This window comes from Zea mays, chromosome 8 (genome assembly GCF_902167145.1).
Source record: "Zea mays cultivar B73 chromosome 8, Zm-B73-REFERENCE-NAM-5.0, whole genome shotgun sequence".
Taxonomy (NCBI): Eukaryota; Viridiplantae; Streptophyta; class Magnoliopsida; order Poales; family Poaceae; genus Zea; species Zea mays.
Window position 1 is genome coordinate 8,919,378 of NC_050103.1, and position 71,296 is coordinate 8,990,673.

General features: G+C 47.0%; 4 protein-coding genes and 1 long non-coding RNA gene across 5 annotated transcripts; 2 read left to right on the forward strand and 3 right to left on the reverse strand.

Annotated features, from left to right (window-relative positions):
• Positions 1–6,287: 6,287 nt before the first annotated feature.
• LOC103636729 (velvet complex subunit B) lies at positions 6,288–7,462 on the reverse strand. Its single transcript, XM_020542531.1, has 2 exons — positions 6,846–7,462; positions 6,288–6,773 (listed from the first exon to the last, which is right to left on the reverse strand). Exons 1-2 carry the CDS (start codon positions 7,389–7,391, stop codon positions 6,288–6,290), a joined length of 1,032 nt encoding a protein of 343 aa, XP_020398120.1. The 5' UTR covers positions 7,392–7,462.
• A 4,786-nt stretch (positions 7,463–12,248) lies between these two features.
• Positions 12,249–13,309, forward strand: LOC103636728 (protein FAR-RED IMPAIRED RESPONSE 1-like). The gene is made up of 2 exons (XM_020543366.1): positions 12,249–12,761; positions 12,853–13,309. The coding sequence occupies exons 1-2, from the start codon at positions 12,289–12,291 to the stop codon at positions 13,283–13,285; spliced, it is 906 nt and encodes a 301-aa protein (XP_020398955.1). The 5' UTR covers positions 12,249–12,288; the 3' UTR covers positions 13,286–13,309.
• Positions 13,310–14,051: 742 nt separating this feature from the next.
• LOC103636727 (uncharacterized) lies at positions 14,052–15,473 on the forward strand. The gene is made up of 6 exons (XM_008659068.1): positions 14,052–14,160; positions 14,236–14,576; positions 14,658–14,720; positions 14,790–14,870; positions 14,979–15,047; positions 15,123–15,473. Exons 2-6 carry the CDS (start codon positions 14,268–14,270, stop codon positions 15,471–15,473), a joined length of 873 nt encoding a protein of 290 aa, XP_008657290.1. The 5' UTR covers positions 14,052–14,160; positions 14,236–14,267.
• A 681-nt stretch (positions 15,474–16,154) lies between these two features.
• LOC103634747 (uncharacterized) lies at positions 16,155–16,941 on the reverse strand. Its single transcript, XR_556914.3, has 3 exons — positions 16,851–16,941; positions 16,359–16,736; positions 16,155–16,262 (listed from the first exon to the last, which is right to left on the reverse strand). It is a non-coding gene; the product is annotated as an uncharacterized lncRNA (long non-coding RNA).
• Positions 16,942–35,930: 18,989 nt separating this feature from the next.
• Positions 35,931–36,769, reverse strand: LOC103634748 (uncharacterized). Its single transcript, XM_008657337.3, has one exon. The coding sequence runs from the start codon at positions 36,672–36,674 to the stop codon at positions 36,120–36,122; it is 555 nt and encodes a 184-aa protein (XP_008655559.1). The 5' UTR covers positions 36,675–36,769; the 3' UTR covers positions 35,931–36,119.
• Between the last annotated feature and the right edge of the window lie 34,527 nt (positions 36,770–71,296).

Consider the following 71,296-nt stretch of genomic DNA (forward strand, 5'->3'; position numbering starts at 1 on the left):
TCCGTTGTTCGAAAAGCTATCATAGATAGATCAGCCCAACAACCACCCTATGTTGAGAAACACTTCGATTACCTGCTTTCCCCTTTTGGGTAAGATTGCTTCTTGCCCGTAGCATGTTGTGGTGGTCTTGTAGCCATTTTATTAGTGGTATATCCCCCTATGCAACCCAAGAAGTAGAAGTCATCTTGCCAAGAATCTTGCTTTAAGATACACAATTATGGCTAGGAGTGTTTTGAATCCACATAGTCAAACTCAAAATATTATAAACCTCCTTAGATTGCGGACAAAGTTCATAAATCATAAATGCATGGTTAAAACAAAATAATAAATACATAAAATAATACCCTAACAATCTTATCATATTGAGCCCCATCTCTAATAATCTATGGGCATCCTATTGCCCAACAGTATCCCTTGAACCTTCTTGTGTCAGACTTGTTAGTGCCAAGCTCAAATTCATTCAATATAGCATGCTATCAAACTGCCAGCTTGAATTCATATATACAAGGATACTGTGTACCAACAGACAGAGGACAGTCTTCATCCCAATCATACACATGTTCAACTGGCTCTCTGTCATCAATAGGAATAACAACTTCTCCCATCTCTATTTAAAGTTCACTAGTCATAGCAGGAATGGGAACTTCTTCTCTAGCAGCTTCCTCAACCCTCATGTTAGCTACTTTGAATCACATTGCCTCATACACTTGTGCCTCGTCAGCTATAGCAATGGCTTCGCCATCTTGTTCTATATCTACTAGGATGGTCAATGCACCTAGCCTAAAACAACTACCATATCAAAATATTTTGGTCGAGAGCTATAGGTACCACCAATGTCTTATCAATTATGTATAGCTTCAACATTGGTCACACCTGACCAAGGAATATAAGTAGAGCTAACCTAGATGCCACAAAACCATCATTTATCTCATATCCCTCTCCGTGAACAACCTCCACAACAATGTGTGCCATAGTTTCATCCCATTTGTTCATCATTTGATCAAATTGATCACCTCTTTTAATTTCCCATTTAGATCTAGTATCAGTATCCTTAACCCAAAGTGATAATGTCTAGCTAGGTCCCGAGATGATCTTTGTAGCCACATCATCATAGCACTAATCTAGACTATAACCATTGCTCCAACCACAACTCATGATCTTACTTACCATTTCTACCACACCATATTCAATATCAGCGACATACTTAGAGCACTTAAGAACTACTATAAATTCATTGTTAAGTTCAATCCTGGCATCAATGTAACCATAAAAACATTCCAGAGTTAGCCATACACCTAGCATGTGTAAGTGATTAGCAGTAGTGGCAATAAGATACTTTCCAAGGGGGCAACTAACCTAATCATTTTCATAGATCTAGATCAAACATCATCTACATCACCTACCTATGAATGAAATACAAACTAACCAATTCAAGCCATGAACACGGATCACCATGGAACCCTCTCTCTAGTTCATTAATGCTAGTTGCATAGCAAGGGGAAATATTCTTACTAACCTTTATTTCATTTGGAGCACCTATGGGCAGGGCAAATCTATTAGGTTCGTTGGAGCGGGGCTTTGTCATCACTGTAGTAGTTAGTCATCGTTGTAGTTTCCACTGCATGGAGAAGAACGCTAGAGAGGAAGAGAAGGGTGGGGAATGAGCAGAGCGAGGGTCTACATGAGAGGAGATAAAAGATAAGGACACAAGGACAAGAAGATCATTACACATGCCCTCTCCATGCTAGGAGGACCCAGAATGCCACATCACCAAAAGTGGCAAAAATGAAGCACATTCCATTGTTCATGTGGTAAATGTGTAGGTGCAAAAATAAGGTTGGAAATTGGATGAGTCCCAACCACAAGGATGGTAAATTTTTAAATTTATTGTGATATAATGATCGTCACTTGCTCCTCCTCCTTCCAAACAATATTGATTTCTGCAACCCTAATTCCCAAATCCTAGTGCTAGGCACCGGTGAGTGGGTGGTCGATGAAGGCATGACGGACTTCGTCTGTAGACAACCACCGACAATGACAATTGACAAAGTTAGGAAAATAGAGGCCAACTGACCAGTAGTGCCAATCGCTAGTGCCATAGCTCGCAATAGCAACATGCCTACAAGTGGCGAGTCTGAGCAGAACACTGAGTAATCTAGTGAACAATAGGGAAACTTTTCTCCTTCATTAAGTTCAAATTTAGTCTCTTGGTTTCTCAACTTCCCATGTAATTTATCATGGATAGCAAATTGCTAATTTTATCGCCTTAGTTTGTCCCTGAATTACTTAGTCCTAGGTCAAATTTACCTCAAATTATTTATTCTCATAGTCTAATTTACTATTTTTATAGTTTAATTTAGGTGTCTAAAGCTTAATGAAAAAGGAATCGCGCTACAAATGTCAGCTTTCTTGAAAAGGGTTGATGCCCAGAAGAAATAGTCATGAGGTGAAGCTGAGCAAGGAGTTACTCCATATACCAATAAAACATATATGAATTTGATTATTAAAAAACTTGGCTAGTAGGAGAAAAACGCCCCACGTTATTATATCAAGAAGAAGCTCAATCGAAGCCCCGACCGAGAAAGGTCATGAAAGTTGGTCCCCGTGCAACATGGGGTTATGCCTCCTATAGGCCAGATCTTTACTCGTGCCTCCCATGCAACATGAGGGTCTGTCACCCTATAGGCCAGATCTTTACTCGTGCTTTGAGCCCTCCCAACCCCTACACGATGATCTGTGCACATAGATCAGTCCATCTCATGCACACACAGCTAAGGAAACCAACGAGTGATATTTTTTAACCACAGTTTGAAATTCATTACCACTGATATTTAAACTCAGGACCTTTCAGACGATTTAACCAACTCAGTTAGAGGTCATTTCACTATGAATTTGATTATTACTTTGGTATGTTGAACTTTATATTAATTGATAAATAATTTTAAGTTACGTTCAAATTCTATAAAATTTATCAAATCATTCTCGATGGATGTTATATATTTTCTATTATTTGCAAAGTTAGAGCTACATGATGTTATACATGCCAAATATTGGGATTTATAAGGTTAGGTTGTCAAAAAAGAGGAGTTACTAATAAACAAGTGTATGGTTTTTCCTCAAATTCAGACGACATTTCTGCTCGTTGGATTGTAATCTAGTGGATGACATGCTTTCTTCCTTCTTCCATTTCAAGGACACACAGCGAAGGACTCTGCAGTTCTCGGTGGCCACCGTGTCCGACACCGTGGACCCTTGCCGCACAATATAGCCCATTGTTGAGGCTGGTTCCAGTGCGGGCGACAGCGCCGGCGGGAGGGAGCCGCTGCGCTCGGACGCGAGCGAGAGGTGGGCGAGAATGGCCCTCGGGCGACGGCGCTCGCGCCCGACGAGAGCGGGCCGTATCGCCCCGCTCTCGCCCGTGGTGGAGCGCGTGCTCGGGCGAGAGGGAGGCGAGGCACTGGTCGGGCGCGTGCGCGGGCGAGAGCGCGGGGCAGAGAGAGCTGGCGCGAGCTGATTGGTTCATGTGACATGATCTAATTGGTCCACGTGTGCTAGCCGTTGCAACTAGCCATTTTTTACCATTTAGGATTCAAAAAATTTTAAAAATTTGCAAAATTTTATATATTTCATCCCCAATTCCCTATAAATACCCCTACCCGGGTGGAGCTCATTCCACATACCATTTCATCTCATTTCTCTATTCCAAACTCCTTTTCTACTCATCTTCACGTCATGTCTTCCTCGAGCACAAACTCAAGTGAAGGAGCCGAAGGTGCAATGTTGAATGCATTGCAAACAACCATGGAGGAGGCTATGATCAACCTCAATGAAGAGTCGTCGAGCCGGCCCAAGCATCGTCGACGCTACATCAATCGTGATCGTGAGCCTGCCCATGATCGGCTTCATCAAGACTACTTTGCCAATGACTGTTTGTATCCTCCAAATTACTTTCAGCGTAGGTATCACATGAGGTTATAACTTTTTTGAGTATTATGCTTAGATTAGGTGAATACCCTTTGTATTTCACCCAAAGAGAAGATGCTCTGGGTCGACTCGGTCTCTCTCCCCTACAAAAGTGCACCATAGCTCTGTGCTTGTTAACCTATGGATCCGCTACAGATTCGATAGATGAGTACTTAAAGCTAGCTAGATCAACTGCAGATTCGATAGATGAGTACTTAAAGCTAGCTAGATCAACTTCATTAGAGTGGGTATCATTCATTGTTATGGGGAGGAGTTCCAACGTCGACCAAAAGTCGCGGATACTAAGTGTCTGCTAGCAAAAGCAGAAGAGTGTGGCTTTCCAGGCAGCATGCTAGGAAGTATCGATTGCATGCATTGGCAACAGAGGAATTGTTCGGTTGCATATGTCATTCATTTCACAAGGGGGGATATCAAACATCACACCATCATCTTAGAAGTCGTTGCATCATATGATCGGTGGATCTGGCATGTTTTTTGGGGGTGGCCGGGTCCAAGAATGACATTAACGTACTCAATCAGTCGCCATTATTCAAGGATGTCCTTCGCCATTATTCAAGGATGTCCTTCAAGTTCAAGCACCCATAGTGAACTTCATGGTTAATGGACACGAACACAATATGGGATACTATCTTGTCGACGACATCTACCCTTCCTGGCCGGTGTTTATCAAGGGTATTCCTCTTCCACAAAGGAAGAAACATCAGTTATTCACAAATGTTCAAGCAGCATGGCACAAAGATGTTGAGTGCACTTTTGGAGTGTTGAAATCTCGGTTCAACATTATAGCAGTTCCTGGACGTTCTTACTCTCAACATACTCTTGATTTGATCATGCATGCATGTGTCATTTTACACAACATGACCATCGATGACGAGCGTGATGCCGATTTAGATGAGACAATTGATTCTATAGTCGGTCTGTCAATCTACTACAATGCAACCCGAGCCTAGCAGCCAGGATTCAAATGGACAACGAGATGACAGTCACATTGATGTATATGCAACTCCTAAATGATTTGGTTGAATATGTATGGGGACATAGTGATCATTAGATTTATGTAATTTTCTATTAATTATTATGTATTTTTAAATCGTTATGTAATTTTATTTTAATTATTATGCATTTTTGTAATTTTTAATTCAATAAAAATAATATGTTGTGTGATTTCTGAGGGTTAAAATAAATCTGCGTGAATTACTTAATTCTAAAATAGAAAAGCCGATGTGGCTATAGCCTGATGTTGTAACCTGTTGTAGTCTATGCACTGGAGCAGCAGGGGCGAGAGTGGAGTCGAGAGCTTATATGGTAGGGGCGAGAGCGAGGCTAGAACCAGCCTAACTATAAGGCTGGTGCCAATACAACCTATAGTGAGGGCGATAGCGCCCAGCAGGAGGCGAGAGCAGGGTTGGAGGTGGGCGAGAGCGACCCGGCGGGCGCTACTGCCACCGCCCGACGATAGGCAGGCGGGAGGTGGGTGACGCGTTGGCGATGGCATCTTCGCGGGCGAGAGCGAGGGGCGACAGTGAGGTGGCGGCTTCTGATTGGTCCATAATTCTGAAATAGAAAGGCTGACGTGGCTATAGCCTGAGGCTGTAGCCTGCTGCAGCCTGTGCACTGGAGCAGCAGGGGCGAGAGTGGAGACGAGAGCTGACGTGGCAGCGGCAAGAGGGAGGCTGTACACTGGACTGCAGCCTGTGCACTGGAGCAGCAGGGGCGAGAGTGGAGGCGAGAGCTGACGTGGCAGGGGCGAGAGGGAGGCTGTGCACTGGACTCAGCCACGTCAGCTCTCGCCTCCACTCTCGCCCCTGCTGCTCCAGTGCACAGGCTGCAGCAGGCTACAGCCTCAGGCTATAGCCACGTCAGCTTTTCTATTTGAGAATTAAGTAATTCACGCGGATTTATTTCAACGCTCAGAAAACACACAACATAATATTTTTTATTGAATTAAAAATTACAAAGTACATAATAATTAAAATAAAATGACATGATAATTAAAATAAAATTACATAACTCTAATCGGACTCCTCCATCTCATCCTCATCTTCCTCCTCTTCATGTTCCGCTTCCGGTTCCTCTTCTTCGTCATCTAGCAGACCAAGTTCTTTTTCGACCATCTTTACGGCCCTGCCATGGGTACGTCTTTCAGCCGGGTCCATATCTCTGGTTGATCGGCCCTTTAAGATGTTCCATTGCTTCAAAAGCTTGGCCTTCACTAATCCACCCCACAAGTTCTTCATTTTGAATGCTTCACTTGTTGATTCGCTGCTCGTGGCTTCCTTCCCTTTCCCCTTCGTCTTTGTCTTTCACGCAGCCGCCTTTGCCCTATCACGCCCCACTGGTCGGGGCACTTCCTCCTCGGTGTCTTCAGTGCCTCCAGAACTATATTCACTAGAGACTCCGAGTCGAGTTCTCTTATTCGCAGTCGAATCAGAATAACTACCAAGACCATGCTTTGCTGACCACTTGGGCTCGTGGCGAACAACTTGCCACCAATGATGGCGCTTAAATGGATGCCCCATTTTACCCTCGAACCTCGCCATTGCTGCATCCATGACCATTGCATCGTCAGCTCCGCTTTGACGCAACCTTTCTTCTTGGAGGTAGAATCCATTGAACTTGGTCACCTCCCGGTTGTAGGTGACCCAATGATCTTTAAGTTGCTTGGCGGTTCGATGACGGATAGGGTCGGAGGTGGAGTTATATGTTGCCGCTATTTGGCCCCAGAAACTTGATCCGCTCTTATTGTTGCCGGAGATGGGATCATTAGAATGCATAAACCAAGCATTAACCTACAATAAAACCTATAATATAAGTAAACTAAAAAAAATCAAGATTAAATAAATGAGAAACGATTCACTCACCAGCTTTTCCTCGTCTTCCTTCGTCCACTCTAGCCTCTTTGGACGCTTTTCCTTCGGCACGGGATTTTCCTCAGCTTGGTTTTCAGATCCAACAGATAAAGGTGCAACTGGAGGAGGTGCTCCATACGTAGGTGGAGCATATGGATGAGGTGCTCCATACGGAGGTGGAGCATATGGAGCATAAGGAGGTACTCCATACGGAGGTGGAGCATATGGAGGAGGGGCGTATGGAGGTATCTGGAAAGAAGCTTGACTTCCGTCCGCAGCAGGTGGGGGAGGGGCATACGGACGTACCGGGAATGAGGCTTGAATTCCGGCTTGGGAAGTTGGAGGTTGACCATATGAAGACGGTGGATATTGATACAAATGATAGGGATAAGGGTATGGTGGTGGACGCGCAGCCGGAAATAGTGCACGGGGGAGTGAGGCTGAAACATCGGAGCGACGATGTAGTGAAGAAGACTCATCTAACGGAAGGGTTGTAGGTGACCCATCGGACTGCAAGAGATCCGTGAAGGTGTTCAAATCTGGGGACCAACCCGACATTGTGTGAAGAAAGGGGAGTTTGGAAGAGAAAAATGAGATGGAATGGTGTGTGGAATGAGCTCCACCCGGGTAGGGGTACATATAGAGGGATTGGGGATGAAATTTGTGATTTTTTGCAATTTTTTCAAATTTTTTGGACTCCAAACGGTCAAAAACGGCTAGTTGCAACGGCTAGCACACGTGGACCAATCAGATCGCGACACGTGGACCAATCAGATCGCGCCACGTCGCTCTCGCCCGCGCTCTCGCCCCGCCAGTGCCTCGCCTCCCTCTCGCCCGCCTCTCGCCCGGGCGGGCGCTCCAGTGCGGGCGAGAGCGAGGCGATACCGCCCGCTCACGCCAGGCGCGAGCGCCATCGCCCGGCGCCGGCCTCTCGCCCGTCTCTCGCCCGCACGCGGGCGACAGCGGCCTCTTCTCGCCCGCGCTGCCGCCCGCACTGCCACCAGCCTAAGGATGGTTACAACCAACTTTTTAATTCACCTGTATAATAATTAGCTTTTCATTATTAATGTTTGGTCCACTTGTTTTGCTCACTAGGTTTCTTGGTTCTCATGTGTGTCTCAGCCGGCTGTAAAATTACAGTCCGCTTCTTCTCTCTCCTCTTCTCTTTCATCTAATTGAGTATTTATCCTTCTTGAGCATCTCCAATTGTTCTCTAGAAAAGAGCTCCTTAAACTCATCTTTAACAAGTTACTAAATAGCTATTTGGAGTAAAAAATAGTTGTCTCCAACGGTTACTAATATTTGGACAGTATTTTAATTTTGAATCTAGATTTGGTGGTCCATTTTTTTTGTTTTCTATTACATGCGCTTGTTTTGTGTTTTCAACCTCTCCCTGGGGACGGTTCTCCTTGGCGGCAACTTTTCTCCTGACGGTGCACTGTTGCATGAAACAACAACCGCAACAAGTTGGAAGTAGCGTACGTATCCGCACAACTCCGCTTGACGGGAACATATAATATCATGATAACTTATATACAAAATATGTCTTATATTGTTATAAGAAAATGTTTCATAATCCATTTGTGATCCTAGCCATACATAAATTTTGTTATTTTAATTTAGTTGTTTCACTACTACATTGCAACCATCAGTATCATGCAGACTTCGATATATATCATGATTTGCATGGTCTCATCATTGGAGAGCACGTGCCACACCTGCCGGTAGAAGTTGCGTCGTACATCGTTAGTCATCAGGCACGCACCACCATACACGCTTGCTTAAACAAAAAGGCAAGTGTGTGTTTGCGAAGAGAATTAAAGGCAGACCGGCACAAAAGCTACCCCGATGATGGCGAGTGGTCATTGTTGTCAGTCCTCCTCTGCGTCACCTTCAGCGCCGAGATGACGCCACAATCCTTGATATAGTAGTCGTCGAACACGCGCGGCATGGTGAGTACCGCTGACTCTTGGCTGGGCTGCCAAATGAAGTGCACCCCAGCCTCATCAGCGAGGTAGTACATCTGGTCGTTGCACCACCGGATGTGCTACTCCTCTACATACATCTTGTTCAAGGACACTCACACAACAGCAACAATAGCCGTCATCGCAGCGCACAAGAATTCATGGCCGGTCAGTAGCGACTTATGTGGCAGGTTGGGCTTCAGGTGGAGGATGAGCTGGACGACGTGATGGCGCCGTCATCGGTTGCGATGCCCAGAACAACCCGAGAGTCGTCGGCATTGGCGACGATCATGAGATCCCCCTGTTTGACGATGGACAGCGCGGTGCAGCCGCTCTCGACCGCGTCCAAGCGGCGGCTGCGCCGGAGCTTGCCGTACACAGCGGCGCATGGGCCACGTAGGATTGCTTTCAGAGGTCGAACTGGCAGTCATCAAGCTTCTTCTCGTCGTCGATGAGCGAAGCCAACGCGAACGCCTCGTGCTAGTGGTGTCTGTTCAGGGTTTCCAAGTAAGAAACATAGATTCATCTTTGGCATTGGCTTATGAAAATGACTCATAAGTCAGATCCATGGAAAAATATTACGGAGAATAAATGTCACACATGCAAAAAAGAATTTAAGTTGAAAACATTATTCAAACAAAAGAAATTGCATGCAAGGCTCTTCTTTAAATACTACTCCCTCAATCCAAAAATATAATTTAATAATCTTGGTGATACTTATCTAGTACTACACATTGTGCAAGGGTAGCAGGTGAGCTTCGGGAGAGATGTAGTATATGTTTTTACTATAATAGATGTAGACATGAACACACATATGGTGTAGTGGTAGCTACGAGCACATTTACTTGAGAGGTCGCAGGTTTGAATCCCCTTGGAGCCTATTTTTTAATTTAATTTTAGATAGGCGTGGGATGTACGTGGGAATGAGAATGAGCTTTGTGGGGGAGGGGAGAATGGGAATGGGAATGAGCTTTGTGGGGGGAGGGGAGAATGAGAAAGGAAACATAGAGGGGGAATCGGAAAGGCAGAACAGGGAATGGGAATGGCAGAACACAGAATGTCAGCATATCCCTTACTGCCTTAATAAGTAGTATAGATATTCTCCTAAGGTTTAATCATTGTGCCTTGATTATTTTAATAATGTTTGCTTGATCTTATTTGTCTTGTGGGTGTGAAAAACGCGCCAAATATCTATGCATGCGTGAAAATAGTCTGGGGCAACTATTATTGGAAATGGCTATCTATTTGGAGAACTATTGGAGATGTATTTTTCACTTTACTTTTTAAATTTAAGATTTGTTGAATTGTTTAGAGAACAATTGGAGACGCTCTTAGGGTGTGTCTGGTTGAGGAGCGGAGGAGAATAGAGTGGTTCCGTTCCAATTTTCTGGATGTTTGGTTTCCAACAAAATAAGAGTGGAGCGGCTCCTAAATCTTCATATGAATATTTACTATAAGTAGCTGGAACGCTCTCGCTCCAAAAAAAGATCGGATGCGAGCGCTCTCCCAGACGTGAGCGCTCTTTCTCCTCTCCTCCCCTCCACTCATACGGGCATACGGCTCTCGAATCAAATAAAGAATGGAACGGCTACGCTCTATTCTACTCTTCAACCAAACAAATAATGGAGCGGCTTTGTTCTTCTTGCTAAACGTAGAATAGAACAATTTCATTTTCAAATATTAGAATGGAACCACTCTATTTTATTTGACTCTCCAACCAAACACATACAGTCCCTCTAAAGACTCAGACTCCATAGCCCAATCCAAATCCTGACTCAACGTCGTCCTCTGTCACCTGTGGCCTGCCGGCTGCCGCTGCCTCTTGTCCGTCGTCTCTGCTTGCCTTTCTTACCTCCGGAGGATCTTTTTCTAACCCACAGGGAGGTCACCAGCGTTGTTCAGGTTGCAGAGGGGTGAGTGGTATCAAAACCGATACTTATATGGATATTATTTTTAGATTTTTTATTTGATTGCGAACAAATAAAATATAGAACCTACTATACAAATTCGTATTCTTAATTGTTTTTACATTAAGATTGTAAAGATTCATAAAATCTAAACCTCAAATTTATCATATATATTCTCAAATGACAGATATAAAATTCAGATGCGGATTCAGATATTTTTCACATTTTTCATTGTAGAAGCAAATAATGCATAAAACCATTTATATAAAATTTTATTCTTATTTGTAATGATGTGTTGAATAACATAATAAAATACCAACATCAAATTTCATACATATCTATTTTAAAAATATTAATTTTGTTCTAACAATTCATATATGCAAAACTTTATTCTTATTTGTAATGATGTGTTTGATAATATAATAAAAGCTCAGATCAAATATATATATATATATATATATATATATATATATATATATATATATATATATATATATATATATATATATATATATATATATATATATATATATATAGGGCGTTGGTAATGGAAGCCCTGGGCTTCATATAGGTGCGCGGAGCCCCAGCCGGACGAGCTGAACGTGGTCGAACCGAATGGATCGATCCAGGCGGCCCGTTTTAATGCAGTACAGTTATGCAAGTATAATTGCTTGTACAAATATGCGTAAACCAACGTGGGCGACGTGTTCGTACGTGGATCGGTGACGTGTAACCCGTAAAAGGGGGAAGCGCATTTAAACATACCGTTACGACACCGTAAATGTATTCATAACATTGCATAGATGTCTGTTACTCCCCCGAACAGATCGCCCACGATCAGCGCGGCCACGATCCTAAAATTAAGCGGGTAATGGATATGCGCCGTGAAATATGCGTCCACGATATTGGATATACGTTTGGTATAGGGAAAAAAATCATAATCTTCCAGAGAAGTGGTGAGTACGCATCATTTGATATTCCGCTGCTGGGTGAACGGCGATTTTGATCTGGAAGATGGCGGCGCCATGGGGAAACAAGACCATAAGTGAGTATGCGACGCCGACGTCTGTTCATAGACAAAATCAATGCTTGGATATCGTAACAATGGTGCAGGAAGAAGAACAAGGAGGGTACCAGTTAGCGTCAGATGGAATTACGCATACAGAATCAGCTACTGCTGTAAACGCAATTACTCCACCGGCAGCTTTGAGGGCCCCAGGGGTTGATGAACAGACCATATTTGAGGCATCAAGGATGACAGTAACTGAAGGAGGGCAGCACCTTAATACTATGCGTACTATTGGTGATCATGAACAAGACACACCAGTGATTCTGCAGAGACATGTAAGTAATATTGAACTGATTTGAATTTTCAGTATTGAACGTTGAATTGTATACAGTATAAGGCAGCTAGAGATGGTGTGACATTAAGTATTTATATTGTGCATACACTGTGAAACTTTTGGCTGAAAATTGTTATGTTCTACACACAACATAAAAATATGTAGGGTACCATAGATGATACAATTTATATTTTTTGCACAGGAAGTTACAATTGATCCGAGATTAGTACCTAAAGTTGGTATGACATTCAGTGGGGTGGATGAAGCATATAAATTTTATAGTAGGTATGCATATGAAGTTGGATTTCCATTGAAAAAGTATAGGGAACGGAAAAATTGTAAGTGGTTGAATTGCTCGATGGAAGGCAAAAGATCAGTAAGGGGAATATCAAACCCAAAGGTACGTAGTACCAGTTCGAAACGGACACAATGCAAGGCCGGTATGAAACTTAAAAAAATTTATGATGATGCAAAAGAGACAGTTATATCAGTGCGTATTGATCTGTTGCACTTGGATCATAATCATGAATTTTTTAAAAAGGATACCGAAAAGAATCAATTACAATGCAACAAGACGCATGATCCTGAATACATGGAGTTCATAAGTTCAATGCAAGAGAGTCGAATCCCGCAACATTGTATTATGGATTATGTATCAGAAATGCACGGTGGTCCTGAGAGTGTGCCTGTAACAGCACAGGACATGTATAACCTGTAAGTTTATGATATGTTCCGATTGATATACATAAATGATATATGCTGGTTGTTGTTTCTGCCTAATGCTAAATTCTCACAATAATTTCAGGAAAAAGGCAAAGCAACGAGAAAGAAATGCAAATGATGTGGCAAAGCTACTATCCTTTTTTGCATCCTGCAAAAAGGATAATCCACAATTTTTCTCTGACTTCCAATTGGATAAAGAAGGCAAGATTTTAAGCATATTTTGGTCACATGCAAGCCAGCAAGGGGATTACATTGATTTTGGTGATGCGGTTACATTTGACACAACACATAAGACTAATCTGTATGAAAAACCACTAGGTATGTTTGTTGGTTCAAATCACCACCTACATTGCACTATATTTGCTTTCGCATTGTTGGGGGATGAAACTGTTGATACATTTGAATGGGTATTCAACGCCTTCAAAACATGCATGGGAACCGAAGGTCCACGAGTGATGCTGACAGGTACGACTGATAATAATGAATTAAATGTATATACATCAACTATGGCTTAAATTAGATATTATTTTCTTTATATAACATGGAATAAGATTCGTACAATTGTGTCATATATGTTTGCAGATCAAGATCCTGCAATGCCAGTAGCCCTCGAGAGGGTTTTCCCGCACACAATACATCGTTTATGTCTATGGCATGTGCAAAATAGGTATATGCCTTTTCTAAACGAGTTGTATGCAAGATTTGAGGAAATGGACTTTAAGACACGGTTTCAATCTATAATACATCATCCTTTGACTGAGTTGGAGTTTGAGACTGCATGGTCAATGCTACTTGAAGATTTTGATCTGCACGATAACAGTACTCTGGATAAGCTGTATGGAATACGTAAGGATTGGGTGCCTGCTTTTTTTAAAAATCATTATTGTGGTCTAATGTTGTCTACACAGCGTAGCGAAAGCATGAACAGGCTTGTCAAAAGTGCACATGTTGATGCAAATACTCCGCTTCATCAATTCGCCAAGCAAATGATGAAACTTCTACACAGTAGAAAGATGAAAGAGTCAAAAGAAGCAGTGGGAAGCATGGTGAGGATAAAATTGTTATGTCGTATATTGATACTTTAATATAAGTGTAAACTAATTTGCATTATATATGCCACAGGGTCAAAAGGAAACGAACACGCTATACATGTTTGAGATAAGGGTTGCAAGAGCATACACAAGGGCTGTGATGTGTAGATTCTAGGAATCTTTGAAATATGCCACCGCATTCAAGATAATACATGACGAAGAAGGGGGTGCACATGATTGGGTAGTGCAACATACAACTAGATCGAATAAAATTGTTTGGGGACAGCACCAATTCAAAGTCACAGCTGATGAAGATGCAGGAAAGTATACTTGTGAATGCAAACATTGGGAACATACAGGTATGGAGTACTACAAAGTAAATATATACATTGAAAACATATGAACAAAATCTTAAGATCATTATTGTTTTATAGGGCTATTCTGTGTACATGTACTACGCGCGTTTATGCATCTTCAGATTGACCGGATACCGAAAGAATATATTTTACAAAGATACACCACCTCTGCAAGGCAAGATGTTCCGTTTTCAAGAGATGATAGGAATTTGAAGGGGAAGGATGGAGAAACTAAGTCATATAGACAGAAGATGTTGCTTAAAAAGGCAATGAAAGTAGTGCATCATGCTAGTTTATCCAAAGCAGGAAATGATAGAGCCCTAACAGTAATGGATGAGCTTCTCGAAGTACTTTCGCGTTTGGAAACAGATATAGACGTTGAGGAAACTTGTGGAACTAGTGGAGGAGATGGTATACAGGTATGTAATGTTTTAATATGTATGTTGTAACATATTATTAATCATATTATATTGATGAGGTGTGAAACAATAAAATCTCAGGACGATGATGAAGCCAATAGAGACAACGAAAAGGATGATGAATTTGACGAAAGGAATAACAAGGTTTGAATCGTTCTGTTGTTAATGTTTATTTGTAAATGATGTATAATGATCTTTCATCCAAATTTTCAGGAAATTCAAGACGTATCTATTATACTTGAACAAGGTGTGGCCAATGATCAAATACATATACCAGTACGTCCATTAGAAGAGGTAATATCTTTAACAACTTTACTGATTTGCAGGTATACATATACATGATTTATACGTTTGAGTTATTGGGTTATGATTGAGCTTAACAAAATGTGTTGTCAATTACAGATTAATTTGCATGATCACGCAATAATGAATGTTAGTGGTGTCAGTGAACAAAATGATAATGCCAGAAAGGTAATAATGGTATAAATACTGTATGTTGGACTACATAATATTATATGCTGAGAAGTATTTACTTTTGAATTGCAGAAACTGGAATTTGCAGTCGATGGGATAAGCTTGGTAAGACCAAATAACTCAAGACCCAAAGGAAGAACAATAAAGGGGAGTGAAGAAAGGGTTATTAAATTGGGAGCTAAAGGTACAAAGAAAATGACCAGGAAATGTCAGAAGTGTGGAATTGCTGATGGTCACAACAGTAGGACATGCTTGTCAATGGAGGAAAATAGACAAAGGTTGGCAAGCCTTGCTGGACGTAAGAGAGGACGACCTCCAGGATCTAGGAACAAGGGTGGCAGTAAAGCTCCTGATTGGAATGAGACAACAACATCTAAAAAACACACAAATGAGTTCGATAGTAGTGAGTCAGACAGTGATTAGAATGTTGTATGAGATACGATAAATTTGTTTTTACAATAAACCTTGCTTGTTTGGCAACTGATTTATATAGAGGTGGATATTGAAATCTAATAAATGGTGCGTATATTGCTTAATAATGTTGCGTAACTGGAACTACAAAACAGCGTATATAACTTGTGGGATGATCGTATAATTTGTAAACTATATACCAGTACTGTTGATAAACGACAGCAGTGAGTCAGGCGCGCGAATAGTCTGTTGTATCTGATACAAATAATCTAAGATATAAAGTTGTTGAAATCTGATAAATAGAGCGTATATTGCTTACTAATGTTGCATAATTGGAAGTAGGAAACATCGTATATGGCCTGTATGATAATCGCATATAAACAGATGGTAGTATTAAGCAATGAGGTATACATATAACATCTTCAGAACATAAAAACAGATCATATTTAAAGCACACAGAAGTGAAAACATCTGATGTTCACATATTCGCGACATAACCATAAGTATCCAGCCAACTAAAGTTCACAGAAAGAACCTGGGTAACACCCCTAACACAAAGTAGCATGACAATTGTTCTGAAAACAACACATATAAGGAAGCTTCCTACAATTGTTAACTGAACAAAATGGCCAAAATACCACAGTACGGTACATTGCCCACACCATTGCTTAGATCTGACATAGTTCACTAATTGCACGCAAACATAAATCTCTGGATATCTAATGGAAGTGGCAACGCCTTGTTGATGCGATGGAATGTGAGTTGATGAAGGGCATGAGCACGTAGGTCTCGGGAATTGTCCTGCAATAAAAGCATAGCTTGCATCAGACACGTCTATAGCTAACATGAACAACTGATGGCAACCGGACTATAGAAACAGTTAGCACAGACACTTACTGGTTGATTGAAAGAAGATATGACACCTGCATTGTGATCATAAGATTTCATGTAACTCATCACAAAAAATCCACAGTCATTTGACCCTGTCCTCATTGTTGGGCAGTTAGATGGCATATCCAATGGAAAATTACCAAACTTAGGAAATTCTGCGTTGGGGCAAACGTGTTGTAACGCTTTGCTCAGCCTACTCATTATCACCCTAGCCCATGGGAATTTCCTGCCACCTAAATAAATTGGATCATAATGATAGTCCTTCCATTCGGTGCCACCAAGTTGTATACCATAGGGATTCGAATCTAAAATGTGTATAACCCGGTGGTGTAGATTGATCACATAGAGTGTCCAATGACCCCTGCTAAGCATAGGTACCATTATCTGTTGATGAGAAAAGTAAATTTAGGTTACATGTTGCTGTTGTAAAGTCATGATAATTAAAATGTACAGTTAATGAGCTGATGAAACTGTGAACAAAATGTTAATGGGACTTACCGACTTGCATTTATCCAGATTCACCAAAGCAGGCAATGTGTTGTGCAAGCAATTCTGTAGGACATTTTGATCAAACGGCTGAGGATTCTTGCTGTGATGTTCCTGTTCTTCAAAATTTAACAGAGCCTATAAAAAAAATAGAGTGTGTAAGTATATTATGTGTATAGTTACAATAACTGTGAAGAAGAACCTACCCCAACGTTGACATCAAGTATTAATCTGTTAGATGTCAGAGTTCGACGATGATTTTTAGAATCATCACGAACACAATCTATGAAACACTGCATGAAGACATCCTCAAGACATTTACCCTCCGCGAAAGATTCATAAATATCCATACAGTTTGCACTGTAATCACCGTAATCAATAACTACCCTGTATGATGAACAAAGGTATAAATTCTTATTTCATAAATGAACCAACTTATAAATACGTTATTCGTAATTTGGGTTACATGTACCTGCTTTGGTCAATGTCCTTGGAACAAATTAAATCCCACAGAGAACGGATACACTCTTGCTCTGTAAGTGGTGGATCAGATCCAGAGATTGTAGTACCTTTGAGTGTATCAACCTGAAATGCAACATGGTTGTAAGTGGTTGAACATTAAAAAAATCAGTTTAATATCATAAAAAGCATTATGTAATATGTATGTTATCATACTGACATGAGGAGTTGGGGTCTGGTCAAAAACTGGCCCACTGTCATTTTGTTCCATTTCGTCTGTTGCCATTGCACCTCTCTACACAAAGGTATATAATTAGGATAACTGTGTTGTATGTATAGTAAAATGTAATTATAACATGAGACATGGACTGCTAACAAACATTTTTTTCCGGTGTCACGTCAAATTTGGGCAAGCAGGTGCAAGCTGATGTGGTTTGAGGTGTGATATTTGTGTTCCTCAAACTTATGTTTCGAACATCAAAACAGAACTCCTGTTGACAAAAAAAGTGTGGTTCGCATACTGCTAAAAAGAAGTATGCATACATGTACGTATAATGAGTAAAAATAGTATTGTCGTTGGACAAATTACCTGTTGATCTGAAACCACATCCGATTCGTCGGGAAAGGTCTCAAGGACTGTACGGATATGCTGTTGTCTTTCGTGAATTTCTTCAAACTGAGTAGCACCCAGTTGGGTCTCAAGCTGCGAAGCTTGGGATGGCATATCGGGTGTGGGCTGGGTGGCATCAACTGTGTGTCCTTGTACACAATTATATTGAAAATAATATATGTCAAAATTTGAATTATAAATCAAATGTTGCTGTGTATACGTGACAAAAACATAAGTTGTTAACTGTACTTATAACAAAAAACGTATACACATGTCAAAAGATAAAATGTTCTGAATAAGGAATACCTGCTGAATCAGCCGAATTCCCCGGTTGCTGTGGCTCATCCGTCTCGTTTTCCAAATTTTCAGACTCGGCACGTAGTACCTCGTCTATCAATTCTATAAACTTGTCTGCTATGTCATATTGCTTGACAATAATTTTGTCGATGCTGTCTTTTATGGCTACGCATGACTTGTCAACCTCCAAGTCATATGCAGCAAGAATATCTGTGAATTTAGATCGATGACGATGGGGGAGATCGTTGATCTTACTTGACATCATCTCTTTGATAGATGGAAGTTTGATGTTAAAAGTTGGCCGAGGCATGGGGCCAGGGCGCGGTGCATCAAAAATATTGGTCATGCACTCCGGCTGGTTGTTCAGCAAAAAATAGTAAGAATCCATGTCCACCTTCGTATTCTATTTGTTCAATAAATAATCATAAACAGTGGATATAATACATCATAAACTTGCCTCAGATTGGCGATCGATCTTAGGTCCAACTGCATAGCATGTCTCCGTCGAGCTTCGGAACTAGAAATAAAATTGTAGTTACTATGAGTAACCAACTGTGTAACTGTGCATAACCAACTGTGAAAATATGAATAACTTACTTCACAGTGTCCGAAAGATTCAGCCCCATGGCGAACCTTCCTCTTGTCAGCTTTGGTCAAAGCTTTTATGATATTCTTATCAAAAAATTTAATGCGAGGTGTGCCACTCTTATTATGGGGGGCAGCGGCTGTATGCAGGTGATCCAAGTAGTACAACTACATTAAAAAGAATAACAATGTTCAATAGCAATGTAAGTAGACATAACAAACATCGTAAAACATGTTACATAACTACCAAAAGTTAGGAACCAATAATGAAATAAATGTGCATACGGAAAAACACTATACTTACAAGGACAACAATGGAGCATCCATAGATAGTCGTGGAGACATTTGTGGTGATCCGGTTGTGCCACTTCTTGGCAGCTTCACATAGATCATTAAAAATCAACTGGCACCAGTCGATCTCATGGAAACGGTGCATTTCTTCTGTGAGAAGCACCTCATGATATGTGATGCCCCAACTAGCAGTTGGAAACAGCAAACAGTTGAATAGAATGAGGAAGAAACATCTGATTGAAAGGTCATCATCCTCGCCTTTCCTTAATCGATCCTGTAGAACTGCCACATTGAACTCATCTTTGGCCACACCAAGCTCTGCCCTCAAGTTGCTTGCTGCAACTGCTTCATCAATACCCAAAGGTTTACCACCTCCATGATTTGGCACGCCAAGAATAAGATGAACAATATCCTTTGTGATCTTGAGTTCCTTTCCTGGACCAGGACGTATTGTCATATCCTTGGGGTCTAGCTTGTCCATCAACCATTGGAGGTGTGATCTACTGCACAGCGCATCTACTGTCATATCAAGAATGGAAGAGAAGCCTTTGCGTCTTATAGCCTCACGTTGTCTTTCATTCAAAATGTTAATGCTTGCAATGACATCTTGAGGGTTGCACCTCACATTAAGCCTCTGTTAAACAATATACAACATGAAATAATTTTGTTATTATGAAAAAAATAATCAGAACATTACAAATATGAAATTGTTTGTTGGGTATGCATAACATTAACCTGTCGGGGTAGCTCCTCATGTTTAACCCTCTTTGTCACGACTTTTCTTAACACTCTTGTGTGGCTTTCAGAAACATTGCGCTTCTTCATAGCTGGCATGAAGTCATCTTCATCAGAATCAATCTGAACTGTTTCATTGGTCACATTTTGACTGTCAGCATTTGAAGGATTTTCAACTTCTGGACATGGGTTAGGATGTTCTGCAGAGGGAATGTCTACACTGAAGCACTCCTGGCTTGACTGGATTGTTATACGCTTGGGGTTATTTGGAGGACGGTCGACTTGCTTCATTTTTTTAAATTAACAGCTGCATACATAATATACAATGTTGTAAAAAATAAAAGGTTACATATGCATATGTATTTATGGTGTGGTATGATTGAATCAATTAACCTAATTGTTTTAAATACCAAACCTAAAACATCTGAATATACTGTTCTCTATTTACATTTACATACCCATACTGAACTGTTTCAATTATTAGGAAAACTGAATATGTTTCAATAAAAACAACCCTTGCTATGACCAAATAATGTGTTAGCTGTAATGCTCTAAAATACATTAATGTATGCACTAAACAGATATGAAAATTTAAATAAAAAATATACTCTAGGAGTAACAACTAGTTGACTGCTCATTTACTAAACACATTTACATAAATAATCTGAATATGTTTGAGCAAAACAAAACTTGCTATAACCAAACTGTATTGACTGTGACCTAGTGTAATAAATAATGTCTGTTTTGTAATAATGCAAAACTGTATATGATTCAATAAAACATGTACTGAACTGTTCAAAAAATAAGTGAATAACAGACCTTGCTGTAACCAAATAATGCATTAGCTGCAATCATCTGAAAATACATAAATGTATGCACTAAACAGAAATGAAATTTTATATAAAACATATACTCTATGAAAAACAACTAGTTGGCTGATCATTTACTATACACAGATGCATACATATTCTGAACTGATATACCATCATAACAAACTGAATATGTTACATACAGATGCATACATGAAACACATTAGCATATATGTTCTGTCCTGTTATACGTTCATAAAAATCTGAATATGTTGCATACCATTGCATACAGTTGCAATTATAAAACACAATTTGCCTGCAACCTGATATGTTTGAGCAAAACAAAAATTGCTATTAACAATCTGTATTAACTGTGAACTGGTTTAATAAATAATGTCTGTTTTAAAATAATAAAAAACTGGATATGATCCAATAAAACAATACATGCTGTCACACAATGTATTAACTATAACAATAATGGAATAAATAAGTGTATGCAGTCACAAAAATGATTCAATTGTGTACATGAGCGTAACCTAATGTGCATAACCAACTGTGTACATGAGCGTAACCGACTGTGTAAATGTGCGTAACCAACTGTGTAAATGTGCGTAAATGTAATACATCAACTGCATAACTAATGTCAACCCTAGCCGTGATCCACACAATGCAAAAATGAACAAAAAACAACTAGTTTGTTGACGGTCAAACTCGATCAAATGAAATGCGCGCGAGCTAGGGTTGGGAAGAACACACCGATTGGAGCGGTACCCGTTGGCGGCGGCGAATGTTGAGGATGGCGGAGAACGTGGAAACAGTCGGGTCGGCGGAGGGCGAAGGAGCAGAACCGTCGCCGGAGAAGGTAGGGTTTTCGCCGGTCGCCGAATGCAGCGGCGCGAATGTTGGAGCGACGATTGGGGAAACCGAGGGCGCGCCGCTCAAATGCCGCTTGCGACTGGATCGACAGCGAGCGGCGAGGGGTTGGAAGAGTCGTCGGAAATGGGAGCGGAGTCGCCGGGAAGGAAGAATCGCCGGAGATTCCTGGAGTCGTGCGGGGGTTGGGGTTTTGCGGTTATGGAAACTGAGCCGGGAGCAAAGGAGCTAATCGCGGGATCACGTAGGTATTTATATGGAAAACGAAAGGTCAGTCGGCTGTGAAATGCAGGTGCGTTCATATTTGGCTGGGGCTTCCTCTAGCTAAATAGAGCCCAGGGCTCTAAATACATATAGTATATATATATATATATATATATATTAAAGTATTAATTTTATCCTAACTATTCAAATATCCACTTTCGTGCATGACATTTTTTCAAAACCTCTAGTTCCTGTAGTTCAGGACATGTGAAAAAATTGACACATTTTCATATTTTGGATATATCAAAGCTAAAAAATTTATAGGTATGTTTGTTTGGGATTATAATTATCAAGATTATTTTAAACTAATTTAGTTTAAAATAAGTTAAATTATGTAATTTTGATAGATTATAATTTCAAACAAACACACTTTTTGACTAGGGGTGGACCTAGATACAAGCTAATGAGGGCATATGTCTCCGCTCATTTCTTTATTGCAAGTAGTATATTCTAGATTTTCACATCCTATTCAGCTTCTCGTTCTAATAATTTAGTGCTCGTTATTGTAAGTGTGCCCTCTATTCCATTTCATTCTGGGTCAGCCCTTGCCATTGACTGAACCTCGTTTGCGTGTCTTGTCAGCGTTTCGGACCCGGGGGACCCTCAACCAAGCCGACCAGTGAATTTATCGCTGCGTGCCCCTGCCTAGATGAGTTGGCACAAGATGGAACACAAGGGAGAATACGGCTTGTATTATCTCGCACCGGGGGATGCTCGTAGTAGGGGTTACAAGCGTCGCGAGAGAGAGAAAGAGAGAGAGAGCCTGTTCGTTTGCTCGTCCCCGCGCGACCCCCTCCGCGGGAAGGCCCTGGACCTCCCTTTTATAGATACAAGGAGAGGGTCCAGATGTACAATGGGGGGTGTAGCTATGCGCTAACGTGTCTGACAGAGAAGTGCCTGAGCCCTGTGTACATGCCAACGTGGCTGTCGGAGAAGTGCTTGAACCCTGTGTACGCGATAACGTGGCCGTCAGAGAAGTGCCTGAGCCCTGTAGAAGCACATCTGGCGGTGCGGCTGGGATCCTGCTGACGTCTCCTTGCTTCCATAGGGGGCTGAGAACCACCGACGTCATGGACGCACGCGAGGAAGCATCATTACCTGTTACCGGGGTGAGCCGGATGGGACGCCGGTCTTGTTCCCTCGTAGCCTGAGCTAGCTAGGGGTAGGGTAATGATGTATCCCCTATGGCGCGGTCAGTCCGAGCCCAAGGTCGGGCGAGGCGGAGACTTCTCCTGAGGCCAAGGCCGGGGTCAGGGGAGGACGCGATTCCTCCCGAGGCCGAGGCTGAGGCCGAGTCCTGGGGTCGGGCGAGGCGGAGACCTTCTCCCGAGGTCGAGGCCTAAGGTCGGGCGAGGCGAAGCTTCCTGTTGCGCCTGAAGCTGAACTCGGCTGTTGTCAGTCTTACCCTGGGGTGGCACAGCAGTTGGAGCAGGGCGAGCGGCGCTGTTTTCCTGTCAGGTCGGTCAGTGAAAGGGCGAAGTGACTGCGGTCACTTCGACCTTGCCGACTGAGGCGCGCGTGTCAGGATAAGGTGTTAGGCGATCCCCGCATTAAATGTGCATGCGATACGGTTGCTTCACAACGAAGCCTGCCCGAGCTGGGCTTCGGGTGAGTCGAGGGTGCGCCCACCTCCTGAGGAGGCCCTCGGGCGAGGCGTGAATTCGTCCGGGGCTACTGTTCCCGCCCGAGGCCGGGCTCGAGCGAGGCGAGATTGTGTCTCTTGGTAGACGAGGCCTTGACCTGAATCGCGTCCATCAGTCTTTGCGGCTTGTGCTGAAGGTGGTTACCAGTTGTGTTTAGGAGTGTTGGGGGTACCCCTAATTACGGTACCCTACAGTAGCCCCCGAGCCTCGAAGGGAGTGTTGGTACTCGCTTGGAGGCTTTGCCACATTTTTTGTGAGGGGACCGGCCTTTCTCGGTTATATTTTGTTCTGGTGGGTGCGCGCGAGCGCACCCGCCAGGTGTAGCCCCTGAGGCCTCGGAGGAGTGGTTTGACTCCTTTGAGGTCTTAATGCTTTTCGTGATGCCTCGGCCGGCCTGGTTGTTCCCTCATGCGGCCTGGCCGTAGCCCGGGTGCATGGTCAGGTTCCGAGTTTTTAGGCTGGTTTGTTGATGCTGTCAACAGTTTGGCCGTAGCTAGGTTGCGAGAGCAGCCCCCGAGCCTCTGCACGGAGCGAGAAGATGATCAAGGACTGTCTCGACTTTTATTATACGCCCCTTCGTCGCCTTTCCGCAAGGAGAAAGGGGGGGAAAGCACCATGTTGCCCTCGGAGGGCGCCGAACATGGTGTTTCCAGTGAGTTGCTAACGGGTGATCCGAGTGGACGTTCGTGACCCGTTCGATAAGGGTCGGCTAGTGGCCCAGAGGCGCGCTCCAAAAGTACCTGCAGGTGATTTGCCGAACCCGGACCCATTCGATAGGGTCCGAGGGCTCGATGCCTCCCTCCGGTGGGATTCCGTTACAAAAATCGTTCTCGCTGGTCTCGGAAATGTCCTAGGGTACCTCGGGAGCGTAGCCCAAGCCTCAGCCATGTAACGGACGTACCCAGAGTCATCCCTCACTCTACGTGCTCTGGGGCGGCTGTCGAACCCTTCTGAGGGGCCAGCCTTCGAACCCCTGATCAGTAAGGGGCGCGGAGCCCGAGTGCTCTAGGGCGGCTGTCGAACCCTTCCGAGGGGCCAGCCTTCGAACCCCTGATCAGTAGGAGGGCTCGGGGGCCCGTTTCCTTCGCTAAGAAGGATCCCTTTTGAAATATCCCTTTTCCCGGTCCCTGTAGCAAGAGAGAGAAAGGGGAAGAGGAAAAGGATATGAATTTAAATAGTGTGGCACACCTTTTTTGACGCGGTCATCATGGTGGTGGTGAAACGACGCCCGCTTCGCCGGCCAAAGGTGTCGCTTGCCCTGCCGAGGAGTTAATGCGATGGAACGGGCGATTCGCGGGGCGGCCGCGTGCGCGAGTCGTTCGAGGAACGGAACACGGGCGCGTCGTCTTCATGCCGTGGGAGAGGGCTCCCCTGCCGCTTCAGGAGGGGACGCGAGCCTGCAAGCGATTTGACCACTACTTCCACTCGTCTGCTGCCGCAATTACTGTCGGCCCACTTTTGGCCATATCAACTGCCGCGCCTCCTCCCGCGGCTGACTGACCCGTGATCATTGCACTCAATTGGCACAGTTGGGTCACGCGCAGGGCTGCCTCGAGTCGTGGCACTGGTTCCGCAGTCGAGAAGACGCGGCATTGGCGCAAGTGGCGGTGCAGTTTTTGCACGTAGTAACCGGCGCGCCGGTTACATGACATGTGGGCCCGGGCCTCCATGCTGGTCCGCCGAATGCAACGAAGCCGGAAGGGTGCACAATCGCGGTGCGGTTGCACGCCACTTGCATGGCGGTCCGCCCTTTCGACCGCTGGTTTCGGCGAGGATGGAGGAGTGCTTATAACCGCGGGGCGGTTACATGCTCCGCGTGCGGCGGTTTGGCTTCTTCTGTTTCGGGTCAGCTTGCATGACGTGTGGGACCCAGCCCCCGCGCCGGAGAGTGAGAACCCTGGAGCACGTCGGTGGAGACTTTGCCCATGACGCTTGAGAATGCGAGTGGGGAGAGCCGCCTTTAAAAAGGGGTCGATCCCCTGGGCAGTTGCCATGCCTTCGCACTCCCCTCATGCATCGCGGCCTTCCACCTTTCAAGCCCCCAGACGGGGAGCACCCTCGTTGCCCTCCTCTCGCTGTTGTTGTAGGAGCACGACCTCGTGGGGGTTGGCGCTCTTTAGCCATCGCTCGGGTTCAAGGATTTTCATCACGCAGCCAGCTGCAGTCCCCTGCCGGCGGTCACCCAGGATGATGACCGCAGGCCTCGTGGTGGGGAAGAGCGAGTCGGGCCATGGCCTCCCCCCTGTCCTCGGCTTCAAGGACGTTCATCGTCTATGCTGAGGAGGAGGGTGCGCCGAGTCGGGGCCTGCTTCCGCGTGGGCAGCGACCCGCTCCTTCCCTCAGTGATCCGGGAAGAAGAGCATCCACCGTCCGTGGCGCTGGCAGCTGCCACGTGTCCGGCTCCCCGGCCTGAGCGGCTCTGGTGCTACTTCTGGTGCCACCTCCTACCGCTGGGGCAGAGCACGGCTGCACGTCCGCCGCTCGGGTGTCGGTCGCGCCATGCGTAGGCCGGCCACGTCCAGGTCCTCCTTGCGCTGTCGGCTGCACTAGGGGGTCGCACAACATGTCGTACGCCGTGAGGGCGGTACTCGTGTTCTGGGACTGTCCCGTTCTCGTTCTTGTGGCGAGGACGGGGTGAGGACCTGCCGGTGCGCTTTGGGGCGGCCGCCGCTCGCCGGTGCGGTGTTGGTGGGCAGGTGGCCGCTGTCGTCGGTGCTGAGGTGGTGGCAGCCAGAGGAGGTTGTCTCCGCCGACGAGACCGTCGGCGCCACCTGCGGTCAGACCTCCGGCTCTTTGGCTTTGATGGCTTGTCCTCGCACCTCGTGTGGGGACGTGGGCGAGGGCCTTTTCACAGCAGCGTTTGCCCTGAGGTCATCGCTGCTGCTGTTTAGCCGCCCGAGGCGGAGGTCGTTGTCGCTGCCGGTGGAGCGGTCGCCGTCGAGCCACCTGGAGTTTGTTATCCCGTAGGCCCTCTGGTGTGGAGGTTGTTCATACCCACGGGAATGGAACTGGAGTCCCGTTTGTAATGGTACCCTGAGTATGGGTGTTTGTTCATTGTGGCTGCTGAGGCCTGAACACTTGGGTATTTGAGCGTGAAGTCGTGTTTCTTCCTCATTTCGAGCACTTGGACTTGCCTGTTGGCTAGCGGAACCGCTTAACCGAGCGTGAGTTGCCTTGCGCGGAAGGTGATGAGTGAGGTATCCGTATCCCGGAGGCGTAGGAGTCCCTTGGCTCGATCGGCCTTGCCGCTCAAGGCCTCTCTCGCTTAGCTTTAGGACCTTCGGCCGCTCTGCGATGAGTTGAAGCCGGAGGCAGCGGTGTCGGCTCGAATAGAGGCTTCGTCGGCCAAGGAGCAGGTGGCTTCCCAGGCCGAGGAGGTGCAGCAGCGGTGGCTGGAGCTTGGCCAGGTTGTCTGCGAGCGGGACCAATCTCGGAGTCACGCCGCCAAGGCCGTGAGCCTGGCTGAGGTCCTCGGGGGACAGCTGGCTAAGGCTACGGAGCGGCTAGCCAGGGAGTCTGCTCGGGTCGGGGCCCTTGCGGAGAGCTTGGCCGTGAGGGCCCAAGCGCGGTGCTGGCGTCCTCCTTTGAGGTGGAGATCCTTCCGCCTGTGTTGCCGTCTAAGGCTGGGCCAGGTTCCGCCAAGGGTGGAAACATCGCCGAGGGTGCTGCTGCTCCCCCTCCTTATGTCTGAACCTGCAGGAACAACTTGTCTGTAGTATGTGTATGTTTTTTGCGGCCGTTGAGGCCTAAACATCTTATTGTCATGTTATAAAGCTGCGTTTCCTTTCCTCTCGTTTTGAGTATCAGGACTTGTTCGTCGGTAGCAGAATCACTTATCCAAGCGAGAGTTACTTTTCGCGGAAGGTGATGAGTGAGGTATCCGTATCCCGGAGGCGTAGGAGTCCCTCGGCTCAGTCGGCCTTGCCGCTTACGTGCACTCTCACTCGTTTGCAGGATTCTGTTATCGATATAGTCGAGAAGGCACAAAAGTCGTTTTCTACCCGAGCGTTAGGACTTGTTCGGTAGCAGGATCGCTTATCCGAGCGTGAGTTAATTTTCACGGAAGGTGATGAGTGAGGTATCTGTATCCCGGAGGCGTAGGAGTCCCTCGGCTCGGTCGACCTTGCCGCTTACGTGCACTCTCGTCGTTTTTAGGCTCCTGCTATTGATATAGTCGAAAGCACGTAAGTCGTTTTCTACCCAAGCGTTTAGGACTTGTTCGATAGCAGAACCGCTTATCCGAGTGTGAGTTACTTTTCATGGAAGGTGATGAGTGAGGTATCCGTATCCCGGAGGCGTAGGAGTCCCTCGGCTCGGTCGGCCTTGCCGCTCAAGGTCCCTCTCGTTGTTTTCAGGGTTCCGTTATCGATATAGTCGAAAGTCGTTTTGGTAGAAAACTTTTGTTTTGGTAGAAAACTTTTCCGAGGAAAATTTTGACGCAGAGGGGGTTCCCCCCTTCTAGCCCCCGAGGGAGGGTCGGGCTTTGCCGAGGCAAGGCTGATCCTTCCTTGACGGTTAGACTTTATTTACGTATGTAAAGAAAAACGAGGTACATGAACGACTTGAAACATTTTAAGGGTAGAAGCGACGTAGCTATTGGATGTTCCAAGCGTTGCTGTAGACCTCGCCTTGATCGTTGGCCAGCTTGTATGTCCCGGGCTTCAAAATCTTGGCAATGATGAACGACCCTTCCCAGGGAGGAGTGAGCTTGTGGCGTCCTCGAGCGTCTTGCCGCAGCCGAAGTACCAAGTCTCCCACCTGGAAGCCTCGGGGCCGAACCATTCGGGCGTGGTAGCGTCGCAGAGACTACTGATACCGCGCCGAGTGTAGTAAGGCCACGTCTCGAGCTTCTTTGAGCTGGTCCAATGAATCTTCTCAGCTGGTCTGGTTGCTTCGGTCATCGTACGCCTTTGTCCTCAGGGAACCGTATTCTTAGTCCGTGGGTAGGACGGCCTTGGCCCCATAGACTAGAAAGAACGGTGAGAAACCCGTGGCTCGGCTTGGCGTCGTCCTCAGACTCCAGACCACCGAGGGTAGCTCTTTCATCCACCGCTTGCCAGACTTGTTGAGGTCGTTGTACATCCTCGGTTTAAGTCCCTGTAAAATCATACCGTTGGCACGCTCCACCTGCCCATTCGTCATGGGGTGAGCTACGGCGGCCCAGTCCACACGGATGTGGTTGTCCTCGTAGAAGTCCAGGAACTTCTTCCCAGTGAACTGCGTGCCATTGTCGGTGATGATGGAGTTCGGGACCCCAAAGTGATGGATGATGTTTGTGAAGAACGCCACCGCCTGCTCGGACCTGATGCTGGTTAGGGGTCGGACCTCGATCCACTTGGAGAATTTGTCGATGGCGACCAGCAGGTGCGAGAAGCCCCCGGGTGCCTTCTGCAAGGGACCGACGAGGTCCACACCCCACATGGCAAATGGTCAGGTGATGGGTATTGTCTGCAGGGCCTGAGCGGGCAGGTGCGTCTGTCTCGTGTAGAATTGACACCCTTGGCAGGAGCGTACAATCCTAGTGGCGTCGGCCACAGCGGTTGGCCAGTAGAAACCTTGTCGGAAAGCGTTTCCGACGAGGGCCTGAGGTGCTGCATGGTGACCGCAAGCCCCCGAGTGTATTTCTTGCAACAGCTCCTGTCCTTGGGCGACGGATATGCATCGTTGGAGAATGCCCGATGGGCTGCGGTGGTAGAGCTCCTTTTCATCACCCAGTAAGACGAACGACTTGGCACGCCGCACTAGTCGCCGAGCTTCGGCCTTGTCGAGGGGCAGCTCTCCTCGGAGGAGATATTCCAGGTACGGGGCCTGCCAGTTCGGGTTTGGCGTGACCCCATTCCGCTCTCCCTCGACGCGCAGGGCCTCACCCTCGGCGGCCGAGGGTTCCTTGGGCTGGGCCAAGGCCTCCTCAGGCTCGGGCGTGTCGTCGATCTTGACGGAGGGTTGATGTATGTCTCTGGAGAAGACGTCTGGGGGAACCGTCGTCCGCCCCGAGGCTATTTTAGCTAGCTCATCCGCAGTCTCGTTGTACCTCCGAGCAACATGGTTGAGTTCCAGTCCGTAGAACTTGTCTTCCAGGCGCCGAACTTCGTCGCAGTAGGCCTCCATCTTCCAGTCACGGTAGTGGGAGTTCTTCATGACTTGGTCAATGACAAGCTGCGAGTCGCCCCGAGCGTCGAGGCGCCGAACCCCTAGCTTGATGGCAATGTGCAACCCATTAACCAGAGCCTCGTACTTGGCCACGTTGTTTGACGCCGAAAAATTGAGGCGCAGCACGTAGCGCACATGTTTCCCGAGGGGTGAGATGAAGAGCAAGCCAGCACCTGCTCCTGTTTTCATCAGCGACCCATCGAAATACATGGTCCAAAGTTTGGGCTGGATCGGAGCTGTTGGCAATTGGGTGTTGACCCATTCAGCCAGGAAGTCTCCCAAGACTTGAGATTTTATGGCCTTCCGAGGGGCGAATGAGAGTGTTTCGCCTATGAGCTCCACTGCCCACTTTGCTATCCTACCAGAGGCCTCTCGGCACTGGATGATCTCCCACAGGGGGAAGGATGACACCACAGTCACCGGATGAGACTCAATGTAGTGTCGCAACTTTCGCCGCGTCAGAATTACTGCGTACAGTAGCTTCTGAATTTGCGGGTAGCGGATCATGGTCTCGGATAGCACTTCGCTGATGAAGTAGACCGGCCTTTGGACGAGCAGTGCATGCCCTTCTTCTCGTCTCTCGACTACGATCGCGGCGCTGACCACCTGAGTGGTTGCGGCTACGTAGATCAAGAGGGCTTCTCCCGCAGCGGGGGGCACCAAGATGGGCGCATTGGTAAGGAGTGCCTTAAGGTTTCCGAGGGCTTCTTTGACCTCAGGGGTCCAAGCGAAGCGCTCGGCCTTCCTTAAGAGGCGGTACAAGGGCAGCCCTCTCTCGCCAAGGCGCGAGATGAAGCGGCTCAGAGCCGCAAGGCATCACATGATCCTCTGTACTCCTTTCAAATCTTTGATCGGTCCCATGTTGGTGATGGCCGCGATTTTCTCCGGGTTGGCCTCAATGCCCCGCTCGGAGACGATGAACCCCAGGAGCATGCCTCAGGGGACTCCGAAGACACACTCCTCGGGATTGAGTTTCACGCCTTTCGCTCTCAGACACTTGAATGTCGTTTCAAGGTCAGAGAGGAGGTCGGAGGCTTTCCTCGTCTTGACAACGATGTCATCGACGTAAGCCTCGACCGTTCGGCCGATGTGCTCTCCGAACACGTGGTTCATGCACCTTTGTTATGTTGCACTTGCATTCCTCAAGCCAAATGGCATAGTAGTATAACAATACATGCCAAAAGGTGTGATGAAAGAAGTCGCGAGCTAGTCGGACTCTTTCATCTTGATTTGGTGATAACCTGAATAGGCGTCGAGGAATGACAGGGTTTCGCACCCAGCAGTGGAGTCCACAATTTGATCGATGCGAGGCAGAGGGTAGGGAACCTTCGGACATGCTTTATTCAACCCGGTGTAGTCGACGCACATCCTCCATTTCCCACCTTTCTTTTTCACAAGCACAGGGTTAGCTAACCATTCAGGATGGAATACCTCTTTGATGAACCCTGCAGCCATCAGCTTGTGGACCTCCTCGCCTATGGCTCTGCGCTTCTCTTCTTCAAAGCGGCGCAGGTGTTGCTTCACGGGTCGGGCTCTAGCTCAGATATCCAGCGAGTGCTCGGCGACATCCCTCGGTATGTCGGGCATGTCCGAGGGACTCCACGCAAAAATTTCGGCGTTTGCGTGAAGAAAGTCGACAAGCACTGCTTCCTATTTGGGGTCGAGCTCAGAGCCGATCCAGACCTTCTTGTTGGCGTCGTCGCTGGGGTCAAGAGGGACGGACTTAACCGCCTCGGTCGGTTCGAAGTTGCCGGCGTGCCGCTTCGCATCAGGCACCTCCTTGGAGAGGCACTCTAGGTCGGCGATGAGGGCCTCGAACTCGGCGAGGGCCTCAGCATACTCCATGCATTCCACGTCGCATTCGTACACATGTCGGTACGTTGATTCGACGGTGATGACCCTGTTGGGGCCTGGCATCTTGAGCTTGAGGTATGTGTAGTTCGGGACGACCATGAACTTGGCGTAGCACGGTCTCCCCAGCACTGTGTGGTAGGTTCCTCGAAACCCGACCACCTCGAACGTGAGGGTTTCCCTGCGGAAGTTGGAGGGAGTTCCGAAGCAAACGGGCAAATCGAGTTGTCCAAGGGGCAGGACGCGCTTTCCGGGGACGATCCCGTGAAAGGGCACCGCACCGGCCCGGATCGTGGACAGATCGATCCCCAAGAGCCCGAGGGTCTCGGCGTAGATGATGTTGAGGATACTGCCTCCGTCCATGAGGACCTTGGTGAGCCTGGCGTTGCAGATGACGGGGTCGACAACGAGCGGGTACCTTCCTGGGCTCCGCACGCAGTCGGGGTGGTCGCCTTGGTCGAAGGTGATGGGCTTGTCGGACCAGTCTAGGTAGACTGGCGCCGCCACCTTCACCGAGCAGACCTCCCAGCGCTCCTGCTTGCGGTGCCGAGCCGAGGCGTTCGCCGCTTGCCCACCGTAGATCATGAAGCAGCCGTGGACCTCGAGGAACTCCTCTGCCTTGTCGTCCTCCTTCTTGTTGTTGTCTTGGCCTTTGCCATCTCCCGCCGGAGACCCGGCTTTATGGAAGTAGCGCCGAAGCATGACGCATTCCTCAAGGGTGTGCTTGACGGGACCCTGGTGATAGGAGCACGACTCCTTGAGCATCTTGTCGAACAGGTTGGCCCCTCCGGGAGGCTTCCGAGGCTTCCTGTGCTCGGCAGCAGCGACAAGATCTGCGTCAGCGGCGTCGCGCTTCGCTTGCGACTTCTTCTTGGCTTTCTTCTTCATGCCCTGCTGGGCAGACGCCTCGGGGACATCTTCCTGCTGTCGTCCCTGAGGCTGCTTGTCCTTCCGGAAGATGGCTTCGACCGCCTCCTGACCAGAGGCGAACTTGGTGGCGATGTCCATCAATTCGCTCGCCTTGGTGGGAGTCTTGCGCCCCAGTTTGCTCACCAGGTCACGGCAAGTGGTGCCGGTGAGGAACGCCCCGATGACATCTGAGTCGATGATGTTGGGCAACTCGGTGCGCTGCTTTGAAAACCGTCGGATGCACTGTCGCAGGGATTCCCCTGGCTACTAGCGGCAGCTTTGGAGATCCCAAGAGTTCCCAGGGCGTATGTACGTACCTTGGAAGTTTCCAGCGAAGGCCTTGACCAGGTCGTCCCAGTTGGAGATCTGCGCAGGAGGCAGATGCTCCAGCCAGGCCCGGGCGGCGTCGGAGAGGAACAGGGGGAGGTTGCAGATGATGAGGTTGTCGTCGTCCGTTCCTCCTAGCTGGCATGCCAGCCGGTAGTCCGCAAGCCACAACTCCGGCCTTGTTTCCCCCGAGTACTTGATGGTAGTCGAGGCTCGAAACCGGGCCGGGAACGGCGCCCGTCGTATGGCCCGGCTGAAGGCTCGCGGACCTGGTGGTTCGAGCGAGGGACTTCGATCCTCCTCACTGTCGTAGCGTCCTCCACGCCTGGGGTGGTAGCCTCGGCGCATCTTCTCTTCGAGGCGGGCTCGACGGTCGCGGTGGTGGTGCTCGTCGCCGAGGCGATCCGGGGCTACAGGCGTCCCGTCCCGCGGTCGCCCAGTGCGGACCGAGGCCTCCCGCATGAGTCGGTAAGTCATTGCGTGATGCTCCGAGGGGCACCCTTGCCTTCGGGAGGCAGAGCTTTCGGCCCGTTGGACCGCGGCACCCTCCAGGAGATTCTTGAGTTCTCCCTGGATACGCCGCCCCTCGGTGGTGGATGGCTTCGGCATTGCTCGGAGTAGCATTGCTGCTGCAGCTAGATTCTGGCCAACCCCGCTGGAGGCCGGGGGCAGCCTTGCCCTGGCATCGTCAACGATACGGCGTTGGACGTCCCGGGCCCAATGACGCGCTTCTCCGGCGAGTGCTCGGTCTGCCCTCTCCTGCTCGATGTTTTGCCGGAGCTGCACAAGTTGCCCTGCTTCCTCGTCGAGCTTGGCCTACATCTCGCGGATTTGCTCGAGCTGTGTGTCCTGACCCCCCGCAGGGACTGGGACCACAGCTAGCTCCCGCAGGATGTCAACGCGAGAAGCAGGCCTAGGGGGATCGTCATCCTCCGGCATCCAAGGTGGTTGCCTTCGTCGCGACCCCCCAGATCGACGTGGAAACATTCGCGACTTGGGCCACAACCTTCGTTGTCAAGGCTGTGGCCATCGTTAGAGCAACCGGAGAGGCAGTAGTCACATGCGGTCATGAAGTCTCACATGGCACTGGGATCACGGAGCCCGGAGAAATCCCAACCGGAGTCGGGATCGTCTTCTTCCTCGGAACCCGTGGGTCCAGAGGTTGAGACGGCCGTCAGTCGGTCCCAAGATGACCGCATAGGATACCCTGGAAGGTCAGGGTATGCCCTTGCGAAAGCGCTCACCGAAGCGGGGTCGCTTGGTGGATCGAGGCTGAATCTAAAAGGGATAGGGTGGAAAACGGACGGTACCTCTTGATCGATGGACGGTGGTGAAGTCGCGTCGGGAGCGGAATGCACCGTCATCTCAGGTACGAGGCTAACGCCCAGCAAGTCCTTCGCGAGGGTGCTAGCGTCATCAGTCCGCTTGGGGTTGGCACGTCGTGGGGAAACGACATCCGTCGTTGTCTCAGGTGCGAGGACAACACCCGACATGTCCCCCGCTGGGGTGCCGGCGTCGTCGACTCGCTCTGGACCGACAACCGACGAGGTGCCGCCTCCTGCCTGGCCATGGTTGCCCCGTCTCCTCCTCCTGCGGCGAGGAGGGTGGCGGGGCAAACCCAGATGCTGCTCTTCCGCCACGGGGGAAGACGTCGTCGAGTTCGCCGTCGCCGGGCGAGCTGACGACCGTTGTTGTTGTTGTGCTGCAAGGGGAGGAGTACCATTTCGTAGCTGCCATCGAGGGACATGAACTCGAGACTCCCGAAGCGGAGCACTGTCCCAGGCTGAAGAGGTTGCTGAAGACTACCCATCTGGAACTCAACGGGAAGGTGTTTGTTAACACGCAGCAGTCCCCTACCTGGCGAGCCAACTGTCAGTGTTTCGGACCCGGGGGACCCTCAACCGAGCCGACCAGTGAATTTATCGCTGCGTGCCCCTGCCCAGATGGGTTGGCGCAAGATGGAACACAAGGGGGGAATGCGGCTTGTATTATCTCGCACCGGAGGATGCTCGTAGTAGGGGTTACAAGCGTCGCGCGAGAGAGAGAGAGAGCCTGTTCGTTTGCTCGTCCCCGCGCGACCCCCTCCGCAGGAAGGCCCTGGACCTCCCTTTTATAGATGCAAGGAGAGGGTCCAGATGTACAATGGGGGGTGTAGCTATGCGCTAACGTGTCTGGCAGAGAAGTGCCTGAGCCCTGTGTACATGCCAACGTGGCTGTCGGAGAAGTGCTTGAGCCCTGTGTACGCGATAACGTGGCCATCGGAGAAGTGCCTGAGCCCTGTAGAAGCACAGCTGGCGGTGCGGCTGGGATCCTGCTGACGTCTCCTTGCTTCCGTAGGGGACTGAGAACCACCGACGTCATGGACGCACGCGGGGAACCATCATTACATGTTACCGGGGTGAGCCGGATGGGACGTCGGTCTTGTTTTCTCGTAGCCTGAGCTAGCTAGGGGTAGGGTAATGATGTATCCCCTGTGGCGCGGTCGGTCCGAGCCCAAGGTCGGGCGAGGCGGAGACTTCTCCTGAGGCCGAGGCTGGGGTCGAGCGAGGACGCGATTCCTCCCGAGGCCGAGGCTGAGGCCGAGTCCTGGGGTCGGGCGAGGTGGAGACCTTCTCCTGAGGCCGAGGCCTAAGGTCGTGTGAGGCGGAGCTTCCTGTTGCGCCCGAGGCTAAACTCGGCTGTTGTCAGTCTTACCCTGGTGGGTGGCACAGCAGTTGGAGCGGGGCGAGCGGCGCTGTTTTCCTGTCAGGTCGGTCAGTGAAAGGGCGAAGTGACTGCGGTCACTTCGACCTTGCCGACTAAGGCGTGCGTGTTAGAATAAGGTGTCAGGCGATCCCCGCATTAAATGTGCATGCAATACGGTCGGTTGGTGAGGCGATTTGGCCAAGGTTGCTTCACAACGAAGCCTGCCCGAGCTGGGCTTCAGGCGAGTCGAGGGTGCGCCCACCGCCTGAGGAGGCCCTCGGGCGAGGCGTGAATTCGTCCGGGGCTACTGTTCCCGCCCGAGGCCGGGCTCGGGCGAGGCGAGATTGCGTCTCTTGGTAGACGAGGCCTTGACCTGAATCGCGCCCATCAGTCTTTGCGGTTTGTGCTAAGAGTGGTTACCAGCCGTGTTTAGGAGTATTGGAGGTACCTCTAATTACGGTACCCGACACGTCTTTTAACTGTTTTCGATTTTTTTTCTTGTTATTTGTAATTTATTTTTTCCTCGTTTAATAATATGCACTGCAATTCTCTTGCCGATCCTCGAAACAAAATAATCAAAACATCTTTAGTCTTTTTGAGCGCGTGGACGGTGAACGCTTTGATTCAACGATCGAGGTGTAAATAAACACCTTCATCGGCTTTCCAAAATCGGTGGACAACACCGCAAACGGCCCAGCGGTAGCTTACATAGCACGTACAATTTGACGCGCCAATCCCTAACACACCATGCAAATCAAACTCCCAAATGCACGTAGGCACCCGGAGTGGTTCGCTAACCCTTGGTTGCCGCATCGTCGGTGGCATCTTTGTTGATCGCTGACGGTTGAGGCTGCATCGGGTTGCCGTCGCAATCGTAGGCGAGGTGGCCGGAGAACTCGAGCGGGCGGCACTTGTCGCCCAAGATGATGGTCTTCTTCCAGAGCGCTTCTTCTTCGGCGGTGCCGTCGCCGTCGGCGTCCACGTAGGCGTCGTCTCCGCCGCCGCTGCTCCAGGCGCTCGCCGGCGGCGAGCGCCGGTTCCACGAGACCATCTTGGCCACCGCGGCCGCCTTGACGCCGATGCCGCTGAGGCTGGCGAGCAGCTGCTTGTTCCTGCTCATGCCGCCGCCGCCGTCCTGCTCGTGCTCGTGCTCCTGCTGCGGCGCTGGCGCGAGGGACGACCGGCGCTGCTTCCATGGCCTGGCGTTCTTGCCGCTGGTGCAAAGAGACACGACGACAGCGGCGGCGACGACGAGCAGGAGGAGGAGGGAGGTCGCCGGCGCCCCGGTGTGGGAGTGGAACGCGGTTGCGTGATCGTCTTTGTTGGGCTGGAGCAGAATCCTCGCCATGGCCGCCGCCCGTGCACGTCAGCGCGGGCACACACACCGGCTCTGTTCTTGGCACAGACTACGGCTTTTGGCCCGTGCGAGAAGCTTTATAAGCTGGGCCTGGGAGAGTGAGCGAGAGCGAGATACTCGTGCAAGCTGCCTGCGCACAGGGACAAGTGGCCGGTGCAGACGTGTTATTCCGCTTCGGCGTGGCCGTGCGAGACACTTCACGTTGACGGGCAGAGGCGACGGCGACGGGTCAGGTCGTCGCCGGAGACTAGCGCTACCGAGCCAGTAGCAGCAGCCACGGTGGGTCAAGTCGGTATGCGCTGCATATGGCACGCACACGGCACACCATGGGCCATGGCCACCACCTGTTGCGAATAACGAATTGACGACCAGCCACATGACTGAGGGTGTGTGAGTTTTTTCTGTGCTTCGTTTTTTTTTTGTCACACTCGAATTTAAGGATAAACACATATACATCTCATATATGTATCAGGATCAAATTTCACACATACACATACGATGACTCAGTCTAAAGAAATCAATATCATAGTCTTTATTATATAATAAAATTTATGTACAAAATAACTAAACAAAATAAATTATATGACGGTGTTGACACCTTTTTGGAGGCGTCAATTACTCAAGAGAACCAGCGGCGGTGCTCTCTGGTCAGGCGCGGACGGTCCGTGGCCAAGGGCTGAACGGTCCGTGACCTGGCGCGAGGCGGCGGTGCTCTCTGGTCAGGCGCGGACGGTCCGCGGCACAGGGCCGGACGGTCCGCGACCTGGTGCAGGAGCTCGGGTTCCCTACCTGACGGTCGGACGGTCCGCGCCCTAGAGCCGGACGGTCCGCGCGTGCGCAGGGGCGGCGGAAGATCGCCGGCGGCGCCTGGATCTCGCTCCTGGGAGGGACCCCGTCGGGGAGGAGAGATCCTAGGAGTTGTCTAGGCTTGGGTAGACCGACCTAGACTCCTCTAATTGACGTAGAGTCGAGGAGAGGCGGAGAATTTGGGGATTGAAAGGCTAAACTAGAACTACTCCTAAGATAAAATGCGAAATAGAAGTTGTATTGATTCGATTGATGATGATTACAAATCGGCCGTAGACCTCTCTATTTATAGAGGAGGGGGGCTGGAACCTTTACCGTCAAAACTCCGAGCAAATCCGGGATTTTCGCCAACAAACGCAGCGAAAAACTCGGAACCCTAATCTGTTCTGCGCGTGCGCGGACCGTCCGGCCCACAGGCGCGGACCGTCCGGACCGCGGACCGTCCGGCCTCAGGGCCGGACAGTCCGCACCTCAATTTGGTGCTCAACATATGCCCCCTGCCTTTTGGTGGAGCTGAGCAAACCAAAAGCAAATAACTCGATGAGATTACATCGGTTCTCTTAGGCATCTTGCCACATACTAGGATTGTACTGCTTAAGGAAACGCCCGTTCAAGGCTTTGGGCAGATCTTTACCTTGTAATGTTTGCAATAAATAGGCGTTACCAGACATCACTTGTTTTACTTTATAAGGACCCTCCCAGCTTGGCGACCATTTCCCGAACTTCCGGTCTTTATTCCTTAGAGGCAGAATGGTCTTCCACACCAGGTCCCCTACTTGAAATTATTTTGTTTTGACCTTCTTGTTGTAGGCCCTGGCTACGATGATCTTGTCCTTTTCTATTGCTCCCAAAGCTATCATCCTCTTGTCGGTCACCTCATCAATATTATCCATCATTGAATTATAATAATCAGTAATAGTTAGATCATTTTGTCTGGCGAACCTGACAGCATTCAGACTTATTTCCACAGGCAACACTGCTTCCTGCCCATAGACAAGCTCAAAAGGAGATACTTTAGTAGCACGATGTCTAGATATTCTATGAGCCCATAAAGCTTCGGACAAAATCTTATGCCAATGCTTAGGATTATCAGATATCTTCTTTTTTATCAAGTTGATCAATGTCCTATTACTAGACTCGGCCTGTCCATTGGCCTGAGCATAGTATGGAGATGAATTAAGCAACTTAATTCTATATAATTCAGCAAATTCACGTACCTCCTTTGACATAAAAGAAGTCCCTTGATCTGTAGTCAAGGTCTGGGGAATGCCGAATCTATGAATAATATGCTCAGTTATGAACTCAATTACCTCCTTGTGTGTCATGTTCTTCAGAGCAACGGCTTCAGTCCATCTGGTAAAGTAGTCAGTGGCAACTAACACGAACTGATGCCCCTTTGATGATGAAGGATGAATTTCTCCAATAAAGTCTAATCCCCATCCTCTGAACGGCCATGGCTTGATGATAGGATGTAATTCGGCTGCAGGGACCAACTGTAGGTCGCCGAATTTTTGACACACTTGGCAACCCTTGTAGTACTTGAAACAATCAGCTATCATATTAGGCCAATAAAAACCAGACCTTCGCAACAACCACTTCATCTTTGGAGCTGATTGATGGGTACCACAAATTCCTTCATGTACTTCGGCCATGGCTAATATAGCATCATCTGGGCCCAAGCACTTAAGCAGGACGTCATTGACTGTTTGGCGGTAAAGTTCATCACTCATCAAAACATACTTGAAAGCTGTTCGCCGAATGTTCTTATCTGTCCTGATATTGGGATTTCGTAAATATATAAGTATAGGTGTCCTCCAATCACTTGCATCGGCTTCATTGTTAGCCGAATCGATTAAGAGAACATTTCTGGTAACCCCGGACGGTCCGGCGTCATCATGCGGACGGTCCGCGACCTGGGAATTTGGCTCTGCACTGGTTATCAGATTTTCAGTTTTGTGAAATTTCCCTCTCTTTATCCGATAACCTGATGCATCTTGTGCCAAATCGTTAGCTCTATGATTCTCAACTCTAGAGATATGCCGAATACTGAATTCGTCAAAAGAACGGATTATGCTCCAACATTTCTCAAGGTAACTATTTAGAGTACCATCAAAACATTGATATTCTTCTAACACTTGTTGGACAACCAGCTGAGAATCACCAAATACCTTCACATGTTTTACTCCCATACCATTTAAAAGTTCTAAACCGAACAAAAGTGCATCATAATCGGCTTGGTTGTTAGTGCAATAAGTTTTCAATCGGCTAGAGAAGTCAAAGGAGACATTACTTGGTGAAACAAGCACAATGCCAATTCCTTGCCCTTCATTGCAAACCGATCCATCAAAATATAAAGTCCAAGGAGTAATAGTGAGGTATGACATGTCTAGTTCATGAATATCATTAACCCGATGTTCTACAATAAAATCCGCTACGACTTGGCCTTTCATAGATTTCAATGGTTCATAGGCCAAGTCATATTCTATGAGTGCATAAGCCCACTTACCAATTCTTCCACTCATAATTGGGTTATGCAACATGTATTTGATCACATCGGCTTGACCAGAAACAGTGCAATGACTAGATAGTAAATAACATCTACATTTGGTGCATGCATAAAACAAGCATAAGCATAACTTCTCAATAAAAGTGTACCTTGTTTCAGCATCCACCAACCTTCGACTCAGATATGTCACCACATGCTCCTTCCCCTCAGTTTCTTGTGTCAGAACAGCCCCAATGACCTTATCTTCAGCTGCAATGTATAATCGGAATGGTACTCCTGCTCGTGGTGCTTTTAATACGGGAGCCGAAGATAAGTATTTTTTGATAAGATCAAATGCTTCTTGTTGTTCTGCCCCCCAAGCGAATTCGGCATCATTCTTAAGCCGAAGAATAGGGGTGAACGCATCAATCTTCCCAGCTAGGTTAGAAATAAACCTTCGTAAATAATTCACCTTGCCGAGAAACCTCTGTACCTCGACCTTACAGGTCGGAGGTCCCACATTCCGAATAGACTTGATTCGGTCAGGGTCTATCTCTATACCATGTTCATGTATGACAAATCCTAAAAACTTACCAGCCGACACTCCAAAAGCACATTTACGTGGGTTCATTTTCAAACCATACTGACACATTTTATCAAAGGCTTTGCGCAAATCAGCTATATGAGAACTAAACTCAGCCGATTTGACTACAATATCATCAATGTAAACTTCTACAGTGTTTCCTAACAATTCATGGAAGATCAAATTCATAGCCCTTTGATAAGTAGCACCAGCATTTTTCAAACCAAATGTCATGACAACCCACTCAAATAAACCAATGAAGCCTGGACATATAAAGGTCGTTTTAGACGCATCTTCTTCGGCCATGAAAATCTGATTATATCCGGCAGTACCATCAAGGAAGCTAATAATTCTATTTCCTGATGCATTATTGATTAATGTGTCGGCTATGGCATGGGATATTCGTCTTTAGGAGTTGCTCTATTTAAATTGCGAAAATCAATGCATACTCTAAGTTTACCTGACTCCTTCTTCTCTACCGGCACAATATTGGAGACCCACTCTGCGTATCTGCAAGGTCTAATAAAATTAGCTTCTAGCAGCCGGTGGATTTCGTCCTTGATTCGTGGGAGAAGATCTGGACAAAATGTTCTAGCTTTTTGCTTGAAAGGTCTGAAACCAGACTTAATAGGCAGCCGATGTTCGACAATCTCTCGGCTTAGTCCATGCATTTCAGTGTAATTCCAAGCAAAACAATCTGAATATTCCTTCAATAGACCGATCATCTCATTTCTAGAATCGGTCTCCAGGGTCTTGTTTACAAAAGTCGGCCTTGGAGTTTTACCATCTCCTATGTCAATCTCCTCCAAAGGATCGGCCGATGTAAACCCCTGTCCTAGTTTATCAAGATCTCTGAATTCCTCTATCATGTCCCCCACAAAGGAATCAGATGATCTTTGTGTGATGGCGGACTTTCCGGTCTCGGGGGACTGGATCATCCGTAATACTGTCTTTTCGCTATGGTAGATGTTCGGTCTTAAAGTCCGAACTATTTTGTGAAAGACCGGACCATCCGGCTTTGAGAGCCAAATTGTCCGTGATCAACGACTCATGAACTTTGTGTGTATTCATCATTTAAACTTTATTTAGGATTTAGCCGATTCTCCATCGGCTCTAGCATTACAGGAATGAAACCTTTCTTATCTATACTTATGAACTGATAATCAGAAAAATCTACTCCTGTGAGACATGTAGCAGTCTCATAAGTCCAGAGTACAGGGGCATCAGCCACAACGATGCAGGCCGATACATCAGCATGTACTTGTTCTACCTCATCGCCTACCCATTGTATTAGCATTTGATGTAATGTAGAAGGTATACATTGATTGGCATGAATCCAATCTCTGCCTAGAATTAAACTGTAATTCCCTTCTACATCAGCGACGAAGAATGCAGCAGCAAGGGTCTTAGTCCCGATGGTTAATTCAACGGACGTGACTCCCCTGGCTTTAATCGAACCATCCCCAACACCGTTGAGGGTCATGTTGGTTTTGACAAGTTCGTCATCTTGTTTACCTAATTTTTTGTATAATGAATAAGGCATTAGATTTACAGCCGCCCCTCCATCTACCAACATCTTAGCAATCGGTATCCCATCAATGTGGCCGCGCACGAAGAGCGGCTTTAAATGATTTACCGATTCCTTTGGTTTCGTAAAGGCGGCTTCTTTAGGACCAAAATCAAACTGGGCAACAACAGGTTCATCATCGCCGGTGATAGTACAATCGGCAGAAAATGTAATAATATTTACATCCATACCTAGGCGTTCTGGAGAAGCCTCGTAGTCGACCAGGTCTTCTCCCAGCAGATCGTCCTCTTCCATTGATGTTGTCGTGTCGTTGGAGGCTTCCTGGTGAACGGCGGACGGTCCGCACGCGGGGGCCGGACGGTCCGCGCCTGGTGCAGGTTGTCCAGAGGCTTCCTGGTGAACGGCGGACGGTCCGTGCGCGGGGGCCGGACGGTCCGCGTCTGGTGCAGGTTGACTTTCTATTTCTGTGGCCGTTTGTTTTTTCTCAACGGCCTTCGGTCTCCATTTCTTTTGCGGTGGCGGGTATAGTGGATGTGTGTCATTAAATGTCTTTTCCGCCTCCTTCTCCTGACTCTCCTTTGCTCTTAGGCGCTGTAATTTTCTCTTTTGGGATCGTGTCAATCCCGCTGGGCACCATCGAGGCATGGAGTATTTTGGATCGGCTGTTTTGATGGTAGCCGTATCCTTTTCGGTTGTGTTGGCCGATTCGCCGAAAATCATTGGCCCTTTATTGTCTCCCTGTATGACAACATCTGCGGTGCCTATTTTGATGATGTCCTTTTTTGTTGTTCTTTGAGTTGCTACAGGCATATGCCCCCCTGCCGGATTGGTCGACCTAGGAGGCCGAGTAGTCTGGCAATCTTGTTGGGCCTGTGCCTGGTGACCGGATTCAGCAGTGCTCAATCGGTCTTGCATTGGCGGCGCCAACCTATCAAAAACGGATGTTTGGGGTGCCCCCCAGGCGGGGTACTGTGGCATCCCAAATGGATATGGTGGCATGCCCCACATTTGATTTGGGACATATGGTGGAGGTAAATATGGATATGACATAGGCGGATAAGGTGGAGGTGTCCATGCAGGTATGTTAGGTCTCAGTTGTACAGTATGACCTTTCATTTCTTCCGATTGGTGAGGTGGTCCAATCGGCCTTACCTGACGCTGCTCATGAATGGGTGAGCGGGGTCGCTTTGCTGGCCGGTCACTGGGGTCGGCCTTCTTTTTTACGTATTTAGACAATAATTGATCAAAAGTTGGGTCGGCTTTAATCAACCGACCAGCTGCCTTGAATGTATTTGTTTTCCACGTACCTATCTCTGGTCGCCGTGGTTTGAAAGTACGTGGATGTTGTGAGTCTTGAGTACGGCCGGACCGTCCGCCGGAGCTCTCCGGACCGTCCGGTGGGGTCCCGGACCGTCCGCGCCTACGTGCCGGACCATCCGGGATATGCAGCACGAGTTCCTGTATCTATCTCCCTGTCTGCGCTTGCCCCCCAGTACTGGAGGTTGTGATGGTCACCTTTAGGGTCTCCCCTCCATCGGGAGTCTTCTCGGCTACCACTTTCCTGCAAGAAACTTTATGATCCTGATTGGCCTTTTTAGAATTGCCGATGATTGCCTCTTTGCCTTTGCCTTTATCGGCCGTGTTTGGCCGAACCAGGACTTTCTTGCCCTCGAAGTCGATCACGTTCATTGGAAAGGGCTCTGTATGCACCTGCATTTCCTGAAATTTCAATCGTCCCTCGTTAATGGCCGATTGAATCTGTCATCGGAATACATTACAATCATTAGTGGCATAAGAAAATGAGTTATGCCACTTACAGTATGCACGAAGTTTTAGCTCGTTGGCGGATGGAACAGTGTGATTTATTTTAATATTGCCATTTTTGAGTAATTCGTCAAATATTTTATCGCACTTACCAACATTAAACGTAAACTTAACCTCCTCTTGCCGTTTCTTTTGAACCGGCTGCAAGGAGGAACAAGCCGAAGATTTGGCCTGTTTTGGCCAAACCATTTCAGCAGCATATACTTCTGCTGATTCGTCATTTGAGCTACTTTGGTTGCATTCTACTATATGTACGTTGTGACACATTATTTTAGCAGTTTCTTTGCTCCGGCTTTCGCAAGCCAAAGCCCTCTGGTGTAACTGTGCTAGTGTAAAAAATTGGATGTCTTCTAATCTCTCTTTTAAATAATATCGTAGACCATTAAAGGCTAATCCTACTAGCTGTTTTTCTGCTAGATGAATTTGAAAGCATCGGTTTCTTGTATCGCGGAATCTCCGGATGTAATCATTAACTGATTCGTCTTTTGTTTGTCGCAATGACACTAAATCTACCAAATCCAATTCATAATCACCGGAGAAAAAATGATCATGAATTTTTTGTTCTAGATCCCCCCATGATGAAATGGAATTAGGAGGTAAAGTGGCATACCATGCAAACGCGGTTCCTGTTAGCGATAATGAAAATAAACGCACGTGAAATGCCTCTGTGTCTGCCAATTCTCCCAATTGTGCTAAGAACTGACCTATATGTTCGCGCGTGTTTTTCCCTTGATCACCCGAAAATTTTGCGAATTCGGGTATTCTAGTTCCCTGTGGGTACGGGTGGTGATCAAATCGGCTGTCATAAGGTTTCCGATATGATTGCCCCCCAGGGACCATGCTTACTCCGAGCTTATCTCGGAACGCCCCGGCTATTTCTTCCCTCACTATATCAATGGCAGCTGGTGCAAGACCACCGGCTCTCTGGTCAAACATAGGTGGGGTTGGTTGCATATTAGTATGTTGTCGTTCCCCCCATTGGTTTGAGCTACGTGGTGCATTTCCATTTGCCCTATATGGCTCATAGATTTGATCGTTTCTTTCCAGCCTTTTAGGTGGGGCCGGAAAGCTTTCCTGGGCTCTGGATCCTGAATTAATGGGTTGGTGCATTGCATAATGTGATGGGAAGTGTTGCTGAGACGGGCGAGGATTCAGGTAATAATCCTCCTCAAAAGACTCATGCGCGGACTGTCCGGATACGTACCCGGACCGTCCGTGGTTATATGCGGACCGTCCGTCGTTGTATGCGGGCCGTCCGACTGGGTAGTTTGGGTTCTGTGTCATATGTGGTGGCTCGGGTGCATATCTAGGTAACTCATTAAAAATAGGCCCGACTGTTGTTGGTCCGGACGGTCCACGCTCACGTGCGGACGGTCCGGGCATGTGCAGATCGGTTGATTTGCTGCCGATTTGCGGTTGCTCAGGGTACGTGTCCATCGGCATCCCATAAAGGGGTTGTGACTGGTCATGACAACTTGTAGCCGATGTGTTACGCGTGTTACCTCCTAACTCAACCTCGTGCGAAGGAAAATTGGCGATACTAGATTTATCAAATGCACGTACTAGTCTCTTAAGATCGCTTTGCATACCCTCTATGATGTTCTGCATTTCTTCACGCTGATCTTCTACATAATTTCTAAGAGATTGCAGATCGTTGGTATTACTTACATTGGGGATATCTGGCGTGGGTTGGAGCGAAGCCGGATCCGTCGCCCGATGTCGGACGACCTTGTTGTTCCTGTCCACTTTGAAGTTGGCCAAGAACTTTGCTTTCGCCTCCTGGATCATCCGCTCCTTGTGCTCCTCGAACTGGAGTTGCTCGTCAACCGGCAAGGTTTCCCAAGTCGGCTCTATGATGTTGCTTGGAGAAATATCAGAGCTATCCCTTGAACCGGCCATTGGGGCCGATTTGATGAGCTTAGATGTGTCTTCCCCAGCGGAGTCGCCAAAAAGTATGTTGACACCTTTTTGGAGGCGTCAATTACTCAAGAGAACCAGCGGCGGTGCTCTCTGAAAGGGAATTAGGCTTACACCTAGTCCCTAATTAATTTTGGTGGTTGAATTGCCCAATACAAATAATTGGACTAACTAGTTTACTCAAGTGTATAGATTATACAGGTGTAAAAGGTTCACACTTAGCCAATAAAAAGATCAAGTTATTGGATTCAACAAAGGAGCAAAGAGGCAACCGAAGGCACCTCTGGTCTGGGGGCACCGGACTGTCCGGTGTACACCGGACAGTGTCCGGTGCACGAGAGGACTCCAACTCGAACTCGTCACCTTCGGGAAATTCTAGAGGCGACTCCGCTATAATTCACCGGACCGTCCGGTGTACACCGGACAGTGTCCGGTGCTCCAAGGGAAAGCCGCCCCAGGAACTCGCCAGCCTCGGGAATTCACTTCAGCCGCTCCACTATAATTCACCGGACAGTCCGGTGTAACAGCGAAGCAACGACTAATTCGGCGCCAACGGCTACCTGCGTCACATTAAATGCGCGCGCAGCGCGCGCAGATGTCAGACTCGCCCATACTGGCGCACCGGACATCCAACAGTACATGTTCGGTGTACACCGGACATCCAGGCGGGCCCACAAATCAGAAGCTCCAACGGTCAGAATCCAACGGCAGTGATGACGTGGCGGGGGCACCGGACTGTCCGGTGTGCACCGGACTGTCCGGTGCGCCATCGAACAGACAACCTCTCCAACGGCCATTTTTGGTGGTTGGGGCTATAAATACCCCAACCACCCCACCATTCATTGCATCCAAGTTTTCCACTTCTCAACCACTTACAAGAGCTAGGCATTCAATTCTAGACACACCAAAGAGATCAAATTCTCTCCAATTCCACAAAAGGCTTTAGTGATTAGCGAGAGAGATTTGCCGTGTTCTTTTGAGCTCTTGCGCTTGGATTGCTTCTTTTCTTTCTCATTTGCTCTTGTGACCAACACTCAATTGTAATCAAGGCAAGAGGCACCAATTGTGTGGTGGCCCTTGCGGGGAAGTTTTATTCCCGGCTTTGATTTGAGAAGAGAAGCTCACTCGGTCCGAGGGACCGTTTGAGAGAGGGAAGGGTTGAAAGAGACCCGGCCTTTGTGGCCTCCTCAACGGGGAGTAGGTTTGAGAGAACCGAACCTCGGTAAAACAAATCCACGTGTCTCACCTTATTATTTGCTTGCGATTTGTTTTGCGCCCTCTCTCGCGGACTCGATTATATTTCTAACGCTAACCCGGCTTGTAGTTGTGTTTATATTTGTAAATTTCAGTTTCGCCCTATTCACCCCCCCTCTAGGCGACTATCAATTGGTATCAGAGCCCGGTGCTTCATTAGAGCCTAACCGCTCGAAGTGATGTCGGGAGATCACGCCAAGAAGGAGATGGAGACCGGCGAAAAGCCCACTACAAGCCACGGGAGCACTTCATCGGAAGAGTCCCGCACCAAGAGAAAGGAGAAGAAGAAGGACTCCTCCAAACGGAAGGAGAAAAGATCTTCCTCTTCTCACCACAAAGAGAAGAAGGAAAAATCTTCTTCTCACAAGTCGCATCGGAAAGGCGACAAGCACAAGAGGATGAGGAAAGTGGTCTACTACGAGACCGACACTTCATCTACATCGACCTCCGACTCCGATGCGCCCTCCGTAACTTCTAAACGCCAAGAGCGTAAGAAGTTTAGTAAGATCCCCTTACACTATCCTCGTACATCTAGACATACTCCATTACTTTCCGTTCCATTAGGCAAACCGCCAACCTTTGACGGTGAAGATTATGCTAGGTGGAGTGATTTAATGAAATTTCATCTAACCTCACTCCACAAAAGTATATGGAATGTTGTTGAGTTTGGAGCACAGGTACCATCAATAGGGGATGAGGATTATGATGAGGACGAGGTGGCCCAAATCGAGCACTTCAACTCCCAAGCCACAACCATACTCTTGGCCTCTCTAAATAGAGAGGAGTACAACAAGGTGCAAGGGTTGAAGAATGCAAAGGAAATTTGGGACCTCCTCAAGACCGCGCACGAGGGTGATGAACTAACAAAGATCACCAAGCGGGAAACGATCGAGGGGGAGCTCGGTCGCTTTCGACTTCGCCAAGGGGAAGAGCCACAAGACATGTACAACCGGCTCAAGACTTTGGTGAACCAAGTGCGCAACCTCGGGAGCAAGAAGTGGGATGACCACGAGGTGGTTAAGGTTATTCTTAGATCACTCATTTTTCTTAACCCCACTCAAGTTCAATTAATTCGTGGTAATCCTAGATATACTCAAATGACCCCCGAGGAAGTTATCGGGAATTTTGTGAGCTTTGAATGTATGATCAAGGGCTCCAAGAAGATCAACGAGCTTGATGAAACCTCCACGTCCGAAGCACAACCGGTGGCATTTAAGGCGACGGAGGAGAAGAAGGAGGAGTCTACACCAAGTAGACAACCAATTGACGCCTCCAAGCTCGACAATGAGGAGATGGCTTTAATCATCAAAAGCTTTCGCCAAATCCTCAAGCAACGGAAGGGGAAGGATTACAAATCCCGTTCCAAGAAGGTTTGCTACAAGTGTGGTAAGCCCGGTCACTTTATCGCTAAATGTCCATTATCAAGTGACAGTGACAGGGATAACGACAAGAAGGGAAAGAGGAAAGAAAAGAAGAGATACCACAAGAAGAGGGGCGGCGATGCCCACGTGTGCCGCGAGTGGGACTCCGACGAGAGCTCCACCGACTCCTCCTCCGACGAGGACGCCGCCAACATCGTCGTCACCAAGGGACTCCTCTTCCCCAACGTCGGCCACAAGTGCCTCATGGCAAAGGACGGCAAAACGAAGAAGGTAAAATCAAGATCCTCCACTAAATATGAAACCTCTAGTGATGAGGATGATGCTAGCAATGAGGAGGATAACTTGCGCGTTCTTTTTGCCAACCTTAACATGGAACAAAAGGAAAAGCTAAATGAGCTAATTAGTGCTATTCATGAAAAAGATGACCTTTTGGATTCCCAAGAGGATTTTCTAATTAAAGAAAACAAGAAACATGTTAAGGTTAAAAATGCTTATGCTCTAGAAGTAGAAAAATGTCAAAAACTATCTAGTGAACTAAGCACTTGCCATGACACCATTATCAACCTTAGAAATGAAAATGCTAGTTTAATTGCTAAGGTTGGGTCTCATGTTTGTGATGCTTCAATTCCCAATCTTAGAAATGATAATGATGACTTGCTTGCTAAGATTAAGGAATTGAATGATTCTCTTGCTAGCCTTAGAATAGAAAATGAAAATTTGATTGCTAAGGCTAAAGATTTTGATGTTTGCAATGTTACAATTTCCGATCTTAGAGATAATAATGATATCTTGCGTGCTAAGATCGTTGAACTTAATTCATGCAAACCCTCTACTTCTAGTGTTGAGCATGTTTCCATTTGTACTAGATGTAGAGATGTTGATATTAATGCTATTCATGATCACATGACTTTGATTAAACAACAAAATGATCATATAGCAATATTAGATGCTAAGATTGCCGAGCATAACTTAGAAAATGAAAAGTTTAAATTTGCTAGAAGTATGCTCTATAATGGGAGACGCCCTGGCATCAAGGATGGCATTGGCTTCCAAAGGGGAGACAATGTCAAACTTAATGCCCCTTCTAAAAACTTGTCTAACTTTGTTAAGGGCAAGGCTCTCATGCCTCAGGATAACGAGGGTTACATTTTGTACCCTGCCGGTTATCCCGAGAGCAAAATTAAGAAAGTTCATTCTAGGAAGTCTCACTCTGGCCCTAATCATGCATTTATGTATAAGGGTGAGGCATCTAGCTCAAGGCAACCAACCCGTGCTAAGTTGCCTAAAAGGAAAACTCCTAGTGCATCAAATGAACATAGCATTTCATTTAAGACTTTTGATGCATCTTATGTTTTGACTAACAAATCCGGCAAAATAGTTGCCAAGTTTGTTGGGGGCAAACACAAGGGCTCCAAGACTTGTGTTTGGGTACCCAAAGTTCTTGTGTCTAATGCCAAAGGACCCAAAACCGTTTGGGTACCTAAATTCAAGAACTAAAATTGTTTTGTAGGTTTATGCATCCGGGGGCACAAGTTGGATCATCGATAGCGGATGCACAAACCACATGACCGGGGAGAAGAAGATGTTCTCCTCATATGAGAAAAACCAAGATCCCCAAAGAGCAATCACATTCGGGGATGGAAATCAAGGTTTGGTCAAAGGTTTGGGTAAAATTGCTATATCTCCTGACCATTTCATTTCAAATGTTTTTCTTGTCGATTCATTAGATTACAATTTGCTTTCTGTATCCCAATTATGTCAAATGGGCTACAACTGTCTATTCACTGATGTAGGTGTCACTGTCTTTAGAAGAAGTGACGATTCAATAGCATTTAAGGGAGTGTTAGAGGGTCAGCTATACTTGGTAGATTTTGATAGAGCTGAACTTGACACTTGCTTAATTGCTAAGACTAACATGGGTTGGCTCTGGCACCGCCGACTAGCCCATGTTGGGATGAAGAATCTTCATAAGCTTCTAAAGGCAGAACACATTTTAGGATTAACAAATGTTCATTTTGAGAAAGACAAGATTTGTAGCGCGTGCCAAGCCAGGAAGCAAGTTGGAACCCAACATCCACACAAGAACATCATGACGACCGACAGGCCGCTTGAGCTACTCCACATGGATCTATTCGGCCCGATTGCTTACATAAGCATCGGCGGGAGTAAGTATTGTCTTGTAATAGTGGATGATTATTCTCGCTTCACTTGGGTGTTCTTTTTGCAGGAAAAATCTCAAACCCAAGAGACCTTAAAGGGATTCTTGAGACGGGCTCAAAATGAGTTCGGCTTAAGGATCAAGAAAATTAGAAGCGACAACGGGACGGAGTTCAAGAACTCACAGATAGAAGGCTTCCTTGAGGAGGAGGGCATCAAGCATGAGTTCTCTTCTCCCTACACTCCACAACAAAATGGTGTAGTGGAGAGGAAGAATCGGACTCTATTGGACATGGCAAGAACCATGCTTGATGAGTACAAGACACCGGATCGGTTTTGGGCCGAAGCAGTCAACACCGCTTGCTACGCCATCAACCGGTTATACCTTCACTGAATCCTCAAGAAGACATCCTATGAACTCCTAACCGGTAAAAAGCCAAATATTTCATATTTTAGAGTTTTTGGTAGCAAATGCTTTATTCTTGTTAAGAGAGGTAGAAAATCTAAATTTGCTCCTAAAACTGTAGAAGGCTTTTTACTAGGATATGACTCAAACACAAGGGCATATAGAGTCTTTAACAAGTCCTCGGGACTTGTTGAAGTTTCTTGTGACGTTGTGTTTGACGAGACTAACGGCTCTCAAGTAGAGCAAGTTGATCTTGATGAGATAGGTGAAGAGCAGGCTCCATGCATAGCGCTAAGGAACATGTCCATTGGGGATGTGTGTCCTAAGGAATCCGAAGAGCCTCCACATGCACAAGATCAACCATCCTCCTCCACGCTAGCATCTCCACCGACTCAAAATGAGGATGAAGCTCAAGTTGATGAAGTAGAAGATCAAGCAAATGAGCCACCTCAAGATGACGGCAATGATCAAGGGGGAGATGCAAATGATCAAGACAAGGAGGATGAAGAGCAAAGGCCGCCACACCCAAGAGTCCACCAAGCAATCCAACGAGATCACCCCGTCGACACCATCCTCGGCGACATTCATAAGGGGGTAACTACTCGATCTCGGGTTGCACATTTTTGTGAACATTACTCTTTTGTTTCCTCTATTGAGCCACACAGGATAGAGGAAGCACTTCAAGATTCGGATTGGGTGGTGGCGATGCAAGAGGAGCTCAACAACTTCACTAGAAATGAGGTATGGCATTTAGTTCCACGTCCTAACCAAAATGTTGTAGGAACCAAATGGGTCTTCCGCAACAAGCAAGATGAGCATGGTGTGGTGACAAGGAACAAAGCTCGACTTGTGGCCAAGGGATACTCCCAAGTTGAAGGTTTGGATTTCGGTGAAACCTATGCACCCGTAGCTAGGCTTGAGTCAATTCACATATTATTGGCCTATGCTACTTACCATGGCTTTAAGCTTTATCAAATGGACGTGAAAAGTGCCTTCCTCAATGGACCAATCAAGGAAGAGGTCTATGTTGAGCAACCTCCCGGTTTTGAAGACAGTGAGTATCCTAACCATGTCTATAAGCTCTCTAAGGCGCTTTATGGGCTCAAACAAGCCCCAAGAGCATGGTATGAATGCCTTAGAGATTTTCTTATTGCTAATGGCTTCAAAGTCGGAAAGGCCGATCCTACACTCTTTACTAAAACTCTTGAAAATGACTTGTTTGTATGCCAAATTTATGTTGATGATATTATATTTGGGTCTACTAACAAGTCTACATGTGAAGAGTTTAGTAGGATCATGACACAGAAATTCGAGATGTCTATGATGGGGGAGTTGAAGTATTTTCTAGGATTCCAAGTCAAGCAACTCCAAGAAGGCACCTTCATTAGTCAAACGAAGTATACTCAAGACATTCTAACCAAGTTTGGAATGAAGGATGCCAAGCCCATCAAGACACCCATGGGAACTAATGGGCATCTCGACCTCGACACGGGAGGTAAGTCCGTGGATCAAAAGGTATACCGGTCGATGATAGGTTCTTTACTCTATTTATGTGCTTCTCGACCGGATATTATGCTTTCCGTGTGCATGTGTGCAAGATTCCAAGCCGACCCTAAGGAAGCTCACCTTACGGCCGTAAAACGAATCTTGAGATATTTGGCTTATACTCCTAAGTTTGGGCTTTGGTATCCTAGGGGATCCACATTTGACTTGTTTGGTTATTCGGATGCCGATTGGGCGGGGTGCAAAATCAATAGGAAGAGCACATCGGGGACTTGCCAGTTCTTGGGAAGATCTTTGGTGTCTTGGGCTTCAAAGAAGCAAAATTCGGTCGCTCTTTCCACCGCCGAAGCCGAGTACATTGCCGCAGGACATTGTTGCGCGCAATTGCTTTGGATGAGGCAAACCCTGCGGGACTACGGTTACAAATTAACCAAAGTCCCTTTGCTATGTGATAATGAGAGTGCAATCAAGATGGCGGATAATCCCATCGAGCATAGTCGCACTAAACACATAGCCATTCGGTATCATTTTCTTAGGGATCACCAACAAAAGGGAGATATCGAGATTTCATACATTAATACTAAAGATCAATTAGCCGATATCTTTACCAAGCCTCTTGATGAACAATCTTTTACCAAACTTAGGCATGAGCTCAATATTCTTGATTCTAGGAACTTCTTTTGTTGAATTGCACACATTGCTCTTCTATATACCTTTGATCATGTCTCTTTCATATGCTATGACTAATGTATTTTTCAAGTCTATTTCAAACCAAGTCATAGGTGTATTGAAAGGGAATTGGAGTCTTCGGCGAAGACAAAGGCTTCCACTCCATAACTCATCCTTCGTCGTCGCTCCAAGAGACTCTCCATCTTTGGGGGAGAGAATAAAAGGACTTCGTCTTTGGTATAATCTTAACTCATTTATTTATGACCAAAGGGGAAGATAGCACTTCGAGGGCTCTAATGCTTCCGTTTTTGGCGATTCATGCCAAAGGGGGAGAAAGGATGAGCCCAAAGCAAAAGGACCGCACCACCACCAATTTCAAAAACTTCGTGTTTCCAAGAATATTATCAATAAGTATCCTATTGTGTTCAAAAGGGGGAGAAAGTAGTATTTCAAAAAGGATATATCAAAACCCTCTTGAACACTAAGAGGAGGATCTCATTTAGGGGGAGTTTTTGTTTAGTCAAAGGAAAAGCATTTGGAACAGGGTGAGAAAATTTCAAATCTTGAAAATGTTTCTCAAAATCTTATTCATTTGCCTTTGACTATTTGCAAAAGAACTTTGAAAAGGATTTACAAAAGAGTTTGCAAAAACAAAACATGTGGTGCAAGCGTGGTCCAAAATGTTAAATAAGAAAGAAACGATCCATGCATATCTTGTAAGTATTTAGATTGGCTCAATTCCAAGCAACATTTACACTTACATTATGCAAACTAGTTCAGTTATGCACTTCTATATTTGCTTTGGTTTGTGTTGGCATCAATCACCAAAAAGGGGGAGATTGAAAGGGAATTAGGCTTACACCTAGTCCCTAATTAATTTTGGTGGTTGAATTGCCCAACACAAATAATTGGACTAACTAGTTTACTCAAGTGTATAGATTATACAGGTGTAAAAGGTTCACACTTAGCCAATAAAAAGATCAAGTTATTGGATTCAACAAAGGAGCAAAGAGGCAACCGAAGGCACCTCTGGTCTGGGGGCACCAGACTGTCCGGTGTACACCGGACAGTGTCCGGTGCACCAGAGGACTCCAACTCGAACTCGTCACCTTCGGGAAATTCCAGAGGCGACTCCGCTATAATTCACCGGACTGTCCGGTGTACACCGGACAGTGTCCGGTGCTCCAAGGGAAAGCCGCCCCAGGAACTCGCCAGCCTCGGGAATTCACTTCAGCCGCTCCACTATAATTCATCGGACTGTCCGGTGTACACCGGACTGTCCGGTGTAACAGCGGAGCAACGGCTAATTCGGCGCCAACGGCTACCTGCGTCGCATTAAATGCGCGCGCAGCGCGCGCAGATGTCAGACTCGCCCATACTGGCGCACCGGACATCCAACAGTACATGTCCGGTGTACACCGGACATCCAGGCGGGCCCACAAATCAGAAGCTCCAACGGTCAGAATCCAACGGCAGTGATGACGTGGCGGGGGCACCGGACTGTCCGGTGCGCCATCGAACAGACAGCCTCCCAACGGCCATTTTTGGTGGTTGGGGCTATAAATACCCCAACCACCCCACCATTCATTGCATCCAAGTTTTCCACTTCTCAACCACTTACAAGAGCTAGGCATTCAATTCTAGACACACCAAAGAGATCAAATTCTCTCCAATTCCACAAAAGGCTTTAGTGATTAGCGAGAGAGATTTGCCGTGTTCTTTTGAGCTCTTGCGCTTGGATTGCTTCTTTTCTTTCTCATTTGCTCTTGTGACCAACACTCAATTGTAATCAAGGCAAGAGGCACCAATTGTGTGGTGGCCCTTGCGGGGAAGTTTTATTCCCGGCTTTGATTTGAGAAGAGAAGCTCACTCGGTCCGAGGGACCGTTTGGGAGAGGGAAGGGTTGAAAGAGACCCGGCCTTTGTGGCCTCCTCAACGGGGAGTAGGTTTGAGAGAACCGAACCTCGGTAAAACAAATCTGCGTGTCTCACCTTATTATTTGCTTGTGATTTGTTTTGTGCCCTCTCTCGCGGACTCGATTATATTTCTAACGCTAACCCGGCTTGTAGTTGTGTTTATATTTGTAAATTTCAGTTTCGCCCTATTCACCCCCCTCTAGGCGACTTTCACTCTCTGGTCAGGCGCGGATGGTCCGCGGCCTAGGGCCGGACGGTCCGCGACCTGGCGCGAGGCGGCGGTGCTCTCTGGTCAGGCGCGGACGGTCCGCGGCACAGGGCCGGACGGTCCGCGACCTGGTGCAGGAGCTCGGGTTCCCTGCCTGACGGTCGGACGGTCCGCGCCCTAGGGCCGGACGGTCCGCGCGTGCGCAGGGGCAGCGGAAGATCGCCGACGGCGCCTGGATCTCGCTCCCGGGAGGGACCCCGTCGGGGAGGAGAGATCCTAGGAGTTGTCTAGGCTCGGGTAGACCGACCTAGACTCCTCTAATCGACGTAGAGTCGAGGAGAGGCGGAGAATTTGGGGATTGAAAGGCTAAACTAGGGCTAAACTAGAACTACTCCTAAGATAAAATGCGAAATAGAAGTTGTATTGATTCGATTGATGATGATTACAAATCGGCCGTAGACCTCTCTATTTATAGAGGAGGGGGCTGGACCCTTTACCGTCAAAACTCCGAGCAAATCCCGGGATTTTCGCCAACAAACGCAGCGAAAAACTCGGAACCCTAATCTGACCGTCCGGCCTCAGGGCCGGACAGTCCGCACCTCAATTTGGTGCTCAACAGACGGCAATCCTTCATAGTCACAGTTGACTAGGAGACGACGGCCTAGACCACTCTGAACTCTTTATAGTAGTCTTCCTTTTGATGGCCTAATTCTGAACAAAATTCTGCAAACGTGAGCTCACTTATGATGAGGCTAAGTAAGTGTGTAGGAAAAAAATGTTGTGTAAGATTTACCAAGAAATATGGCTAAGTCTGAGCATTTAGCTTTTAATTTTTGTTGGTTAAAACTTTATTAGCAATTACTAAGTATAAGTAAATACAATCCCAATTAAATAAATGATCATAAATAAAACACCCACAATGCAATGTATGTTCGATTTAATTTAATTCCATAATTTAATCATCTAGGGGTTTGAGCCGCTCTTGACCATGAGCTCAACTGATATATCAATTTTACACTCTACAGAGATCGCACATCTTTACGACCCACAAGTCGTGATACCCATCTGTCATGGGTTGATCAAATCCTTAAATATTTACAAGGTGAGTCGACAGTGTTTCCTACGAGCCATTTACAAAGTTTTACTAGTATGAGAAAACCTACTACATATTCAAGATGATGTGGCATAGAAATCCCTTGTGCTAAAAGCTATCCCAAATAGATCACCTGGAGGACCTCTTATGCTTGAGCAACACTTCCCCGCTTGCCCTTTCGGCTAAGAGTCTCACACCCTAGCTTGCATAATTAATTGGCTAAAACTAGGGCCATGATAGTCCTTGTGATTGCACGTTTTTCTGGATGGTCACTCCATGTTCCAATTAAACAGAGTGATCTTATCATGCATAATAATAATCAACAATAATAAATCATAATGCAACATGATCATTATTAAAAATATATCATTATCCCAAAACTAGATGGAGCACTAGCAAGTTTACCCAATAATAATAACCTAGGTGTAAACAAGGTATACGTAAAACAAATCTAGGTTACCTATTAGGTCCCATCAGATTAACTAAATTGTACATACATTAGTGAGAACATAATGATAAATATTATTAGGTCAAACAACACAATCAAGGATACACTTTCCATATTTGGTAAACTCCAACCGCTCTCGCTTTTCTATTCGCAGTAAAACATACACATAGGTAACAATAAGTAAAATAATATTACAACAATCATGAATAATAGCTACTAAAATAAATCTACACGTCGAGACGAGCTCGTAGGTTCGATAACCACTAAAATCGAAGTTAAAACTTAGAAGATATGAATTAAATAAATTTTAGAGTTGTTTTGATATTAATTTTATATCAAAAATAGCTACCAGGGACTTGTGATAAGGGCCATCCGGATTAGATCCAACGCCATCCACTCGTGAGCTATCGGAGTCGTCCATCCTACGATCTTCCACCCCGATTTAAATAACTGAAAAGATTTCCTACTTCTAATCCTGAGCGTCCAATGAAAATCAACGATCCTACTTTCCCGCCTCACATCATCGACGTCTAGACGCGACGGCGGGCGCTGCCGCATCGTCACCATTGCCGGCGTCACCCATCCAGGTGCTCGGGTGCCCGATCTTAGATTTGGATTGGTGGTACATGATGCGGAGAAGAAGGCGAACACAGAAGAGTGTATCTCACCGGTGATGGCAGCAGTGGCGGAGCTGGCCATAGTAATTGAACGGTGGCCCGATGTAGGCAACCGACGTCCGGCGAGCAATTCCCTCCATCAGGTCAACCCTCGACCACGAAAACTTTCATGGAGATTGGAGACATACCGCGTGCACATGTGAACCTCCTGATTCTCTCCCTGTGAGAAAAATGGCGGTGGAACCTTCGGTCCTCCGCAGCAGCTTGCTCGCCTTCTCCCTCGCTAGTGCTCGACGATGACTCGGGAACTCGACAGAAAAGGGTGGATCGGGGGGAAAGGTCGCTGGCACTTGCATGCGTATATATCCCGGGCAAATTCAACGACTAATCCTAACAACCCCGCTCGGGTTGTAAGAAACTTGGCCGGCTGTTACGGAGATCCTGCTGCTCACAAGTCACAACGAACTCGGGGTAGGGGATGCAGCTGGCAAGGCAGGCCCACTGGTCAGCCAGTGCGAGCCTGTGTGTGGGAGGAGTGAAACTGAGCGGCGGGGTGTGTGACTGGCGTGGAGGTGGGCTGCGCGATGAGGGATTGAGAGTAGTGCTCGGAATATGGGCTGGTCTTTTCGGGCCAGCACGAGCACGGCCCGAAAATAGAAGCCCAAAGCACGGCCCGGCACGAAATAATTTGGGCCGGGCTAGCACGGCCCGAAGGCGGGCTTGGTCCGGGCCTCAATTTCCGGCCCGTCGGGCCCCCGGCACGGCCCGTATAGATGGGCCGGGCTTGGGCCGGCACGGCCCAATTAAGCTCAATCTACTTAATTTCTTTAATTTAGTAAGATATCGACTTTATATTGTTGTTATATTTGGAGTTTATGTGGTCAAATGATACTAGAATTGTTTAATATCTTTAATTTAGTAAGATATGAACTTTATATGGTTGTAATATTTTGATTTTATGTGGTCAAATATACGGGCCGGGCTTGGGCCGGCACGGCCCAAAGAAGGCACGACGTGGTTTAGGGCCGGGCTGGGCCACTGTTTTTACATTTCGGGCTGGCACAGCACGACCCAAAAATCTTTTGGGCTTTGCTGGCCCGAACCCGTTTGGCACGAAGCACGATGGGCTTGCGCCGGGCTGGCCCGACCCGGCCCAATTCCCAGCACTAATTGAGAGTGGCCCGCGTGAAGGGAGATTATTGCTATTATGTAAGACGAGAGAGTTGTTTCGATGAAATGGATGCGTAGGGAAGGGCTTCAACAGTTTAGACGAAGCGCTGATATGGACATAAAAACCCCATTAGTTGTTACGGACACTAATTAATCTCCCACCATGAGAATAAGTCTCCTTGGCCAGGCTGCCGTCTTCAGCGCCGTAATCCCCAGGGGGCACGGTGCCGGACTCGGACGGCGAGATGGCCACGGACGGCGGCGATCTAGGAGGTGGCGGGAGCACGAGCACGCGGGCTCCTCTCCCCGATCCCGATCTATGTGCTTGGCTGCTTGCAACCTCGGTGGGATGGAGGCGACGTGGCAGCAGCAAGAGGAGTGCCCGTGCGGCGGGGCCGAGGCCGCTGACCAGTCCGAGCGGCTCCACGACGCGGTGCTGCTCGACGTCCTCAATTGCATCGACGACGTCAAGGCGCTCGGCCGCTGCGCCCTCGTCTCGCGTCGCTTCCCCTTCCCCCAGTCAATCATCTGTATCATTGCGTTGTGCGTAGAGATGTCAATGGGGACCCGATACCCGATAACCCGTGGGGAATTCCCCTATTAGGGCACGGGTATGGGAAAAAAATTGTCCCCTTGGGTATGGATATGGGACAAAATCTCCACCCATTGGGTAAACGGGTATGAGTTTGAGAAGCAATAATCCGAACTCGATTACTCATGGGTATTTCATACACGTACATCTGTCCTGTTTGTATGAATGAGTTGAGGCCGAGTCGGCCATCAAACCCGGCAGACTCCATTTCTTATATTGGTCCCAAGTACTGATTTCTTTTCTGATGAATGGATGAATGGATAATGGTTCATGGATGAGTGCTTGCCGATGTGGTGATGTATGAAATCTGGATAGTTTGTGCTAGATGTTAGTACCTAGTTATTCCTTAATTGGGGATGGGGACCCATTGGGGACCCGAAACCCAAATGGGGATGGGTATGAGATGAGTTTTGTACCCATGATGGGTATGGGTATGGGGATGTATCAAACATGATGGGGATAGGTCTGGGATGCTATAACCCGATGGGGAATTACCCATTGACATCTCTAGTTGTGCGACACTGATTTTTGTAGAGCATCAGAAATTTGCCAAAGAATTGCACTGGAGTCTGAATGCTGCATTGCATTGTGCGAACAATTGATAAGGTTTTGCATTTTGAGCACTGCACAAGATAAGCGATAGCGTTTTTTACTAGACTTGATATGATCTTTGGGCATCGCATCTACTCTAGTCTAGTTGGTAAAAAAAATTCAAGCGAGGTAGAGCTGCATCTCCGAGCGGTTCACCTGCTCGACGACTTCCAGGAAGACGGGGTCGACGGTGATGTGGCTGTCGATGCGGACGGAGAAGGGGCGGGACCAGAGCAGCACCGCGGCCTCGCCGGCGATCTCGACGGCCACGTCTAGCTCCATGTGGCGGCGCACGATGTCGGAGAGGAGGGCGCAGGCGCTGCGCGAGCTCGACGCCGTCGAGGCGATTGTTAGCCTCTTCTACTAGATTAACTCAAGAACAAATATAGAATTCAGAGTTCGGGAAGGAAGAGGAGAAAGGCAGCTGGAGTTTGATACTTGGTGACAAGAATAAGCGTAATAGTTCTGTTACAGTATGGAGGAATACAGCTAGATCTAGACGTAGAGAAAGCAGAGAAGCTTGAGGTGGAAGATAAACAGGAGTTGGTGTTCTGAATAATTCTTTCATAAACCTTCTCGTCACCTTCATTGCGCCCTTATAATATTTTCCTTTAGCTACCTGGGCTGGCATGAGCTGTTTGGGCCGACAGTCCCTAACATGTCTGGAGGAATACAGCTAGATCTAGACGTAGAGAAAGCAGAGAAGCTTGAGATGGAAGATAAACAGGAGTTGGTGTTCTGAATAATTCTTTCATAAACCTTCTCGTCACCTTCATTGCGCCCTTATAATATTTTCCTTTAGCTACCTGGGCTGACATGGGCTGTTTGGGCCGACAGTCCCTAACATTCTCCCCTTCTTAAAATTAGGCTTGCCCTCAAGCCGATACATGACACCAATTCCACCGGGATCCCATTGCAAGTGCAAGATACTTCGCTGATTCTTAATCTTGAACCCCAGAAAAGAAGCGGCTAGTTGGAAAATCTCATCACATCTCTCTTGGTCATGACAGATTATAGCAGCAGCATCTCTGAATATATCAACCTCTGTAAAAGCAGCATCCTTGGTTGTTTGCCTCTGTGCGTTATTGAAGTAGGCAGGGACAAAGACAATGGCATCATTGATCTTCTTGCCAAGGTATGCCTCAGCAGTATCCTTCATCTTGCCAAAAATCATGGCACTGATCTCCTCAAGGCTGAAGACCTTGTCACCAAAAACAACAAACTTACTTGCATATAGATTTACAGGCATCATAGGTTGTTGTACTCTTCCAACATACAGTTCCTTATCATTGAATATCTTCCCATTCAACTTTTGAACAGCCTGAGCAGCAGCATCTGCATTTTCAAAAATGACAAATCCAAAACACCTAGAATTTCCAACATTATCCCGCATAACAACATCACTTGTTATGGTTCCATATTTTTCAAACATCTCCTTCAACTCATCATCAGTAACAGTATCGGACAGATTCTTCACATACACATTACTGAATTTGATACTGTTCCAGGCATTTTTCCAGTCCTGCATACAAACAAAAAATCCAATATACACTTTCTTGTCATTGAGAAGCATACCATAGAGTTTATCAATGGCCGACTGAGCAGATTCATCCATCTCAAACTGAACAAAACCATAGTCCCTTGATTCTCCTGAAGAGTCTAAATCCAAGCAGCTCGACCTGACAATGATGTGATCTTGATCCAAGTCAACAAGAATCTTGTTTAGTTGGCGATGGCAAATGTCTGCGACGCTATCCTGCTTCATCTGCTCTTCATTCAGACTTGTGCCTTGAAGTGTTTCCCTATGAAGGGCAGCCACAACACCCTGAATTGAAATCTTGAACACAAGAGCATTACCAGGGACACCAACAGAAACAAGCAGCTCTCCATCCTGCTGAGCCATTTTCAATATGGCTGAAGGAGCGATCGTGATAGGCATGGAAATGTTGAAGCACAGCGCTAGCATGAAAGCGACGTACATCTGGTGCCCGCAGTCCTGCACCTCCATGGTGCATGCCAACTCCAGGCAGATGCCACGCAGGCAGAACTCGTCGTCGTCCTTGTCAAGGTCGTCGTTGGGTTTGGTTGTCAAGGTGCCCGTGATGTTCTTCTTCCGCTCCTTGTTAGCTTCCATAAGAGCTGCCTCCAGGAGCGCCTTGGCCTCTAGGCTATTGTAACTCAGCAGCAGCTCAGGCACGCGGTACGAGAGAGTGACGACGCGACTGGTGAGCGGGTGCTGGCGCCTGGCGCCGTAGTAATCGGGGAGGCCGAGCTCGAGATCGTCGGGGGTCTTGCGAGCCGCTGCACTGACGCTAGGAGGGGCCTAGCGCTGTGGGTGTGCGCCGTCAACGATTTTGGGCATAGGTGTCGGAGTTGGAACGAGCGTCGAACACCTTGTGGGCATGGTGCTGGTGGTGTTGCTGGAGCAGAGCATCAGCAACTTATCGGTGTAGTGGCCGTTGAGCGCCTGGTCGGGTGTGGTGCAGGAGGCGGAGGCGTAGAGGTGGTCGGCGTAGGAGGCGCATCGCGCCTTGCCCACTGTGTGCGCGCCGGGCAGCACGTCGAGGATGGTGGTGGCATCCAGCTTGATCTCGTCGTAGCCATCGAGTTCGGCGGTCACGAATCTCGTGGGGCCGTCTGGCGAATCGAGGTCCTCGCCACCGAAGAATCCGCCCCAGTTACCGGCGATGACGAATGGCGCCACGCAGTACTGCTCGTCGTCGTCGAAGCACCCACCCCAGTTGTCAGTGATGATAGCGTCGAACAACACGTCGGAATCGGTGGAGGTGATGAGCGCATTGACGGAGTCGTCCGCGGCTCTGGAGTTTGCGCGTGCTAGCACGACCGATGATGGGTCATCCTGTAGCTCCATCACCGGCGGAGGCGAGAAGCGCCGGTCCCAGCGAGTCTCCCACTCGTCGAACCTCCGGTTGAACTCGTCGAGCATGAGCTTGACGTCGAGAGTCATGGCGTTGACAAATTTGAAGCTGAGGATCGAACACCTCTGATACCAATTGTTAGTCTCTTCTACTAGATTAACTCAAGAACAAATATAGAATTCAGAGTTCGGGAAGGAAGAGGAGAAAGGCAGCTGGAGTTTGATACTTGGTGACAAGAAGAAGCGTAATAGTTCTGTTACAGTCTGGAGGAATACAGCTAGATCTAGACGTAGAGAAAGCAGAGAAGCTTGAGGTGGAAGATAAACAGGAGTTGGTGTTCTGAATAATTCTTTCATAAACCTTCTCGTCACCTTCATTGTGCCCTTATAATATTTTCCTTTAGCTACCTGGGCTGGCATGGGCTGTTTGGGCCGACAGTCCCTAACAGCGCGCCGGGAGGTGGAGCAGGCGGCAGGAGGTGGCGAGCTGCTCGCCGGCGTCGAGGCGGGCGGTGCGGAGGTGTGCGCCGCCGTAGAGGATGGAGACGGTGGAGGGCCTATAGCGCACGGGCACGACGTTGGGGTTGGTGGCGTGCACAATGAGGGTGAGCCCGATGTCTAGCGTCGTCGGCGGGCGGAAGTTGAAGGCGGACAGGATGATGGAGATGACGACACTGAAGACGACAGCCTGGCCAAGGAGACTTATTCTTACGGCGGGAGATTAATTAGTGTCCGCAACAACTAATGGGGTTTTCATGTCCATATCAGCGCTTCATCGTCGTCTGCGCCTCCAAACTGTCGAAGCCCTTCCCTACATCTCCATTTCGTCGAAACCAACTCTGGCGTGTTCCATAATGGCAATAATCTCGCGGGAAGGTGGTTTCGTCCTGAGAGCATTTTGTTGTTTTTTCCTTTTTATTTTGGGCACGTTTGCGACTTTGGCCTGGCGGCCTGGCTTTGCTCGCGGGATGCAATGCCTATGTTTGTATGGTCTGAATTGCTTTGGAGCTCGATTCTGCACGTGCAAAAGTGGTTCTTCAACCTGGCTCCCAGGAAACGAAGGCAGACTCCATTTTTTTAGAGCTCGGCTGCTCGTGGCGCAAACTAGCTCCTCATGGCGGCTCCCAAGAAACAAAAGTAGCTTTTAGCCTGGCTGACTATGTGTGGCAAACACTGGCCCACTTGGACCATGCTTATTTGGTACAAGTGCATAAATAAAATATGTTGCAGCAGTTGGGACTGGCTAGATTTAGCATGGACCACACGAGCTGGCCAGATACACGTCGCAAACACACCCTTTATGTTTTACTTTCTATTTCCATTTCTGTTTTCTAAATTCAAATTTACAATCCCATTTCAAATCAAGTTTGAATTTCAAACTAAATTTTAAATGCACATTCTAAAAAATCCAGTGTGTCAATGCAAAGTGAAATGTTTTATTTAATTATTTAGGCAAATACTTCTAAATATGTATTGTGCGCACACAAGATTTTTATTTTGATAAAATAGTATTTTAAATGTATAATCCAATTAAAAATCCAATATTAATTACTTATTTTTTAAGAGAACATAATCTCCATAAAAAGAATACTTTAGTTTAAATCTTTAGAAGAATGTTTCAAAGTATAAGTTATATGAGAATCCCTGTTTTTTCTAATTCCCTAAATAGAAAATATATTTTTCTGAAATTTTAGAAGAGTTTTACCAAAATCCCAAAATTATGATTTTAGGGTGTTACAAATTATACTCCCTTAAAAAGAATCTCATCCTCGAGATTAGGACAGATAGGGCAGAGATGTAGAAAATTTTATTTGTAGTTTAGCTCCTTGTTTCCAATTGGTTCAAAAATCAAAAGTTTGTTTTTAAGTACCTAATACTAATTACAAGGTGGCTAGAAAAACATGGGTATATTTAGCTACCTAATAGACAGGTTTAGAAAATAGGTTTCCATCCTGGGTTAGAAACATATAGTTAAGATATCTTTGTATGTAAAATAGATAGCTCAGCCTAAATAAGATGAGGTAAGATCTTGTCTATTTACTTTACCTTTAGGTTGGGTTAGATAGATTATACAACCCATCACAAACATGTAGGTTAGGTTGTTGCTTATGGTTGAGTTGGCCTGGGTACCAATTTAGGGTAGAGTAAATTAGGTGTCACACCTGTTGGTCACTTGTTTTTGATTACTATGAAACTAAAACAATTCAACACAATTGTTAAATGTTAAGAACCTTCGTCCTTCGAAGCATTATCTCCCTTCGGGTATAATGAGTCTTGGATGAAGGTCATAAAGAACAAGTCTTCATCATTCATAAATACGAAAGCACAGTTACAGATGTAACATTATGTCACTTATTCATTTCATATTAAATGTTAAACAACATTAGAATCTATCTCATATATTAATAAAGTGATACACAATGTACACTACATTTGTACCTTCGGCTTGCTCGAAGACAAAAGCGTGAATGCAATTCCAGTGCAGCGTGAACAGTATGGGGGCACTGTTCATCTATTTATAGGTATGGGACGCATCCCAAGCAAAAGTATATTTATGAACCTGATACATACACATTATCCTAATACAAGCATCAGGGATTAATGGGTCTTTTCCTCTCTTGCTCAATTTCGCGTCTGAGCTTCGTAACCATCTTGAGCCAAAGCTATAATCCTTCGGCGCTTTTGTGCATGCCTGTTGCAGCTTCGGCGCTCAGTCATGTTGGTTGTAAGCGATTTCTCCATCCTAAGCACCTTCAACAGAGAAGGAGACCCCCAATAGTAGCCCCTTCGCGGTGCTAGGTCGTTTTCATAACGAGCTCGATCCACAAAACACACGAAGGCTTCTGAATGACGGAGGTCCAAAAAAACCTTCCCTGAGCTTGTTATTAAAAAACGAATAAAAAGTTATGGCCTATGCCGGTCCACCGATCAGTCAGTATGAGCAATGCGTCGATTCACCTTCTTCCCCTGCAGGACTACATAAATAGATGAGTTGGTAAGAAGTTACCGCATCATTCATTGTTATTGCATTGTTGTGCTGTTGAAAATTTGTACTGAAGCCGAAGCTTTCTGTGGTCTGTGCACTTGTTGTCTAGTCTTCGAACAATCATCAAGTTAGTTGAAAGTTAACTTCGTCTTAAGAACTGAAATGGCTAGAATCAGGTCTACTGCTAGGCTGACAAACGAAGGTGAAGAGACCGAGACAACTTAGACAACTACAATCTCAGAAGTAATGAGGCGCTCTGGGTTGGTTGTTCAAAAGGGAGAAGGATCTATTCCCGAGAAGGATAATGTTATTACTGAAGTTGAACATGCTATTGCCGAAGCTGGTAGTGATGATGAAGAGGATGATGGCATCTTGAGTCCGAGCAAGCCTAGTCATGTTGAATTTGGGAAATCCACTGTGAAAGCAGAATATTTAGTTTTAATGAAAAAGCTTGGATATTTTGGGAAAATGACGATGACTTGATAAGGTTCGCCGGAGACAAAGTGGTTATACGTGCCAGGATCAGAACTCACATACACAACGATCACATAAGTGACTCATCATCGCACAATTCTTCAAATAATCATGAAGAGTAAATTATATTATTACAGACTAGAGTCATTAACATCATTTATATCAAAGTGCACATAATAGAAACGTAGCCAACGTACATAAACCGACCACGGGTAGCTGACTGGAGGAGGTCGCTAGCCTAACCTTCATGTTCGTTAAAGTCCTGGAACACCTGGAGATCTGCTTCAATGCCTTCTTCGTCTAAGCAGTGGCTGCATCGAGAACAACCTGGTGTTTATGTGAAAGCAAGGGTGGGTACACATCAATGTACTCAGTAAATGTCTCATTTAGCTGAAGTGGACTAGCTTTATGTGGGGTTAGGCTATTAGCATGTTGCTTTTGCTTCATCATGTTTTATAATTAATATAAGCCATGTTTTCCAATTAATCCTAGAGTTATCAACCCATGGGACTTCTCCTCATAGAGGAAACATCAGTACCTAAATTCATGATTGCCATAACCAAAGCCATAACCATAATCATAACCATTGTATCTCTAATCAGTGGAGCTCCTAAGGCCGCTCTTAACTGTGAGTGTGGCTAATATACCAGTTTCTTAACCCTTTGCATAGGTCGCACACATTACCCATGAGCCATGATTCCCTTTCTGCCCAAGGATCATGACTTCTCATTGATCCCTTCTAAGGTGAACTGGCAAGGTTTCACTATGTAGCCTTTATAAAGATTCCCCAAAGGTATATTCGCACGTTAGGTTTATATAGTTTGATAAACACAATACCTATCCCTAGGGGGTGACTAACAAAAGCAAATGAAAGAACCTCGGCATCTAGCCTTAGCAAAGTAAGAACTATGCCCGGACCCCATTGACGGCATGATGGCGAAGCAAACTACACCTCAGGTTCCTCTAATTAATTAGCTAAAGGTGTCTCATACCACCCTTATGGCTGCACTGTTTTCTCGGGTGGTCATCCAATGCACCAGACCTTACAAAGAAGTACTTGGGACACATCATGAGTCTCCTTAATATCACATATCAGTAAACAAAACCTTGGAAACATCGTATCATAATATATGGCATCGTGTTCATTGATTAAGTTAGAGCGCTAGCATAACAGCTAATCATGATATACCAAACCCAAATGGTAAACAACGATAGGGAAAAATAGAAAGCCAATCAATCCTAAGGTTGAATCATGTTGTGTGAGTTCTCAAGTGAAATATGACATAATAGGTCAAAGTACACTTTCCTTCACCAAAACAAATGTGCTGGGTCTTCAACCTTGTAGAACTTGAAGAGCTCGATTTCTAGATCACCAAAGCTTGATCGTTGGTTTAATAAAGCTCGGGGACGGATCAAGTTCTATTCATGACATGTATCCAACACGAACAGGCACGAGCAAACAAATATAAATGCATAAGAACATTACACCATACAAGGGAAACATTATAAAAACAATGCAAGGATAGAGCTCGCTATTACGGTCACGTTAGAAAAAGAGACATAGAAATCAGAGCTACAGTTGAAAAGTTATAACTTTCGAAAGATTTCCGCGATTAACACATAAAACTATATTTCTAAGTTAATTTTAATTAATATAAACTATTTGAGAAAGATATTTCAGAGAAATATTCAATGTAACTTTAATTCTGTAAGGAAAATGGACCCCGGGCCATTTGGCTAAATAGATTTTGGTTTTTGATGATCAACGCAACCTGTGGACTAATGTGTTTGCTAGTGTTTGTATTTGTAGTTCACGGGATGCGAAGGGGATTGGACTAAGGTCATAAGGATGCAACACCTTAAAAGAAGACATAAAAGAAGCATAGAAGTCCAAGACTTAAGAACAAAAGAAGCCCGAAAGAATCATCGAAGAAATCCAAGAGAAGGCAGTCAGCCAGCACCTGGTGGCACACCGGACAGTGAACAGTAATTGTCCGGTGTGCACCGGACTATCCGGTGGGACAATCGGACAGTCTGCACAGAGGGGCTCACAGACAGGAGCCCTCGGGCTGTAGCACCGGACTGTCCGGTGTGCACCGGACTGTCTGGGTAACGGTCGAATCCAACGGTCGACTGCTACAGACCACAACGGTCGGCTGACATGGCAGGCACCGGACAATGCACAGTACCCTGTCCGGTGTGCACCGGACTGTCTAGTGCGTCCGTTGACAGAAACCAGTTACTTTCTGTCCAACGGCTTGAAATGGGGGTTAGGGCCTATAAATATCACCCCAACCGGCCATTTCAAGGTGTGGGAGCCCAAGCAACATACCAAGGCATACTGTAGACATTTCCAAGTGCTCAAACACCCAAGTGCTTAATAGAATCACTCAGTGATTAGCGTAGGTGCTTTGCGGAGTGCTTAGATTAGTTAGACCGCATTAGCGCTTGCTCTAGGTGAATCCTAGTTAGTTGAGTGAGTTTAGACAAACCACACAACCCTTCGGCTCTTGCGTGAGCCGTTGTAATTGTACCAAGTGGGGCAAGAGTCTTGAGAGACCATGACAACCGTGTTTGTGTCACGGCCACCACCGTGTACTGGAGGGAACGAGGCCCGCGGCATTTTCGACCGGAAGTTCGATAGTGGAGACGACGGGGAGTGTCCGAAAGATGCCAGAAGCGGAGCACCCCTTGCGCGTGGAGAAGACCCGCGGCTCTCTACAGAGTTACTCGACCGAGGTGCTTGGCCCTCGCGTGAGCTTCCCTTTGCATAGGGGCACCAATGAGGATTAGTTAGGGCCTTGCGTGGTTCCGGATACCTCGGTAAAAATACCAGCATCATCTACGAGAGTTTGCATCTCAACCTTGCTCTTTAAGCTTCCGCATTTATATTAAACATTTAAGTTTCAATCTTGTCTTTGTACTTATATAGTGTAGATTGGAACTTAGCCATTGCGGTAGAGATAGCAATATGTTGGGCCGAAGGCAAACACGCCACCCTTCGCTCGATGACTTCTACCTCGCGCTACACGGACGAAGACTGCATTCGCAGGACCCGCCGGATAGACCAAGGGTGTTGAGAAGACGGAGGCCTGTTCGGCCCCCTTCGCTCCGACGAGACAAGACGAAGGCCTCGCCAAAGACCACAGGACCTCCCACTTCCTCAACACGGGGAGAGGCCCATGTACAGTTTGGCCCACAAATGTTGGGCCTCGCGTGAGCGTGTGTGGGTTGGGCCGTGTCTGTAATAAAGTATATCGTAATGACTGGCTGTAACCTCCACTCGTGGGAATATTCTAGGGATAAACCAGGTACTTGAGGGTCTAAATGTCTTTGACAGGGATAGGCAGCCCCTCGGGTACCTATAAATACCCCCGTACTATGCCAAAGCACGGAGAGATTATCGTGGCTTTTGACACCCCGTGTTACCATTGCAAACTCTTTCTCCCATTTTCCATTAGATCTACCTATCTTGAAGGGCAGGTTCCAACACAACACTTAGACAAAACCTAGTTTGCACATTCTAGTTTGATTATTTGCATAGGTTTTGGTCTAGTGATTTATTTGTGGCTTCATTTAGTGAAAGTTTTAGAAGTCCTAATTCACCCCCTCTTAGGCGTCACCTGTTTTCTTCAATTGAAGATTAGAGCCTGGTTTGGCTCATTTGAAACACTTTAGCTTCACCGCTAAAAGAGCCGACGCTTTTTAGAGGAAGGGATGGAAACCGATAGGCCACCACACTTCGACGGCACTAACTTCCCATATTACTGTCCTAGAATGACTTGTTACCTAGAGGCCGTTGATCTTGGTGTTTGGAGAATCACTCGTGACACGATGAAACCACCCAAAAATCCCAAGAAACCCACCACGAGTGAGGAAAAAGATATTCATTTAAATGCTAGAGCTAAAAATTGCTTGTATGAATCTGTTAGCATGGATATTTTTAATCAAGTTTTTACATTGAAAACTGCTAATGAGATTTGGCTAAAATTACATGAGCTACATGACGGCACATCCAATGTCTGTGAGCAAAAACATTGCCTAGTCTTAAATGAGTATAATCCTTTTGCTATGAAAGATAATGAGCTTGTTAGAGATATGTATTCTCATTTGAATCTAATCATCAATGAGATCAATTCTATTAGCATTAATAAGCTAGGTGATGCGGACATTGTGAGGAAGATTATCTCCCTGCTACCACAACAAAGATATGGGAGCATCATCACTATTCTTCACAACATGGAGGACTTGAGTACAATGACCCCGACCATCATGATTGGGAAAATTGCTTCCTTTGAGATGTCGCGAAAGATGTGTCGGGGAGAGGAGCCAACTTCCTCAAGGCCATATGCTTTTGCATGTGATGAAAGGAAGGGTAAAAAGAAGGCTTTCACTCCAAGTTCCTCAAGTGAAGAAGAGGAGGAAGAAGAAAGTGATGATGGAGAAGATAATCAACCATCAACATCATCCTCTAAGGACGAAGAAACAATCTGACGCGTCAGAAAGGTAATAGGGATGATCCGCAAGATTAATCTAATGGATGTGCCCCTGCAGGTAGAGGATCTTCTCTTTAACATTGACAGGAAAAAGCAAAGAAAGAGAGGATGCTTCGCATATGGGGAGAAGGGCCACTTCAGGGACAGTTGTCCAACTATGGCCGAACCCAAAAAGGAGAGGAGCAAGGCAAGGCACTAACAAGTGTCAAAACTTGGGACGATTCTTCAAGCGAAGATGAACCTCCAAGGACGTGTAGCCACCAATCCTCATCACGCCCATCACGGTCATCACGCAAGTGCCTTATGGCAAGAGGTAAAATGAGTGTTCCATTCTCTAGTGATGAAAGTAGTAGCGATGATGAAGGTGAGGGAAAGCCCTCCGTAGATGAGCTTGCAGAAGCCGTTAAATTTTTTCAAGATGTCTGCACTAAATAAAAAGCCCAACTTAAAGCTTTGGAAATAAGTTGATTAGCTCTCAAAATGATTATAAAGGTTTGCTAGAAAAATTTGAAGCATTTGCAAATTTGAATTATGAGCTATCAACTAAAATTGAGCAATTAGAGTCTAGTGCTACATCCACAGCTACCGATGATGACCTCATTAAAAAGAATGAAAAACTTAAGGCTAAT

What these genes read in the sequence shown, in the direction of transcription:
- LOC103636729 (XM_020542531.1), bottom strand. Translation starts at nt 7,391, where the DNA reads ATGTCGGGTTGGTCCCCAGATTTGAACACCTTCACGGATCTCTTGCAG. An exon ending in AGGAAGACGAGGAAAAGCTG is followed by an intron (nt 6,774 to 6,845) that starts GTGAGTGAATCG and finishes GTTTTATTGTAG; the next exon opens with GTTAATGCTTGGTTTATGCA.
- LOC103636728 (XM_020543366.1), top strand. Translation starts at nt 12,289, where the DNA reads ATGACATTCAGTGGGGTGGATGAAGCATATAAATTTTATAGTAGGTAT. An exon ending in GCACAGGACATGTATAACCT is followed by an intron (nt 12,762 to 12,852) that starts GTAAGTTTATGA and finishes CAATAATTTCAG; the next exon opens with GAAAAAGGCAAAGCAACGAG.
- LOC103636727 (XM_008659068.1), top strand. Translation starts at nt 14,268, where the DNA reads ATGCATCTTCAGATTGACCGGATACCGAAAGAATATATTTTACAAAGA. An exon ending in GTGGAGGAGATGGTATACAG is followed by an intron (nt 14,577 to 14,657) that starts GTATGTAATGTT and finishes ATAAAATCTCAG; the next exon opens with GACGATGATGAAGCCAATAG. An exon ending in TTGACGAAAGGAATAACAAG is followed by an intron (nt 14,721 to 14,789) that starts GTTTGAATCGTT and finishes CCAAATTTTCAG; the next exon opens with GAAATTCAAGACGTATCTAT.
- LOC103634748 (XM_008657337.3), bottom strand. Translation starts at nt 36,674, where the DNA reads ATGGCGAGGATTCTGCTCCAGCCCAACAAAGACGATCACGCAACCGCG.